Source organism: Varroa jacobsoni, unplaced genomic scaffold, assembly GCF_002532875.2.
Source record: "Varroa jacobsoni isolate VJ856 unplaced genomic scaffold, vjacob_1.0 scaffold_358, whole genome shotgun sequence".
In the NCBI taxonomy this organism is placed as follows: domain Eukaryota; kingdom Metazoa; phylum Arthropoda; class Arachnida; order Mesostigmata; family Varroidae; genus Varroa; species Varroa jacobsoni.
Genome location: NW_019213260.1, coordinates 220,330 through 292,418, shown reverse-complemented (window position 1 = coordinate 292,418; position 72,089 = coordinate 220,330). Strand labels below are relative to the sequence as shown.

Below are 72,089 nucleotides of genomic sequence, written 5' to 3'. Positions count from 1 at the left end.
GAAGAGACGTGATTTCGGTACGTCACATCATAAAATATTTTTTCATTTTATTCAAATGAGATGATCAACACCAAATTATTACAGCACAGCATTACTGAAAATTCGCTCTTCATAGAATCGGTGAAAGATTTTTCAATAGGTGTCAGTATATCAGTATTTAAAAATATTTTTTCTCAAATGAGTATAAAAATGCAAATAGTTCAGCATAATTGTATCATTATTATTATGATATCATTTTGAACCGATTGAACTTATGGCATAAATTTCACTACAACATAGCAATTTAATTTAAGTATTAGGGTTGTAAACACAATTTTTTTAATTTTTGGGCCTATGTAAAGTTGCTCTATATGTTTAGGTTGTAAAAATAACACAGCGCTTTCAAGGCCATTACTTAAGCTGGCAAAGTTCGAATCCGTGTGTTGACGAAAAATGTAAACTCTATGTTTTTATAAAGTAGCGATAGAATTCGGAAAGTACGTGGTATGGAGATTAAAAAATGTCAGCTCATACAGAAGTACAGATAACTAAAAGTACTAAATATTTACACTCCCATACAGTACTTAAACAGAAAACAATTCCTGTCAATGTAGTTTGTGCATAAATCAACGCAAGCATATTAATATCGGTCTCAAGAAAAATCTTATGGATTTGTTTGATACCTACACTCTATAAAAAAGTAAGACAATACAGCAACTTCGTGATTGCTTCATAATGCCCCTAAGCTGTAATAATAGCACTTAAAGCAGTACAATAGCAACAGTAGCAAAAAGCGTGCTCACGAAGGCTCATGCTAAGCTCGTCTTCAATATCATCATCGTTATCATCGTCGTTGTCAAACTTCCTCCCTGTCGCCCTATTCTCAATGGCAATCATCACTATCTCAGCAGCGACATCTCACAAAACGATCTTACTTACGTTTCTCGCGCCATTGATGGGGAGTGTGATGATCACTTTAAAGGTGGCCACAATTGACAGTAAAGAGACCGACATTTGAATCAGTTGTGCTACCTTTTTCACTTAAGTAGAAGAGCGTACTACGGAAAAAATAGTATATTAGGGTTTATTTTGTCGACCCATATTGAAATACATGAGTTAAGGTGCTGAATATTTATCTGTACAATTAAAAATTTGAATTGTCAGGTATTTTCACCGACAGTGCTACTGAGCACAAATTTCAAACAGTGCCAGGATGTCTTACTTTACAGAACCCTTCAAACGATAATGCGTATTGTCTGTCATGGGCATTATCGGCATCGTGGTTTGCTTTGCTTGTTGTTGTTGCGCACATTCGTATAACGAGCGCATTCCTAACTGTGATCAGTTGCCCACGTAATCTTTATGTTGGTCCGCATCAATTGCCATTATCCGTTAGAAAAGCTGAGAGCTGATAAAAAGTAGTGGCCAAACAAACACAAGTGGAACATGTTTACAGTTTTATTGGATTTACTCAATAACTCGTAACCAATGAGTGTCAATGTCATCAAAAAACGTGTTCTGTCGTGAGCGGAATGTTAATAAGTCGGCTATAATAGAATACAAAAAACAATGAAAAACAACCAAAATTAGATACAAGCCCTAAGCTGTTAAACTAGCTAGACTTGCTGAAATTTTCTCTAACCAAATACCCATGATTGTTGGCAAGAAGCAAGAATGACAGAAGACGCCGAACCGTAAACACACAAACAAATAGAGAGAGTTTAGGAGAGATCTCAAAGGCTGTCTATCTTGTTCGTATCATGCGGTCTTATTACGTACACCAAGGCACTATTCACATCCATAAGCACTACATCCCTTAAGGTAGCATGCGTCCGAGAAGCGTACCGATTTTTTTGCTTGAAAGCTATCGGAGTTTAACGATGAACGGCATTAGTATAAAAATATAGATGTCAGAATAGTAAACCTAAAAATACATCTGCCTGCAGCTATTCTGTTAACAGTAACTCTCCATGTGATACAGTGTCTTAACGTATATTACTGTGTACCGTGATCTACCGCACGATGTTTACTTGCAAGGTTCTAATTAATTACATTAAGAATATGGTATTAGATGAAGGCGTTGAACTTATTTTCTTACGATGATTCACTTTTGTTCTTAAAGTATCGCCTCTTTTCAAATATATGTTCGAAATAGGCCTATATATATATATATATATATATATATATACATATATATAATTTGTGTAATACTGATCAATTTTTTCTTATATATCAGAACTGTGAAAATAGTGACAGCGAACCTTGCTCAGTGGTAGAGCGATATGGTTGAACATTTCAAGTTCAAACACTCGAAAAGAGCCTTTAAGGAGATGATCTTAATCCGCTCAAAGTTTGTGCATTGCAGCTACTGCTGCTTGCCATACGTGCGCACATTAGTTCGTTCCGACAGCCGTAGACCATTAGACTGAACAAGATATTCTTTCTTAGCGTGTGCCATATCCACATAACGTAGCATAACGTAACACACGCTATCCACAATTTCTTTCGTATTTTTCTCTGGTTTCAAATAGATTTCATTGCAAGTAGATCGTGTTGAACTAACTTAACTACCTTGCTACCTAGCTAGCTTGATTGCACATTTGATCCGTTGGAATTAACTGGCTATTAAAGTTAACTATAACAAACGTGAAGTTAAAATCAAATACCATTTTGCGTAAGCTTGAGCCAAGCAATTTCTCTGTTAGTATATTTCTGAAATATTCAACCATATGCTTGAAACTAGTATTAGACTCGAAGTATGTTTCAAGTTTTGTATTCGAAGCTGATTGATTCCGAACACAAAAGAAGCGCCTGCTTAAAGTTTTGAACCCAAGACTTACACTTTCTGCCTTTATTAACTAGACAAACCAGCACTGCGCCATCGCGTGATCATCCATACGACTTAATAATTGGGAACTAAGAAAAATCCGATTTTTTTAGTCTAGTGTTGTGCTATTGTTCCCGTAATGGAGCAGCCGTAACGTGTTTGTCTACTATTTTTTTTTATATAGAAAGACATAGGCTAATGCGTTTACGCACGACAAGCTGATCTCTGTTTCTCTTTATAGTCCATTTCATGGGACCCGAGTGTGAGATTCACTCACCTGTTCGCATACAAGTGAAAGACCGTACTCTGATAGTGTAGAGCACGATAGTATTCACTAAGCCGCTATCCTCTTTGTGACTCCCTCTGAGGCCTGGAGCCGCTTTCAAACATTACCCTAAATTCCTCAAAAAAGGAATGGGGATGCGTTGCTTTCTTTCCTTCTACCCCTTTTTCGCATCCTGCACTTCCAGACGTTTTTTCCAAGCTCTTTTTTTTACCTTTTCAACCTTTCTCCTCTCTATATTGGTTTCAAAAAGCCGTTTCGTTGTTCCGATGATTTGTAGATCCGAATATATTATGAACAATGTTCTTAACCGTGATCCACGATTTACCTCACATTACTCCTTTGCGCTTTTATCAGAGAGCTTCGCATTCAAATATTATGTAGTGCGCTCCATCTGTTTAGCTGACGCGCATAATACAGATGTGTCATGCTGAGTTTTCCTTGTCTTAACTATGTACGGCCAGTACTGAGCGTGGCTAGTCAGTACCTGCGTAATGTGACAGGTGAGGTCGCCATTGTTATTGTCATATCAGACTTATAGGTCTGATAAGAGGAATTTCACCTGACTTCTCGGTCTATCTGATGTTCTTGGTTATGACCATTTCTGTTACCATTTCTGCATGAATGCTATTCTGGCTGTCCAAAAGTCCATATCGTTCTCTAAGTACGGGCCACTTCTTTATTCCTTTCAGAAGACTGCCGATTAAACTTAGGAATACGTGAGTTGGTCCAGGTTCGAAATTGGACTTACACATACATCGTTTTGGGCTGAGAGCCAGCTGTGTATACATATGCATAAAGCCCAAGTAAAGATCAGGACATCTATGAATCGTCACTATTGACTCTCTCCGTCCGGAAAGATAACCAGATCTATGTAAGGTCAATTTTACCTAACGGATTATTTACACGTGTAGACTTGACTTACTTATCTTACTGAAGTTTTTCAAAATGAGTGACTTACTGGGTATTTATTCGTTCCAAGGCGTGTATATATTTAACAGAAAACAGTGAATTTCTAGCAATTGTCTGCTGTATCATGTAACTACTTTTCTTTGCATTGCTCAGATATAAGACAAATCGAAATCCATTGCCAAAGGTTTGTCACTTTAACAGGCTGAACTATTCTCCCTAAGCATGTAAGACTAATAAAAGCGGTGGACAAAAGTACAAGTATATTCTTAATTTACTCAATACATGCCATAATTTTTACTATCATATAGCTTCATTATCATATAGTTTCACATATATTGCATAGACTATGGAATGTTATATTAATTATAATTGAATCCTGTTGCTACCTGTCTAAAGGAGCCTTTAACTGAAGTTCGTATGAGAATGGTAGTATTGCTGCAATAGCAAGCAAATGAAAAAATTAAAAACGCTAATCAGGTCAGAAACGCCGATACTCGATTACCAGGACTGTATACAATATGCGTCACATTACATGCTAACTATTTGCAGTCTGTGGGAGAAATTGCGCGTAGACTTTTCTAACCTAGTGAAGCAGTGCCATTTTTCTAAAAACGATATCTGAAGTTTGTTTTTTGACTGTAAAGCGGACTAGGGATAGAGCGCTTGGGCAAGTTATAAAAATTGAATTTCGTTTTTTTTCTTTAAGGTCCGCATAACTGACTACGTCATCTTGACTAATTAGCAAGACCTGTACTCTAAAACATAACAAAAAGCGTGTTTCCATGCAAACTGCCTCGAGTAATTACAAGATATTTACTTAACAGTATGGATTAATACAAGTTTTAAACTTACTACCATGCGAGCAAAGACAACATCTTCGACCGAAATTTATGCTACTAAAATTACAAATTTCTCACAATTTAAGGAACTGTAGAAAATTCAATAAAAACAAAATACTGTAAATAATAAAAAAGTAGTCGTAGAACGGTGGAGCGGTTCAACGCTTAAAGTGGCTTAAAAAGGTGGTAAAAACTTACGGTATAGGAATTAAGCTGGTGACGACGATTCAGTGAGCTGATTTTAAAAACTTCATCAACTGTATATGCTCTGCTACAACTGCGAATTTTCACCTTTACTGGGTGCTGTCGTCACTGCTTGGTTACAACTTTTGTTCTCTTTCGTTCTTAGCAAGAAGAAGATTCTTCGGTTTAAGGAAGTGACTACCTGGTTTGAAGAAGCCCTCCATTTTTACCTGTTCTCAGGCCCGCCCTGTCGGACACTGGCAAATGATGCCGCAGTTCTCTCCATCGTTAATTTAAATTTATAACTTTCTAATTTATGATTGTAGCCTGTCCAACGGTGGTTGTTCTTGATCGTTCCCTTTGCTATGTAACAACCGTCGATCGATGAGGCCATGATTCTACCGAGTTGAATGTGCGACATACGACGAGGAAGACATAAGGAGGCGCCATTACGATAATATTATGCTTTCAACCCTGTGGATATATAGCGGCACGCGTTCTTGTCTGCTCTCGCTTTCGCGCTCCGGAGCTGACTACCGATACGGAAGCCGATGGTCCTTAGCGCGTTACCATCAATAAAGCGCATGCACATCAAATAGGGAACAATGGAAAATTTAAACTATTGGGAGACGTTGAAGAATCGAGAAGTTAATCAGCGGTTAATCCCGTTTCTTTCCACAGAAATTTTCAAATTTTATTGACTTTCAATTGGTTTATATATATGGTATCTCTAAATACATTTTTATACGTGAATAGTGTCGCGAACTGAATCGCTTTTTTTGTTATGAGACTATGAGTGAGCAATTACGAGTGGCAACCGCGTGTCGTCATTGACATGACCGCTGATCTTATTACTGCATGGACGTAACTTCTGAGGGCCTAGCATATAGCTCAGGTTCGACAGCACTTAATTTTGCTTGTCCTAATGCGATAATAAATTTAGTACTAATCTGATATGGCGATTGTGACATAGTTTCGGGAAATATCAATAAATGGTGGAAAAATTTTAACGCTCCTGCAAAATGGGGTGGCTGCTGACATTTTCCGATGTTGTTCCTCCTTTAAGGCAAAATGACTAAGAGCTGACTCGTATTACTAGATCGAAATGCATTGAATTCACGAATCATAAGGATTTTTATTATTCGCTATCAGCTATTGAGGAACCTAATGCTTGCTAATAAGGATCAAAAGCCTGTTGCTTTGAGTACTTTAAAAATGCATTTGACGTTTAGGTAGTAACCTCTTCGCTATTCATCGTGATAACGTATTTTACATACTAGATTCGAAATTCAGCAGGACATTTAAAAAAATATATAGTAACACAAATCTCCGACTTTCCCAAATTTCCTTTCGCTGGTACACCAAGTCATGGGTAGCCTCGTAAATACCTAACCACAAAGCGTACGCCAGTAGGTAACATCTCTCTCTAGAGCGATTGTTATCGACGCAGGAGTTACTAATACCAATGACAACACTGATGATGCAGGGTTTACTCTTCTTCTGTGCAAATATAGTGCTATTATATATGATATATATGTAAAACGACTTCATCTAACAACATGTACTTAGAGAACTTCGTTCTTCTAATAAGTACACACAAAGCCATGAAGGTCAATCTACATTTGAAAATAAGACTTCAATTCTTAATCTTGTTATTTATTGGATATACTCTATTTTCAAAAGCTATAAACGTTATTAATACTTTAAGGTCTCTATGTCTAAAAGATACGTCAATAACGCGTTTTTCTGCATGTTCTGTTTTTCTTTTTTCTTGATTAATTTTTAAGTAATACAAGGGATGTATATCTAAGTATACGAATACCAATTTCAAACTGTGCACACCTAAAATGAAGTGTATACAGATATTTAATTTTGTTGACCATATTTCGGCATCTAATTTTAACACTATAATGGTCAACGACAACATATTGGATTATATTGTTCCTCAATAAAGATTTTTTCCTTCCCAAAACATCAAGCATGCTGTGTTTAGATGAATAAGGAAGCAAGATAATAGAAAACAGAATAATGAATTTAGATTACGTGTAATCCAGCTAATTACGTATACATAATTAAAGTGTTTACTTGTTTCTCAGAATTGTTCACGCCTAAACAACTATTACATCGCGTTGATTGATAACTTAGTAATTAATAATAATTTCAAAAGCCACGCGTTATCCAGCTTAGTACGACGCATTATCTTTACATATCAAGTATAAATCCATGTGATTTGTGAGTGGCAAGTGTGTCATACTAATCGTAGATTGGGTGTTCATGGCATCACCATAAAAACAGATCACAGGAACGGAAAAATCAAGATAGAAAATAAGGCTGAAAAGAAAAGAAGCCTTAGACGTCATAGATGTGTTTTGAGATTTTTGTTGATCGGCGGTCGACGGTTTCGCGGGAAGTGACAGACGGCTCACGAATCGATTTCAAAAAAAAAAGGTCGATATGGAACTAAACAGGACGCGAACGAAATAAGAACGCGAAAAATATATTGATATAAAGAATGGCATAGAGACACTCTGATGACGACGATGCCGATATGACAACTAGTCCGGCAAACTGAAGAGGCGAGAACTATTCATAAAAATGACAATAACAGAACGAGCTTTAGCGGCTCGACTTTGTTACAGAAGCACACGAGATGTTTCGTCCTAATTTACATGCAGCGGTGTTTTAGTAATTCACATAAAAGAAAAAATAAATAGATCAATTGCCGCCTAGAAACCAACGTAATAGAAGTATATGTCTCATTTATCTCCAAACATGAAGTAACTTTTGCAGTTACTAAAATAACCACGATTTTGACGACGATTGCAGTTTTGGTAAGAGATTAGTTAGAAGAAAGTAAGAACGTTGTGAGCAACACTCAACAAACATCGATGTGTATACCATTTAAAGGAGACATTTTAGATTTAGCGTTTACGTATAAAATGGTAGGTTTATACACACCATTTACCAGGCATAATTTAAATATAACTAAACTAACTGTGTTCTTTGATGAATCTAAGGGCTGTACGCGTTATAGTTGCACCATATCTAAAAGTTCATCTAAAAGTTGAAGAGTTTTGAAATCGAAATATTTTACATTTTGTACTAACAGAAAAATTTGATGGGTAAAACATATGGAAACGTTTTCAATTAGCCACAGAGATGGCAATTGACAGAACAGTCAATACGTACGACGAACAATGTGTATGCGGCTAATTAAAAGCAGAATCGTATTGAACCATGGGATCTGCACGAAAGATCGATCACATGAAAACCATGGTCATTCATGCTTGTCACCACGATCTCATGGGGTCGCAACAGACAAAATAAGAAAAGATAGTCAAGGTCTATTCATGACCCCTACGACATGCAATGAGATGACTGTATACGTCCTAGTAGGTTTTGTCAGATTTCACACACATATGTCGGACGTCACAAACACCGTGATCAAAATTGAGGACCCGGCATCAAATCATTCTTTTTCTATACTATTTTTGTTTGCTTGGAGCAGATGGACTGCTGCTGTTGTTGTCGTCGCGGGGGTTAACGGGGGTTGGCCTGACTGGCTGGGTAATTCAATTCAAGATAAGGAAATAAATGTATATCCCAAGAAAAGGTAGAAGCAAATGAAAAGCAAATAGCAGCGCAACCGCTGCCACAGTACAATGTGATAGTGAGTCAATGTGAAAATGAAAACGTACTTTGCCGTTGGATTTCAAAGTTTCAGTCAGTCCAACTGTAGATTCGCTGACTTACGTAGCCGGCTGTGTGCTATTTTTATCAGTCTGACGAATATTGTTGTCCGTATAGGGAGACGAAGAGATCAAAAGGGTAGAAAGACCAATGTTTTTCTACCGGTTTTTCACTCCGGTTTTAGTGATAATGGTAATGTATCATGCCAGTGGCATCTAAAGATGAAAAGGGCGCAAGTTATCCATAAGAAAAGCACGGTAGTACAGGAGCGTATTCATCATCAGCTCACTGACGTTGATGATGAGGGCGAGATGTATGGAGTCATGCGAGATGGATGGGGAACGTCCGTAAGACATACAAGAAAAAAGTAAAAAACACCACAACAAGTCCGCGTCATGCACGTATCGCAAAGCTTCTTGTGAGCCACGACTGACGACCGTGGATCGGTCACGGGACGTCAGATCCGCTGACGGATCTCGCGCTGAATCGATGTCTACGGGTGGCTGAGTCGTGCGGAGTTGTAGAACTGGCATGAACAATGATCAATGAAATTTTGAAATGGTTTACTCCTTACTTAGGCTCTTAGTCCATCATCAGGCTGAGAATAACGCTTAAACAAAAGGAAACGAATCAAATTTCTTTTCGAATCATACTTTTATAAACTAAACCACAATCTACTTCCCATTTAGTTGATTCCTAAAAAGAGTTTAGGAATTACTTTTGTTCAAATTGGCGTTTATAGAATATGTCTTAAGTGAAGAAGATAGACTTAGATCGCTTAGATCTTAAATTATGAGTACTCCGTTATAGGCCAACCCACAACTTTCATATTCAACGTGCTACACAACACACCGCATTACCGACGAACTAGAGAATCTGTGCATGTGAAACTAGAAACTAGCTTTTGTTCCTAATATAGTGCTGCACACATAAATCCTCGCCAATGATGACATTGGTAAATACAGACAATATATAGACTTTTTTTCGCTCCTGTATAGTGTGCGCATTCTGTTTTGCATCCGTACTCTAGTGGTACATAAAACAAAGATGACGGGTTTGTCCCGGCACTATAATAAGACTTTTCATTTTCTTATCCTCATGGATTTTCGACAACTATTCGTAGGAATGTAGCTTTCTCGGGGTGTCCGGGAGCCATTGAGAATACGATTGGCTGTCGTCATTGCTGCCGTCGACGTTCGTTGCTGGTCATCCGCTCGGCCAGTCGGTCTTCCTCCGGGCAACGTTAGAGCGAGCCAAGTCGAGTTATTCCTTCTGCAAAGTTCGTCGTCGGCGCGCTGCAGCGGTGTTTCTGCTAGCGTTGCAGCGGTCTTAAGAGAACGGAGAATTGACCATCCATGTAGCCTGGCAGCCAGCGGTCGCGTCGCTTCTGCCGCCACCATTGGCGGTACGAGCAGAGATAGTAGTCGCCATGGCAGTAGCTGCCGCAAAGTTAGTAGAAGAGTGTTTGCTGTCTAGGTCTGCTTTGGCCTCCGTGAACGGCATGGCCGACAGCGCATCCCGACAGCTTCAGCTTACTCATGATATATGAACGACCACAACACAATACAACTGCAAAACTGCTGTTGTTGACGCTGCTGCCTCTGGATTGCTGTATTTCTGCTGTCTACTCCAGCGCTGCCGCCGCCGTCGGTGCCTTCGTCCGTCTCCGTTTACAGCAAAGGCAGAGATAGATCCTCCTTCAGCTGCTGTTGCCGTATGCTGCTGCTGGCATTACGGTGGCCCGTGCAGCGATAGCTATGGCGACAGCGGCGGTGGCGGCAGCAGGACAGCAGAAAAAGCAACAAGGCGGGAGGCGGCAGTATCGAACGAACGAGCGAACGAAAGAACGACAGCCAACAACAGCAGAAATGGCGATAACAACAACACGTCCACTCTTCTTCTCGTTCTCCCTCTGGGTGTTTGGCGTCGCTGGTGATGTCGGCCAACGACTGCTAAAGCGCCGCTGCTACTGCCGTTTCTGACTGGCGTTTCTTTTAGCTGTTTCCTGGCTTTGCGCTCTTCTTCGTCTTGTTCAGCGTCCGCTTTAACATCAGATAGACGAAAGGAGCAGAAAGTTGACTTGGCTTGAAGGATGAGAGGCAAGAAGAGATTGAGTGAAGAATCAGGAGTCTGTTGCCGCTGTTGTTGGTCGAGGCATGAGGTTGCGGCCGCAACAGCAGCAGATTAGCCAGCCAACTCTCTACAGAAGGGCAACGGCAGCCGCTACTGCGGCAGCGGCTGGATATATCATGAAGCGCGGTGGTGAACAGCGGCAGTGGCAGCAGCGGCAGCGGTGGTGGTAGTGGTACGCCCTGTAATTATGAAGAGGAGCCGGCGGTTCACTTCTCTACTCTTCCCACCCCGTTTTCCCCCCTGCTTCTCGTCGCGCCGTCTTCGTTTTCTTTTTCGTCTCCAACTTCGTCTTCATCTACCACTTCGTCTTTCTTCTTCGTCTTCTTCTTTTTGTGCTGTTGCTGCATCTTCGACTTCGTTGCTGCTGCTGCTGTTATTCCTCCACTTTGCCTCGTGCTCCTTCGGTTTCTTCGTGCTGTTGCTTTTGTTGTTATTGGTGTTGGTGTTGCTCCTCGTCTTTTTCGCTCACTGCTGGCAAAGAGACAACGAAGTCGGGGAAGATTGCGGCGACCGACTGCTACGACTATACGACTACGAAACAGCTAACCGAACGACTGCGAAACAACAACAACAACACTAATAATAGCAACAACAACAACAACATCAACAACATTAATAGCAGTAACAACATCGGAGAAGACAGCCATAGAGCCTTCCTTTCACTTCATAGTCAGCGATCGTCGATCCAACAAGTGTGTATACATATGCTGCTCTCCAGGGGGATAGGTTTAGATATTCGCTGCGAATACATAGAGTTCGATGAAAACGGGTGGTGCAGTTTAAATATGAGCCGGGTGAAAAAAATAGTCACCGTAAACTGCCGACTAGTTAGGAAACCCACAACGGAATTTGCCTCAAAAGGCATGGGTATTGCGCCGATTTACTGGAAATTACAATTGTCAAATTGATCTATATCTGCACTTACGGTTATTAATGTAGCAAAACTGACTCTCAATTTAAAATGTTAAGTACGTAGAACAAATAATATCAATAGGGCATAAATAGGCACATTATGTATAAAATGAAGCGCAGTCGTTGGTCCAGATTCTTCTCAAAAATTAGCATTACCAGTGAGCGGTGTAAAAGATAATTCGAAAAAAAAAAAGATAACACAGACAAGGAAATGGATATACCTGTACTAAATTTCATTAAGAATTGGTGGAAAAAAACTTTCTAAGTTTCGCAGCTCTAATAGCCAACGATTATAAAGCTTATATTATTTCAATCACGTAAACTGTATTTTCTCAATAACGCGCAAAGTTACAACAAGCACCCTTGTTGCTTGCTATCAGTTCAGGAGAACTAAGAAATTTGAACCATAAGGAAAGGATTATGAAGCTATTTCATGCATCTTAATTTCTTTCGCATTATAGAAATGGAATTCTTTATCATGTTCCTTCCTCATCATTAGCAGATTATCGCTTCTTAGAACACATATCATACTAAGCCTGTCTTTCAACACCAATTCAACATTCTACTAAATATGTGAACTAAAGTAGTACTATCAAGCTTATTCTTAAGGTTTACCGGTTACCTTTTTAGTGCCTTTAGAGCTTTTACCTGATTTACTTGCTAAAAAAAAAAAACTGAGTATAACAAATATAGCTCGCAACGCAGTGCTTAGTGGTGCACAACGATTGATCAATATTAAACAATGTGCTGACAGCTTTAAAGAGCTTTTAGCAAAGGCCTCCAGTCTGCTGTCCAAGTCTGGATCAGGATAAATCCTGTTTCTTTATATCTCGAACAAGTGATGTTACATGGCATATCTGAATTGTGGTCGTATTTTAGGACCACAACCCGCATTCTTTATGCCCTAGTTCCAGAATGCGCGAAGCTGCTACACGTAGACATTGCAGCCTTCGTTTTAGCTGTTTTAGTCACAACAACAAAAGTTGGCCAAGGAGAGGTAACTCAGTGAGGTACTGAGTGCAGTCCATAAGATGATAACAACTGCATTCAATCGCCTAGAATAACATAGGCTGAACTTAATCATTTTTCACACCTATTACAAAGGCAATCGATTGGAATTATGTAATTTCGATATATCCGTAGTATTGGATTACATTGTGAACACCCTGTATTATTGTTGTTATCGTTGTTCAACACGGACGTTTTCGCCATTTGTGCCTCCTCCGGGCAGATGGCGGCTAGGCTCGAAAGTCACCGCAGTAATTATAGGTTAAGAGCCGAAGCCAATATGTCTCTACCTAAGTGCCGCGTATACATAGCCAGCATGTGCATTTGGCTATGTTTGCTTGATTCTACATAAAAATGTGAGTGATATGTGTGTCTCGAGCTGTGAGCGAACATGTTCTGTTACTTCAGATCTTTGTGTCTGAGTTACAACTAGGTTTGAAAAGAGGCGAGTCCCTAGTCCACTCACCCAAGACATCATTTCTTGAGAACGCGTAATACTCAATTTTCATGATTACTCAGTATTCAATGGCGATAAACGTAAGGACAAGTAACTGTAAGCCGAAAAAAATCTAGTCCATATAAACATTCCGTTTAGTAAGTATCCCTAACCCTTATCTTTAAGCAGATAGTGGCGCTTCAGAGATTTTTTGTGGTAAAATTTTTACCATTTCTTACATCTAAAATACACAGTAGTAATGAATTAGACAATCCAATACCGAATATGAACATAACAATTATTTATTTTTCTAATCGTCGTATGAAATTTGCTACGTAACACATCTAACAAGAGCAAGAAACGAAGAGCCCTTATATATATATATATATATATATATATATATATATATATATACGTAAAACTCTACAAACAATACATTTAGATTAGTATTACACTTTGTCTAGTAAGGACCATGGGTTCCGCTATGCAATAGACTATTTTCATATCACAGTATAACGGTATCAATACTGTAGCGCAATATGAATATATACTAAGTGACCTAAAAAGTTAGATAGCAACATTGTCACTACCGCGTACATTTTAAGTGGACCATATCTAGCTATGTCTATAAATATAATTTAAAAGAAATTAGGCTAAATTCGTTCCGGTACCATTTAGGATTAAACGTAACTGTGACTTTAAATAAATGGCTCAGAAAGCAAATACTAGCAATTAGGTTTCGTTATACTGTTCGTATGACCCATCCCAGGTGCCTTTTTACGTGATATATATATATTTGGCAAAAACAATACATTTCAGAGGAAAAAATTACAGCGCTTTGAGTTTCAAATTGAGAAGTATTTTATTTCACGTAAAAAAGCACTTAGAGCCTTTACTGGCGAGATGAACCCAGGCAGGCCCTAAAGAACTGTCCGTAAGAGTGTCATAATAATGTATTCGCCTACTAAGCTTTGGGGGGCACATAAAGTGGTCTAGGTTTAAAACCGGGCGCAGATATATTTCGTCTCGTATTGAGAATCAGCCGTCTCAGGCAACGCTAAACAGCAATACTGTATATAAAACTTAAAATCTTAAAGTCCTAGAGGAAATTATATCTAAAATTACCTTTTTTTTATACTAATATTTGCAAAAATGACGAGGACACACCATGAGTTGGGTGCTCATCAAGACTTACCTAAATGAATCTCGATAAATACAGATGTTCAATATCGTTGTAGTATTACCGACAAATCAGTTCAGCATCGCAAATTTAGATAAAGTTATGTGAATATGAAAGATATGTAGTTAATTACGTTTGGATGAGAATTTGACCACTATTCGATTCAACGAAATTTTATAAGACATGTACTTGTCGAGATGGTTGGCCGGTTCTAACGGCAATTCTCTCCGAAACACCTTCTTAGCGAATTAGTTGTAACTATTTGTGTTGTCGCATTGGGAGTCGCTGGTTCAACCTTCGCCAATTACGTATGCTACACGACAAATGTAAATAAATAAACAAAAGAAGTTTTGTATAGTGGCATCGAGAAATCCAGACCACCTTGCTGGTGTTCTAATTCACATAGACGGCGGGAATGTCGCCTGTAACCCATTTTCTACTTAGGAATCATCCAATTTTCTCTATTTCGAATTTGTTTTACCGTGGTATTGAATTTTTTCAGCAATAACATGATAGCCTTTTTATTGTTATCTATCATATTAATGTTAGTAAACATATTCGAGCCCATAGTATATACAGATTTGAATCTTCTGGAATACCTCAAGCACCTTCTTTTAGGTCTGTCAACAGGATTCATATAAGTTTTTGGCTTGTGAGGGGATTTTTGATATCTGTATGCTGCTTATTTGAGACATGCTGTACTATAGAAGGTTTTCTTCTTCTCCAGTTGATCCCAGAGGTCTTGGTTTTGGCCTTAACCTTTTTTAGCAACCACAGGCAGTTTTTCTCCTTGCAGATAGGGGTTGATCTCCAGTTTTGACGTGTAGTTTGGCTGAAATGTGTTAGAATCATAACAACTTAGTTTGTATTTCAGTTGTCTAAAAATTTCTTTAATATAGTGTGTATTATTTTCGTGATCCTTAATGTGCTGCCACGCACTATTCAAATTTAAGCTCATTACATCTACTTATGTGTATGGAAAAAAATAAGAATGTGCTTTAATTGAACTTAAAACGAACAGCGTACATGAAGTAAATGCGGAATAGCATGCTTAGACCTTTTTTCTGAGCACAGAAAATTTTGATACGTGTCCTCAGGCATTGAGATATCTTTTTGCTGTTCTAGTTAGCGCTTTTTGTAGGCACATCATTTTCCAAAATTTGTATTCAATATTTCCAAAAGAAAAAAATATTCCAGTTTCAAAAGTGGAACGTTTTTTGTCGACATCATTTGATTTTCAAACACTGACATCTGTGCCAGAGTAATGACAGAAATTAGTTACTTGCATATACGACTTGTTGAAGACTGGCCCTTCGATAGCTAAAGTAATGACATGTGCTTTTAGATTTGTCTTGTGATAAAATGACATTTTGACCATTTGTGATGTCATCAGAAAGAATTTTTCATTTTCCGAGTTTTTTCATTAGTTGAAAGAATGCCCACGAAGCTAATACTCCCATATGAGACGCAACTTGAGTGCCATGAAATAAAGGGGTGGCGTTTTTGAAAAAGCTATCATTGCAGGTTTTCTTATGCTTATAAGCCTTTGCCATGTACAGAACGGAAACTAGTGGCATACTACCGAAAAGTTTGAAGCAGTTTTTGCACTGCTTTTTTTTCAGATTTTTTTAATATTGCACTGATCCACTCTCCAGAAAGCTTGTCACCAATGAAGAAAAATTAGAAATCGTGTGAACTGTGTGTGTGTGTTGCATGAAGCCTACGCTGGTTTCAAACTTTAGAGTGAGATGGAAAGATGAAGAAGAGCAACGAAGCCTGCAAAAAAGAGTACGGCAGGATTTCAAATTAGATCGAGTAGGCCCGATGATGGGTTTGTGCGTTTGTTAAAAGTGGTAGGCACGGCTTAGCCAAGCGGGAGTACTAGGTGCGATAACATAACGAACAATATCAGCTATAGTGAGTGAAGGAGGCCGAATTCTCTGAACTTAGAAGCGTGAGCTTGCGGATTAGAGTTCCGGCCTAAATTCAGTGATTTTGAAATGGTTTCGGTTCAGAACATGCGCCCATCGCTTAGTTTTCAGTCGCCGGAGACAATATCATTATATCTTTATCACTGACAGTATTCGAGCTGTATAGTTGTTGCCGTTTAGCCTGTATTTTGTTGTACTGTGCGCAGATAATTGTAGCATAATTTCGAGGCTTAAAACAAACATTATTTAAAACGCTATTTCAAAGTTCAAAAATATTAATTTTTGAAAATGAACATCGGTTGGCTTTAAGAAAAATTCTAAAGTCATCTTTACAACATGGTATAGACAGCTGAGACAAGCTGCATCACAGCATAAAGGACACGATCGTTAATAATGAAAAGCGTTACTATAAAACTTTGCAATGCTATTTTTATTTTTAGCTTATGGTAAATTGATTAGTTAGTAGTCAGAATTAACAATACAAAACAGTAACAGTATTTTCTTGAAATAGCTGTTTCGACTAAATAGCTCCAATTCTCTGGTTATTTTCTACGTATCAGACCTAAGAAGCTTCTATCGTCACTTATGTCATATACCTCGATACCTTACAAGAAAATGTCCCTTACGAGAGGCAAATACTCCTGCTACAGGCCTGTCTTCCATAGCGCAAGTTAAATAACAACACTTCTAAGCAGTGCATGGGTTTCACAGAAGACAAAACTATAAGGATACGAGTGCACACTTCGAACATATTTAAGAAAGTATTTAATAGCGAGATCGTACTAAGTTTTGTTATCATAATACTTACAGTGGTAACTGTTATGGCAAAACTACTACTTCTGATAGGGAAACAAGCGAAGGAGCAGTATCACTGCCGCAGAACAACAACAATCATTGATGTTCTAAAGAGAAGGATGTTAATAATAATTGTAGTGATGGCTGTATACTTTTTAGCGTCACAATGATGACGAGTTGGCGCTCTGCGGGGTATCAACCACGATAACAACAACAATTGATGATGTCAATTACACAATCGGGGACTTCCATAAGATCTACTGGAGTCATCAGTCATGTATCTTCAGAGTAAACAAACCAGAAATCATCGAAACGGGCGAATTATGCGCAGCGTATCACACTATAGTCACAGAGTCGTTATCTAAATAGTGGCAACATCCATAATAGTAACTGTCAACATTTAGGTGTTACCGCTTAGTCACGACAGTTACGATTGATACAGAACATACTGATGCATTTGATTTAATTACTTATTTGTAAGTCTATCTGAGATAACGCCAAAGCCTAATGTTGTCTATGTGATTAACTATCTCCGGGATACCGCCACGGGGCTTCTGATTCTTGTATAGGTTTATAAAAATCTATTTTGAGAAATACAATGTTTTTCATTTTGGTGATGTGTCGAATATTTTCTTGGGTACCGAAAACTTCTGTTATCCAGATCCCGCTATATTGATTAGCATGGATGTATCCCTTTTTGATGAGCTTTTCGTCATCTGACAACGATCTTTGACAAGTCGGTGTTTAAGAGTTACTCACATTTTTTCAAGTGGTTAAAAATAAGTGCAAAATGGTAATAAAGAAGCTGTTTTACGTAATGTAATTAATTACTATAATGTGAAAAGCTGTAGGAAAGTAACTTTTTCGGGGAAGGTATGAGAAATCCATTTATTGACTGTCAGAAGCATTTACCCAGTGGTTTACCACCACTAGGCCACCTTTAAACAATAAGGCATTCATATATCTTGATGTTCTTAAGAGATCCACGGAGAGCAAAGAGCGATCACTCGTCAACCGCCTGCCAGTGCCGGCGAACCAATTCATGTAACTCAATCACACAATGGCAACGAATTCCATATGGTTACTGGAATTTGCAAACGGACGAAACAGAAAAATACCAACGAGAGCTGTAACGGAACGCCTGTAAGTTTGTAATGTATAGCTTGTGAGATAAACTGAAAAAACAGAGTAGTTACTATTTCAGGTGGAATATTTTGAACAGGAGAAATTGTTATTGACAGCGAAGTTATGGGACAACTGGAATATGGTAGAGAAATTCTACGACGTTACCCGTTACCAATTGGGCGATCGTAATTGGGTAGGTCTACTGAGAAGGTTTGGCTAAGCGTACCTTTAAATAGTATCAGTTTAGTAACTGACAGAACTTGATATAACAGCGGAATGAGGTTACCTGATAGGGTCACTTAAACGTAATAATCGGAGCAGGATAACGGGATCGTTCACTAGATAAGAGGTAGATGCGGCAAGATAGTCGTAGTTATAGTATACCTTAGCTTAGTTGTAACATTGCACCCACGGTAAAACGTAAATTTATCTGCAGGTGTTTTGTGTATGTAATGTTTGCGAACTAATAGAGTTTCATACTCGAGTGTGGTCCAACTTTGATTTTTCAAGGTATGTGGAATGTTTATTTAGAGAAGGCTTCGAGTCGCATCTGCTGTCAATTGGCGAAGTATCATTTCCACAAACCATTTGTAAAGGACTTAAAAGTTGCTCAGCATTAATATTACATGTCGAGTAACAGGATGATTGCACCAGGGTTCCGCAACGCAATAACGGGTTGCAACCGAGTAGGCCTACTATAATACTTTTGAAGGAGCGACGGCAGTAGATTAATGAGGCTGATGTACGATAAGCAAATATTTATAATCTCAAGTATTAATTAAATAAAATTACGGGATTCGGTTGTCGTAAAGAAACATTTCCTTTTATAATATTTCCTAATAAGCCAATTTTGTCCTGCTATATTAGGCACCCCAAAAAGCTTCTTAGAGCATACAGATTACTAGGAAGCTCATTTTGGTATATATATATATAAAAGATAAACGTCTCAAATGTGCGTTCCCCGATCAATGAGTGTAAGTCTGCTTAGACCCGTCAGGCCACGTCTATTTGTTTACGGAAGCTTTCCTTATATAGATGTAGTTCAATATGAATAAATGCATAAAAGCGTTATCATCTTCTCTTTTCGTTCAGTAAGAGAGGTAGTCTCCGTTTTAAGTCTGCGACTGCGGGCGTGCAAAAAGGTTTGATCTCTTTTGTTTTTCTCTGCATGGTTATTGTCGAAGCGCGAAGCGTCCCTCTGAACAATTGCAGGAAGATTGTTTCGAGGATAAATTAGACATGAGATCCATTCAATATAAATTATGTCGAAGAACGTTTGTTTTTACGGGAATTGCAGGCTTCCAGTGGCGATAGTACACGTGTTAACTTCGATAAACTTAAACAAAGGTTGCCTCCTTCCTTCTTTTTTCGGTTTCCAGAACATGCTATGTTTTTTCGCCGTCTTTATAGTGCAATGCTAATGTCTTTGCCTAATTAATTTAATGGCAAGTTGTCTAGGTTCGAAACCTGACAGATCCCTTTCGTTTCGCCTTTACCCGAACCCAGTAATGCTTTACGGCAGCACTGAATGCAAAAAGGCGCAAGTTCATCTTTCGATTTGTTGATTCCGATCAGGTTTGACGCAGTCAACAGATAATGAGAATCATCGAATCAAACGAGCTAAATAACACTCTATAAAGTTCAATACTAACAAAAGCAGGTAGTTACTTGATTTTTGTTTCTAGCAGAAATTTTAAAGTGCTGCGCTATATTAATAGAGATAATAGTAATTAGATGAACCCGCAGGTTTCTACTCGCGCCTGTCTTACCGTTGACTTAACGAATTGGTTCTCTAATATTACAGCCAGCCCAGAGATCTGCTGCATTAACGTTGTAGTTATTTCATTAGCATGTGTTAATATGCGCGAATCCGATTCGCGTAATACGTAACCAAATATAAATTATTGTTCGATTGCCTTTAAAGTTGTCCGTTTGCTTTTGAGATCCCACGGCATCAGTGTCTGCATTTGTAACGTCTATTAACAATAGAGATCATTCCATTTATATTTTGTCTTCTAATATGCCATAGTTCTTACGTTGGCGTTGACTAATACCTGATTTATGTCATATTCATCCTGAGACCCTCAACAATTTAGTCAATCTCTCACATAATATACGTAATCTCGTTATCTTAGTGCCATTATTCTTACAGCGACCGGCTATTCTACTCAAAAAAATGTCGGAGTTACCTTGCTTTTTTGCTGCAATTAATACTGTCATATATTTTGCCGTTTGCGGAATATACATGTAGTGCACTAATTAACTTTGACTCCAAAACTTTCAATATGAATCTGCGCAAGTTGCACATGTAAAGTTAGCCGCTAGACCTGCATGCCTTGCAAAACATAGCCTAACGCGGTTTCCATATCTCTCTGTAGTTATTATCACTGCCCCCATTAGCACGTTGTTCTCATTTCGATACGGTGTTGTGTTCTTCTCGGTTTTACATTTGAATTAATCCGAGATAGTTCATATTATTATTGTTCCCTCCATAGGAAAGAAATTACACTTCTCAAATTCAATCAGAAAAAAAATATAATCCATATGTTAAGAATATGGCTTACGTTTTATGAATTGGAAAGCATTTCGATACATATCACTATGTTATTCCTCAGTATTTGAACATGCCGCCAAAAAAGAATCGACCTGTCGAAAGTAGCATAAAGCTATATAGGAGAAAGATATTTATCCAATCGAAGAATATGAATCACACATGCCTTGATTATTCAGATCTCATCGACCATCTCATAAACTAGTCAAATTAGTGCTATGCCCCTTTGTGCAAGAAAAAAATGTTTTTCGAAAAAAACGAACTCGCATATTTAAGACATATGTCCTGCGATAATTTATATTTCATAACTTAAAAATTATTTTGGCAAAAATTATCATTTTATCATCATATTTCAAAAAAGAACAACTAACCGTCAAATTCAAGGTTGTGCTTAATTTGTAGAACAAAACAGTACGTAAACTTCCCGGAGCAAGTCGGAAAAAATATTAACTTGTTCCAACTAACGCTTTACGGGAACTGCGGGAAAAAAATAGTCATCCAGTCGGCTCCGTACGACTTTCCTATAACGAAACTTAGTGACCCATCAACAATCAGTTCAACCCAATCACTTTATGCGTGCTGTTTAGATAGAACAGATAGACGGAAAGTTTCGATAGTATATAGGCTAGACATACCCGTTTGCTTCGCTCCGCGCCTGTTTTATCGTTGATTTTAGTAATATGATTCTTTGTCGTTAGGCCAATCCTAACGCATACTACAGCAGACACCAACAGTTATCCCCTGTTTCAATTGCCCTATTTTATTCCCTTATTCGTCAGCCTGCTATAAGATAGAAACGAATCCGATCTGCGTTACGTTTGGCCCAACATAAATCATAGGTTGATTGCAGACCTACATTCCGCAGCTGCGACTTTCCTGAGGTCCTGGAGACCCAGTTTCTTTATACCTGGCCAAACATCTCATCACCGAAATCCCATTTCCTTGATTCAATCAACTGTTACCTTGTTTCAGTGACCTAGTTGTATTAATACTGTAATAATATTAACTTATTTGAATGGTTGGTCACATCCCATGTAGCATGCAACTCCATTACAGTTACCCTAAGGCAATAATCTCGTACCCTATTGAAATATCCCGATTGTTTCCTATTTCTTCTGCCTCAATTGTTATTATTTATCTTTCATTTCTGCTGCCCCATTCTCCCATTAGCGTTAATTCATTACGATCAGCCTGTCTTAATATTTGATTCGTATTACACGTCAATTAGAAATTAACTATTGCAGACCGACACCTGTACACGCGTTCAGTTGTAGTTCTAGTACTCCATTGTGGTAATTCCATTATCTCGTGCAACCATCCGGTTACAGTAGTTGTATTTCTATGACTTATTCAGTGTCTCATTTTGTACCACTGACCCCGCTGTTTTGGTGCTAATGAATGTAAAAGTAGCCTCGTCTGCTCCACTTCGAAACTGCCAATATAAATTAAAATAAAAATTAATCAACGTAATATTAACAACCAGCTGTACACGCAGCGCCATTCAGAGATCATTCGAGTAGATCGCAAGAAACGCCAACTTGTTTTAACTAACATTATGCTCTGTGAAAAAATAGAGGTAACGCTCATGCACCATTTCGATCCATCTAGGTAGACTTCCATTAGCGCATCTTCGCTCAAAAGTTCTCAAAAGTTCCAGCCAGGTAAATTCTCTGATTTATTAGGCATTCAACTTGTCATCCGGAAATGTACTGTTAATTCCCGTCGCCTTCATTTATTGATGTTTTTTCCCTAAGCAATTTATTCTGTTCATACTCCCATCTTAGTGTATTGGAAAATTCTTGTGCACATGATAGCACAATCTAGCTCAAGGATGTAACTTCAACGGTAACTTTCGGTTCCTTCATGTTGTCGACACATTGGATCTTCTATCGCTGAGGACTCGCCGTCATTCGGTCGAAAAAGGAAACGACATGGACTGAGTAGCCGATGTGCATTTTCCTGAGCGCCTGCGTCATGGTAGCCGTGAGCAGTAAACACGCTGGTCATCGTTGGTCTGAATTTCAACGTCGACAGTTGGTGAGAAAGGATTTTTTCACAAAAGAAAAAGAAGTGAAAATAAGTTATGGATACAGGAGCTGTTGATATGCTTACCCTGCCGTCTCATAATTCTTTTGTAGAAACCCCTCGACTCTGCCTGGCAGCTTTGAAAGCATTACCTAAAGGTAATTCTAAAGATTTATGCGTATAAGAGGATAGCTGGTAAGCTCCAAACACAGCAACTGGGGTCAGATAGTGGTAAATTACCTTCGTATCAGTTTGTTGAGGACTACACACCAACTCATCAAGATCAAAAGGTTGTTCACTTCCAACAACTTCACTAGGCATGTTTCTCTAAAGTTCTTCCGTTTCAAAATAATGTTGGTTGAGCTTTCTTTCTTGAACCCGCATTCCTTCTCCGGCAAATGTTCTGGCTCTGTCGTCAACCCATTAATGACCTCGGTAATTCTAAAAACATTGGCACGGGCGACGCAGCGCCTCCGATTTTCTTCTTAAATATCAGGTAGCTAAAACTGTTACCTTCTCGTTTCACCCTTTCTAGTTTTCCTTTTGCTCCTTTTGATAAGGATTGAGAGCATTTTTTTGGCAACTGTTTGCGTTTCTTGAGCGTCGGCCTCATTGAAGTTCTGTTTCTGCCTCGCAACGTTATTTCGTATCTGTCTCGCGCTCTGCAAAGGATTTGCTCTGCTCAGTTGAAGTTCAGTTGCGGCACCGTTACCTCCTAGTCCATCAATATTTCGGCTTTCAAGCGTATATATAGTGCACTGGCATCATTTCAGCAAGGTAATGGGACCACCGAAGCAGTCCCGTACAGTAAACAAGCTTCAGGGGAACAAGACAATTGAAATATGATAACTGTAGCTGAACAGCTTAAAAGGTGTAGTGGCAAGTTTGCACTATACGGGTAAGGTGCAATTTTTTAGAACTACTATGAGCTGTGGGTGTTAAGTAACAAGATAAATGCAATATATCATAGCAATTTTATTAGGAATCTGCAGGACCATTCATACATTGAACTACGAAGGACGCAGTTGCACGGGAGACGCATGAATACTGCCTGGACGCAGCACAGCTGGTAACGATGAGCCAGTGTTACAGTTAGAACAATAAACAGCTGCTAGTTCAGACGTGGTTACGATATAAAATCCCTAGCCGCTCTACTATATATTTTTAAATACTCATGTCTATAAGAGCCGATCAAAGGTATATAATAATAACTACTTAACTGCGTTATGGTGTACGGCGTCATGTATTAGGTTGTTCAGCTTTAAATTCGAGATGGTGGACTTTAACTATTTCTTGAACCTTCGCAAGCATACTTTTTTATTTTGAATCAAAGTAAGCACTCTCATTATTTATTTAGACAAAAGCTTGTTTTTCCCGCTAGTGTAGAAGTGCATGTAAGGTGTACAAGAACTTACAAGTAGTTTTGTTGCATTCACCTACTAACGTGACCAGTGCAACAATTAGTTATTTTTATAAAGGGACAGCAAAAAGAAGCAAACGTCTCAATGTCTTTATTCTTGACCTTTGTTTAAATCAAAGAGCACCCATTCGTCCAGTTTTTTTTACCATATTAATTTGACCGAGTCTGGTAAATAGAATCGTTTTGTGTATACCAAACTCCAATTATACTATTCGTAAATCTTGAGATAAATCGGTTTCCAACAGATACTATTCTCCGAGCTTTATGTTTCTCATCTTTGCATAAAACTTCCACGAGGCTCATTCTCGAGTTCAAGATTTCTTTTGCGATATTTTTAAAACTGATGGTCTTGTTAGTAGTAGAGCTTTCATTAGGACCTATATGGCGAGCTATGTCTACCACTGTAGTTGTAAGACGTACGATCCATGTCCGTATACCACTAAAACTTTTTCTTGGTTTTTCAAATCCCACTGCAGCTCGCGCATTCAAAGCCTGAATAATCGTATCCGATAAAGGATCTCAGATTGCAAAATGTGCACGTACAGCTTGGAAGCAAAGATAAGAAACCACTGCGTGCACTATTACCAAAATTTTGAAATATAGGGTATCATTTTGAAGTACGAGGTAATTTTAAAATATGAGGTTAGTTTTTCTTGTATTTCATGTCGATCAATCTACTGTGCTCTAAACGAACATATCTTCGATTAGAACTTATCCTAACTGTCACTTGCAAACACCCTTGTACGAGTTGACCAGACGGACGTTGGCATATCAAATATTCTAATTATAATGCTCTAAATTAGCAATTAATAAAATGCGACTGAAGTGGCTGCTGCCAAAGACAGTGCAATAATTAGTAATAGGCCGACAGTCTGAGAAACAGGTAGAGCTTTATGCAGCGCCAAAGGCACCTCAGTTGTTCTCGATGAAATTTTTGTTCTATTAGAAAACTAAACTAAAAACAAATGTTATTACTCGGTGCGAAATCCGCCAGGCACCAAAATGCCGTGTTTGGAAGAATGTGAAAGTATAAAATTTGTTTATATTATAATGTCGAGCTGAAACGGTGATACAACAAATACGGTGCAAATACGAATGGAGCTGATTATGCTAATATAAGGTTGGAGTTATTTAATAGAAAAACAAAACAAAAAAAAAGGCAATGCAATTTATATGAGCAGAATAACAGAAGGTAAATGAATCTAGGCATACCATCAGCCAAATAAATTATTTACTAACGGTGTAGCGAGCGCAATACAGGGAGGCTACAGGTTAGTCACGTATATTGCTGCGTAAGTCCTTATTAGAATCTTTGTAGGCTTTAGTTCACCTAAGACGGTTCCTGAGTGCCTGACTAGAGTGGTGTTGGCTTTGATTATTAGGATACATAAGGTTAAATACTTTTTTTAATAAACGCAGCGTGCAAGGTGTTTCTCACCGCGGAAGTACACTGATAACTGTAACGTTGTTTTGCCATGCACTACACAATCAGCTTAATTCAATTTTCTACTATGTGCAACAGGCCACATGATCTCCGAACCCTCCAGTGTTTCCAGAACTATCGGCCTGAAGAAATATAATTATTTCTATTATTATTATAATAGTTAATAAAATAGTAAAAAATATTACCGACTTTTTGTTTGTTCCTTTAGTTAGTCGATGCGAAATCAATTATTCATAATTAATTAGTTATAGATTTCTGTAAACACGAAGCGTCATGTATGTACTCTATGACAGACTAGATTCGGACTGGATTACGGCCTACATATGTATATATATTATATCTATGCGATAACAGAAAAAAAATCCGTGTTATTAAATCAAGGCGCTGAAGCTATAACATATGCAACATTTCGTCGGTGAGAACAGTGAAAACTCTCGGCGGGTTATTCGAATAATATAAATGTACACCTTATTTTACGTCTTAGTTTTCTAAAGCTTACCTTTTATTAATTTAGCTAGACCTATATATAATTAGCTAACGCGCAATTCGGTACTTTCAGAGCAACGAAATAAATGCTACGATACTTGGTTAGCACATAATAATAGATAGAGCACATTTAAAAATAGGAATAATGAATAATTACGTATAAGAAGTATAATTGCAACGTCATGACGGGATAATTGCAACGAAAATTTGCAAGCGGATAGTATGGTATCTGCTTCTCTTAAAATATTTACTGGTAACTTGCAGAGATTTGAGATTGCAGTCATGTTACTCTATAGACACGTCCTAAATAAAGAATTCATCTTGGTAAGTGTATTAGATAATTAACGGTGAATAAAGTTCCTACATAAAATACATTAACCTAAAAAACTTCGAAAACAACTCTAAAAGTACGATTTTTTTGTGGTTTAGCTTGACCCGAGGAAAAACTTATGATAAAATTACGAAATAGCTACTCTGAGTGATTAAATATGCGGCCTTGTGTTGCGTCCAAAAAACATGCGTATAGTATGTCTTATACAACTCATGTATATGTTAATATAAATGTCATTTGCCTAGGTATGTCATTAAGATTACTCAACCCTTGAATGGCATACCAAGTGGCTAGAGACACTCGTTGTCGGTACCTAGATTATAAAGCGGACCCACCTTCTGTGCTGTTGTTTCGGTCCTATTTGTATCATTCACTTTTTTCATAATACGTGTCCCCACTGTTTGACGGCGAACCCTTTTTTGGTAATGTCCAATCTTCAATTGCTCATTTCCGTCCTTGCGGTTTTTGTCGGATAACGATTTAGTGTAGTCGGCATGTGTTTTCTTATTGAAGAACTTCTTTGCCACCAGCGATTTGTGCTGTCCTTCGACCTGAATTTGATAGAATGTTATATGATCCACGATGTGACAGGTAAACGTACCTCGTTACGTTCTGCTAGCTTTTTTGCGAATTTAAAATGTATTAACCATTCTCTTAGAAGAGTTCTAATAACTCTTCTAAAAAAGAGTTTTGATTAGCACGAGTTTTGTTTTGTTTGATAAGCCTCAAACGTCATTGATTCCCATAAGACGGGTTGCATCTGCTGGCAGCTTTTGAAATCTAATGCATATCGTTATATGCAGATATAGACCATAGTGAAGCTAGAGAAATATTCTAGTATCAGCAACATAAGTAATGGCGGTTTTTTAAATACTCCCTTTACCCTAGTGTATCCATAGCCTATTTTTCCTGAACGTCATCTTCGTCAAGCGTAGTAGTGAATTTTATTCACCAATTTTATAGTCACTCTGCATCCGCGTATTGGAAATTCGTTGAAAATCTGTCGGAATAATTATTTTGTCTGTTTTCGTACTTAAAACGTTCAAGTACAAAAAATATTTCTTAGTTCAATTTGTGATTTCTTGGTCTAACTCTAAATGGTTGCTTTGTGTGGATTAAATGAAATATACCTGATTCACAACAGTTGAGAAGATAATAGCGTACATCAAAAACCCAGCTTATGTTCAATGGAAGCTGTGTCTATAATTATCCGGCAGAAAATCGCCGTCAACATCGTCTTTAACGATTGCGTATGAAAGGTGATAATTAGTTATAAGGCTCGTGCAACAAAAAGTGTACACACTCTGCGATCACTTAGCGAAGACGCAAGTTTTAGACTTGCCGTGAATTAAATTCATCAAACGCGGGGGACTTAAATGATTTCATGTTCACATCAATTTTTGTTACCTGCTGCCTCGCTAGAAAATATAAATAGAAATAAGAAAATAAAAATATACATGAATGTATTAATAGTGGAACCTAAAGGACCCATTAAATTTTCAGACATTTTTAGCCATGTTATAGACAGAACCGTTACCGAAAAATGGCGACGCTCCAATGGTAAATTCCACGCCATACTAGAAATAAACAATTTTAGCTTTCTATTCACTAACCTATTAAGAATCGCTTATGTTAGTAACAAGGTTTAGTCGTTTACAGTTCTCTACAAGTTCAAAATTTTAGCAAAGTTGACAAGCGTAATATCGAGTGATACTGAGGAGCGTTATCCTTGTTTCGAAAATTGTACTTTATATTTATATCATATAATATATAGCCATATAGCCTAAACTACCGCTCTAGGTTTGAAAAGGCGGGTTTTCGACTCCTCAGTCAAGCCCTTGTGAGATCCGAAGACAACTGGAGCCAAAATTATGAATTAGTAATACTTCGTCATTCCGTTTTACTTACAACGTATTTACATGTCAGCACGCATGGACGAATATCTCTAACGTCATCTAAAGTATATAGCTTAGAGGCGAAAAAATCGTAAGGCAACTTCCTTGAACATTTTTAGTACTCACTTTTACAAATAAACTCACGGTGGCTTCATTTTGGACTTATTTTTTGTAGACTATTAAATATTCATGCTTGCAGAGTCGTTCAATATTGTTGTTACGATACACAGATTGTTCCGACAATCGCAGTTAGTATCTGTTGAATAATCATTACTCAACAAAAGTAGCTCACATTTCGAAGACTTTCTAAAAAAAAAAGCATAACGTCTTCTCACTTAGTTTTCCCGGAATATTAATAGCAAGCAGGCTGGGTTTACCAGTGTTAGCTAAAACTGTCGTAACTTCACATCGATCGGTTTTTGGCAACAGGTTACATAATTTTGACAAATATCAATGCGACTTAAGATAGGCAATAGATATTTACTCACAGGAACGGAATTTGCATCAACAGCGTTAGTGCCAGTTGCGTCATCAAAGTGGTGAGCTATCCTGTCAAGTGCGCTTTCCATGAGTCCTTCGTTAGATATTTGACGGGCGAGCGTATTCACTTCATCGTCCTTGGTCGCCCCAGGACAATCAAACATATGCTCCGAATCGCACATGCATTCCTGCTGCGCTTGGTACGATCGACTAAACGCTGCCGTATTCTCGAATTGTTCGAGGCACCCGTCGTCATCTGTTGAGAATAAGGAATAAAACTGTTGGACCAAATTAATTATCAGGCACAACGCATGTGCATAGACATAATGAAATTGCCAAAGGTACTTTTGCACGCGAAAGGCTTACGCTTCATCTGAGCTTGACGATAACTGATCTGAAGAGAGATACATGACGTGGTATTGTATCAGTTGATTAACTAGGATATTTGCTTTTTTATACTGGCTTCTAAATCAAATGCGTGCGATAACGAATACAAAACTGACGGACGTAATCAGTAGCATCATATTAAATGACAGAGTAAACAAACACCAAACCATTATTTACAAACGTTCCGCCTCAGAGAAACAATCTGAGTCCACTGGTATTTTCGTCACTAGTCGTTGACCTCCCATAACCAATAGTATACCAGCATCCGTCAGTAAAAGTCATTATTATGTACACGGCCGACCTTCTCTGCATTGTAGCAGCCGATTTTATCTGCAGAAAGCGCTATCGACTTTGACCTTTTACGTCACAAACAATAGTTTGGGAATTCCACTACGAAATAGTAAAGAGCTGGAGCTTAAGCGAGGCGCTCGGTAGCGGGGTATAATGCCATTTGCCTAAGTAACCAAATTTTAAAATAATCTCATATATTTGAGAACTGTACCAAACTAAATCGTGTGAGTTTGTCCTAAGCACGAAAAAAGAGCACGTAATGGCTCGTATTCGCTGCATCGATTAAAAAGCCAGAAAGTCTCTGGTTTACGTCACTGAAGCTGTCCCAGACGAAGGCGACACCAACGGCATCGTAGGTCAGACAGTTATATTGAGAAAAACGACCTTTCTTACACCTGCGCATCTCGTATTAATGAATGAAATCAAACATGGCCTCCCGAAAAGAGTTCTAAGTCTTTACTCCTTTACGAAAGCCCGGTTGGTCGACTTACTTGCAGATAGCTGCTCTTCGTTTAAAGACTTCGGACAAGGCACCCACTGCTCGAGATATCAGGATACTAACAGTCCGTTAGATCTCATGAAGAGAAACTGGCCGATGCCACTTTCGAGATTTTCAATATAAAAGTAATAAAGAGTCACAAGTAGTGGAATATCGACTTAGAGAGAACGGGCACGTACGACTAGACACATAGTTTCTCTTCTTTGATTTGCACAACTGACGATCGCCACGAACTATTTCCTCTTACAAATATTACAAATTACCATGCCTCCTATACTTATATAGATAAATAATAACATGACATGCAGGATTAACAATGGTCAACATTCAATGCGCTCTGCAGGCGGTTGTGTTATAGAAAGAATCATTTCAACATGCATATACTTAATTGGTATTTACCCTACTTGGGATGAAATGAATTAGAATAAGATTGATTGATCTGTCTGATAACTCATTAAATGTTTTTACCTGGTTAGTTTTCGATTATTTCGTCTCTCATCTTATTAATGAACGACGCAGGATAGACTAACTAGTTCAATCACGTAAAATTGATCAATGGTGTGCTCAGTTACCCACATGTTGTACTGTACCTACCAGTATAGCCGACAGGGCATGGATTTGGCGGATTACAGTAGGCAGGTAAGACAGCGTCACTCTTCACTACTTGGACGTTGCGACCGCTCCCGTCGGGCTTTAGACGTTGGGCTCCCTCGCCGGCACCTCCTGCCACGTACTGATGGCCCCAAAGTGAACTGTGTTCTAAGTATTCTTGATCTCTGCGATGACATCGGAATGATTCAGTAAAACAAGTATTAATTTCAATCAAATACCAAATCCGTAATTTACACTTCACATAATTCATATATTAAGTCAGCAGTGCACTCACGCACTGTACAACCTCCGGCTTCTCTATCAAGTATTGTTTCCGACTTATCATTCTTAAAAACCGTAAGCCTACTCTTCTGACCAAGTTAATCTGAACGTTTTTAAATCTTTCTTTTTTGCTTTATTTTCCTATTGTTTATTCATTTCTAGATTATATCCAAAAATATTCTATCCGGCGTAAGCCTTCAAAAAGAATTATATCTCTAATTTCAGCTTCAAATATAGATGCTCCAGATGCAAAAAAAAGTGATGGATAGGTTGCGGACACTCGATTATTACCAAGATTCTCGAATCTATAGGATTTTATTAAAAATTATAAGCGCGGATGCCTCATAATATGACCGAAACGCAGCGGGAAACACAGTTTCTCATTGATCCTCAACGTCTGGTCTGGCGCCGACAACATGTAATCATAATGATAGAGATTACCCAGAATCGCTATGAATGGCTAGAAATGGTGCCCTTATATATCAATATGAACCACAAGAGGAACGGGCAGCCTTGAGGCCAAAGTTAAATCGAATCTTTATTTAAAAAAATACTATGGTTTGCGTTTAGTGAAGCTAGAAAGGTCTTGTACACTAGGTTATGTGTGAAAACAACGAGGATTACATATAAGCCAGTTTCATCGACTGAAAGATAATACACAAGGCAAAGTCACATTTGTGCGCGACAATACTGGGTCTCGCATCGCAGAAGTTGTTAAAGCAGCTCTGCAAGAAGTCGAGTAGGGTGTTCTTTTGCAGCATTTTTATTCTCGAGCCGACTTAATATCGCCTTTTGCGATCACTAGTGAATGGAATTCGTAGCTGTATATTTAACGAATAACAGTTATCAAAAATTGGCTGGGAGAGTTTTTTTTTAGTGTCAGACCTGAAAATTTCCAGCACGACGAAATATGAGTTTATTGAAAGAAAGGAGAAGGCCGTTGGTAATAGCAGCGAATATCCAGTTAACTGAATAATCTGAGGTGGACAGCGTAGTGGACAAAGAAATCTCTCGACTTAGTCATTAAATGTTTATAGATTTACGAATGTCAACGAATCCTTTGAGTCTAATTTTGTATGCTCCTGTTCCAACGTTACAGCATTAAGCAAAATAAAGTTATGCTGTAGGTGACTGATTTGAAACCTGTAACAAGTAACCTCGACGTCGATAGATGCACGTGTTTACAGAACGTTAAATGAATAATACCACTGCGACTATGGTTCGCTGGTCTTATCGGTTGTTACTGTCGTTTCATCGGTATAACCTGTTGGTGCTGTTGTAAATTTGTGTTAGCAGTCGGTTACATCGGTTGTACGTTAGCGAAACATAACATTAGGAATTACTACGCGTTGTTAGAGCGACTCGTTGCTATGTGCTTGGAGGTACGAATATAGAGCTGCTGGTAGTGGTAATGGCTTTTATCTGCAGCTGCGTTAGCTGCTCCTGTCTCGCTCGAATATTTATTATTTCCAATTCCTCATCACTACACCGTACCGTAGCTCTTCTGCCTTCTTTTCGTATCGCACCGCATCTTGCTATTGTGGCGCTGTCAGCGTTTATTATTACGCTGCCTCTCTATGTGACTGTATCTGCTTATGTGTATCGTTGAAAGCTTATGTCCATGTAGTGCGATGTAAGACCGCTCTACAACGTATGGCCGTATTCTATTGCTTTTCCTTGCTCACCACTTGAACCCTATCTTGTCGGGGGAGAACTGACGTATATCATAAGCAAAACATTGGTCTTCTATCAATATTATATCCAAATCCTCTTTCTGTGCATTTTTCTTGCCGATTTTACTTCTTCTATATCTGCTTAAATGTTGTTCTTTTCTTCTCCGGCTTGGAATGGTTGATTCATGTTAGCAGCCGTGCATAATGATACGGCCATCGGTTGGTATTCTAGTCTGTACCAGGCACTACCGCGATAAACCAAGTTGTCATAAAGGACAAGAGATCCTACACTGCATCATAATAGCACTGTTAAGAAGCCTCGACAATATGGCCACCGGGTCTTTGCTTTTTCTGCTGCGTCCAGCAGCAGCTGACAGATAGAACTAACAGTCGAAGCAGCAGAACACCCAAGCTAGGTATGGCAAAAATTTGGTTCCTAGTCAATCCTACTCAATGAGGCGCCATTTTCTTAGACAAATCCAATATTGTCTTTCTGCAACGTTATACTCTTTCTGCTCTCGTCAACTGGTTATTATTATGGCGCGAGCTGTGAGGCAACATCATGTGCTCCTGAACAAGCTAAATTCATTCTATATAAACGGCCACGAAGTCTCATCACATGATGTCCTATCCGATTTTATAATCTATCTTCTTTATTTATGTATATAAAATCATACATCATCGCAAAGGAAATAGAGAAACTGCCAATACAAATCTCTGATCTGTAGCTTTTTGACGAGTTTTATTAGTGTGATCATTTCCCTTTTACAAGACTGCCGTTACTGTATAGAGACTACGAGACTTCGGTATCATTCTAAGATTCCATAAGTACTCTACTGGTACATCAGCGAAGTGGTCCTCTGTCAGACTTTTCCCACGAATGCCTCTTTATAATTTCACGATACATTAACTACTTTTAGCAAACTTACTCAGAAAGCCAATGTGAACGAATCTTAGTAATAAATTTGCAAGTACAATACCGCGTCAATTTCCATCTACCGTGCGAGGTTGCAACCGTTAATCCTAAAATTCAGTGTCTCCTGGTTGTTCTCTAGCTTTAGCCGCGCCTTGCTACGTAATGCTAGTAAGGCATTGATGTTTATCTGTGTCTTTATCGTCTAAAACTACCAGGAATGCCTAAAAAAGTTGTGTTGAAACAAGGGAATTAAGCTTTTGCCAAACGACTTTTTCATATACTTAGAGAATAAATTCATCGTATTTTTCGAAGCATAAGTTATTCACCCTAGGAGTAACAAAAATTCATTTTCTAAAAATATTGTTCGATTAACAAGGGGATATTTCGGACTTACATATTCCAGTTCGGTTGCTTCGGGATAGTTGCTTGCTGCTCCAGTTTAATTTAATTAGTGCCATAAATGCTTGGATATGACTTCTGGTAGTTTGGTCGGTTTAAAAAATAGTTTGCTTTGATTATTTTGAAAATAGTTTTGTATGAGTAGATATGTTCAGTGGGAGAGTTACGTATTACTGTTACAATGTATAGGTTAGTAACTAAACATTCAAGTTTTACCTAGGATTTTATTTATCTACACATTATTGGAAGGGACAACCATGACACGTACGTTGATGTTTAAGGGTCTTTTTTTATTGTTTACGTGCAATTTTCTTTGTCTATTGTTCTACAAGAGATCATAGACGAACAAAAATAATTTTTAAACTATTATCAAGATTGGTCGTCAGTCTGTGGTACTAATTTTCTAAAACAAGCTTTTTTCGTCTAATATAAAATCATAGCCACAAAATGCCTACACACACCTTGTGTATCTCCAGATTCGTAAAAGCACGCTGTAAACGCCAGCTATATCTGGAAATTCTATGCGGGCTTAAGTGATGTTCAGTAGGGGTACTTTTACTTATAAGTACTAACTTTGTTCTGTCTCTATTAGGCCAATCCGCTGCTGAATTTCGCCAATAAATGATAAATGTATTAGACTCCTCTGCTTAAACATCACTAATTAGTAAGCAAAGTTTCATGCCAGAGGGAATCAGAACAACCTGTCAAAGAGCTAACTAAGTCTACGTGCGTGCCTTTGCGGTTTGCATCTGGGAATTTCTTATTCCAATTCGTCGTTTGCTAATGGCTTAATATCATATATTGCTGAGACGCTTTTGTCCGTTTTACAAGCATGTGGACTGATCTCTACGTCTCATACATTACATTTCAGAACCGTCGATATTATACCGATTAACAACTGATTATAAAAAAAAGCCACAAAACCGACTAACGCTGACTTTAGAAAGTCAGAATTTAAGGACTATTGAAAATTTGAATGTTCACTGAAAATGCGAATATAATGTGGATTTCGTATTTCAATATTTGATATATTGTTTGTTAATGTGTATTTTCTATAAGCTATGTTTTATAATGTTTTTCCGACAAATGTTTCTAAATTTACTGAGGTTAGCAAAAATTATATTCATTTTTTAGTTGTTAATTTCCAATTTATTATGCTATAGCAATTTCGATTCGCTACTTTATGTATCTGCGAGTTTCTTGTCTCAAATATGATTTTCATTTTAAAGAATCTCGAAATAATCGCACTTTGGATGTACATTCATTCAAAGGTTAAACTAGAGACAACTTTTTGTAATCCAAAATGATCACAAGATCGCATATAAGAAGCTTTCCATTATGCGTGAGCACTACTAATCTTCAGAGACGGATCAGTTAACACAAGTCGCAAACTTTCATGGTCTGATAGGAATAAAGTGAACCTCCGGTAATGTTTTCGTAAGTATCCGCAGCCTAAATTGGTATTTCTCGCCGTGATGGGTAAACAATTTCCGAAAATCTGCGTATCGAGGACTTTAGTAAAAAAAAAAACATTACTTCCAGCTACCTACCGAGTTTGACAAAAACTGTAATTAAGACTACATGTACCTTGCAGAAGTTATAATCAGCATGAAAATTATCCATCGAATCCCGTTATTAATAAGCGTAACATGAAGTGAAATGCGGCCATATGGTTCTCAGCGACGATTCGTTCAAGCATCGCCGTCTTTTGTGAAAACTAGCTTATGACAAAAATAATTAGCAATAACACGGAAGTGATATCCATCTAGGAACTTTTACATTTCATTATAAATGTAAAAGGAGTCGCCTGAAAATCTGCCTTAGTTTGAACTTTAAAGCAAAAAATGTTTTTTTTTTTATTGTCCTTTTTCTCTTTCTTTTAAGTAGATCAACTCTGATACGATACATATGTTGTATACCCTATACACTTTAAAGTATCTCTGAAATCGAATTCCAGTTTCTTCGATTTTTTGTTTAATTTTATTTCTTAATGTATAAAACTTCCTTTCTTTTTTTGCTCTTCGCTTACATTTCCTTCTTATTTTTTAAAACAAAATGCTATGCTGAAATAGACAGTTTTGTGCAAAAAGTCATCCATATCTCGTAGAAAAAAAATAGAATCGAAAAAAGAGTAAAGTGTAGGCCGGCGTGTTATAGCCTCCTAGCGATCCTAGGTGGTACTCTGTAGAGTTGTCGCTTCTTGCAACGCGCATGCCCAACCAATCCTTTTATAGTTTCTTGGGGATTATCAAACGAGAAAACTATAGTATTAACTATGATTTCTACACATTTTTTTCTGGTAAAGCTTTTCCAGCGAAATAATCGATCCCCCAGGTAGCCTCGAAAACAATCATATTTTTAAAAACCTGTTCCCTCAGAAACCTGAAAAATTATCTTAATATCCTTCTAAAACTGTTGAGAACAAAATAACTATGAAATTTGGGTTCAATCTCCATAAGACCATCCCGCCTTTTCTGCCTAAATAGAACAGACACATCTATTGCACTTGGCTTAGCTATAAGGGAAAAAATACTATAACTTATTGATCCTATCCATGTTGGATTGGTTATAATACCTCTAATCTTGTTGCGCGTGTGCATATACCTGATTGACGGCCCGTAATTATAAACAGAGATTTGGCCCTCCTTGCGGTATCGAACCATTTTTTCAGAATCTTCTAAATCAGTTTCTTCCGCCTGCCTGGCACTTTCCTGCTTCTGACGAGCCTCATCGACTAATGCCTCTTGGAGATGAGCTGTCTTTTCGCTCACAACTATCTCATCGAGTAGCTGTAATAATTACGAAAATCGATAAAGGCGGCGTTATAAAAGATCTGAGTTTAATAACACATGATGTATATGAATGATGGCGGACTCGGAATCAATCACTGTTTGGGCTTGAAATAAAGTTATATCTGAGACCTGACTAAGTTCTGGCTTCACGAAGCCAGTTTTATTCAAGATATAGGCCAATAGATCATAGGCAAAAAATAACAAATTTAATGTATTCATGGTATTTTCCCATTATTGATATTAACATGTCTGATATATTGTCACCATTAAAAACTTTTCTTTCGTATTGAAGTAGGTCACTCTTAAAAGATGATGATATATTCCACTATATAAAAATTTAATAGTTTATTTTCCCATAATAAGTGTGATTGACGATCCTATGATGTGCGCCATCATCATTTTTAAGAAAGTGGACTATTTAACAAAAGGATAATTTTTTTATGGCATGAAGTCACTCTGTTTCTTGTCTTAACTGATCTGTGCCTTCCAGCATTCTTGGGAAATTTCTAGAAAAAAATTGGAATGCTTTTTTAAAAAAACTTGTTCGCAATGCATTCTAAAAGGACTGATATATACGGTTCAGAAGAGACTTAATCTACAATGAAAACAAAAGTAGAAACGAAACAAAGAAGTAGAAAAGTTCACAGATATTTATATTCAAATCATATTAGGATTACCAGGATGTGTTTATTATTTAAATATGATGGCATCATAATGCTGCTTGTTTGCAATTGCTAAATCTACTGCAAATGGACCATAAGTAGAACATGCTGTATGCTTGAAAAGCCAAGCGTTCTAAGCTAAAGATCACTAGGTGTGAACTAACCCAAATAAGGTGTACCACAGTATTTGCTATAATGGGCGGAAATGTTACCTGCTATTGCTGCTGATTGTATATAAAACATTTTAACGACACAAACGCAAGCATAGCTAAATAATGGCAACAGCTCAGGAAAAAGTCAGGGAAATTCGCACTATTTATATTTGCCAAAATCTCGACCAAGCTTACTGAAAAGTAATGGAGTTGACAAGAAGAATGTATAGAGTGGCGGAGGAAATTCGAAATGCTTAAAATTTGCGATACCTTGAAGCATCGCTTCAAACGGCTGCCTCCTAGATGGAAATGAAGTGTTTCTATGTCCAATTCACAGGTACTTGAGTAGTAAGCAAGTGTGCTTTCAGTGCTAGGACGAGAAAGAGAACTGTAGCGGCTGTACCTAAGCGAGTTTCTCATGTCCACGTTTAAACGGCGCGTTTAAATAAAACTTTTATTTAAACGGCGCAGACCACGACAACTTGAAGGGAAGTGATGAGTTAGTTCGTAAAAGTATTTCAAAATGCAGGTTAAACTAGATGTTAGCCCTAGACAGCCTAATATCTGGATTTTTCTTCTTTACGTCGGCGTGTATCCGTTACATCGATTACGGAAGGCGTTTATTGATTTTATTGTTTAATTGAAACCCATTTTTTGCTCGTAGACTACAGATGGCGATTCAATAGCATAACAAGCGTTTACGGATGATTAATTTTTTCTTTCGATAACTAGCAAATTCATCCGTATTTAGAATATCCAGCTTATAGAAATGGCTTTTAGACCACGTTTTTTCATGGGTTGAGCTCCCGCACGGACATCGGTCGAATGCCGTGACTAGAATGAAGAAAAATTACGTTCTCTATTCAGTACGAAATTGGAAGTGCTGTTTATGTTTAGTCAAAATAAAACAAACATTGTGAAACCAAGATTATAGAGTAGATAAAAGCTTGGTATTAGGGGTTTCATAGTATATTGCCAGCTTGAGGTTTAAGTCACTCGTAACTGAAACCTCCTTTTTAATGTAAACTATACTTATTCAATAACCGTAAATTGCTTGAGTAACTAAGCCAAAACCTGAGTGTTGTAACTTATATTTTTAAAATTTTCTTTTTAACGCTTTTCTTCTATTAAAAATAATTAATCGTTCATGTATGGAACTGAACAGTCATCACACCGCCCTGATCGGATCTAAAAGAGCAATAAAACTCTTCAATGAATTTGATAGTCATTAATCCAATAGCTAAAACCATATTTGAGCCTTTTTTTTTGTGGTATATACGGTCTCTGAGCTCGGCTAATGATCCATGGTTCATAAGGTAACGCATTAGATTTGTTATCTATAATTTATTTTCATTTTCCGGATGTATCAATAATAACTAGCTTTCGACAGCATCGGAGTAACAAGTTATAATATAGTAGTGTGTTTACTGGCAATACAATAGTTAAACGGATTATCTATGGTTGCCGCCTACCTGCCTTATCTCGAAGTTCAAAGAGACTGAAATGATCAAGCTTCTATATGATGCACGAATATGATAACGTGTTAAAGCTGTTATCCAGTTTCAATTACTTGACTCTGGAATTACATAGCCGTTTTATATGTTGTGGAGTGCTGTTAACAAAAACATATAAAATTGGATGTCCTAGGAGTATTCAAGTTTCAGGCGAACAGCTTACTTCGAGTGCTCATTGTATATTTTGTTCGATAATATTAGGTCATTCTCTAGTCTATGAAAAGTCTATGAAATCTCGAAAAACAATTTCTACATCATGCTGAAATATGAATAATTTTCTTATTAAGAAATTGTCTAAATTTTGGGAAGGATTGTAATTTGTGGGAGGACATAATAATTAATAGAGCGCCTCCAGTCGCTGCCACCGCGGTTGTGGTGTAAGATCAAGCACTGTTGTGTAATAAGAATGGGTTTTCTTTGTCCATTAAACTTGGCTGTTAATCAAAACTCGCGAAGCTGTAGAAAAGAACACCTGCATCAGGTCATCAAACAGACACCATAAGGATACATCTGTTTTAAAGTGGAGTCCCGCCGCTTCAGTTGCATCCACTTACTGATGTGACCGTTTGCAATTGCCGTAGAGTATCCATTTTTTTATCATAACTGCAAAAAAATCAATACAGTGGGTTGTTGAACAGCGTGAGAACAAGGAGACGAAGCGTCTATGTGCCTGTTTCTTCGTTCAAAACGTGCGGCATCCACGTATTCAATAGCTACTTCTACATACACCAAACCGAAGAGGTAACACTCGTGCATTTTGAAATGAGTCGGCTTCGACCACAACTTCAAACTTTCGTTATTTACCCTCAGAGGGGTCTTCCACGGGATTCATCTTTAGGTTCAAATTTCCAGATCGCGGTGTTTCTAGTGGTAGAATTTTCACCGAATATAACATACATGCGGCGAACTGTTCCCGCCGCTGCAGTTCCGTGACGGAACTTATATTCGCTAAAATCCCAATTGATGATATTCAAATGAACGGTCTCAGATTTTAAAGGGTAAAAGAGCGGTTTTCAAACGCATTTCGAACACATAAAAAAGTCTTATGAAATGTCGCATCATTATGAAACAGCATTGTCTTGAATTATGAGATTAAGGTTTGTCATGTTAGTATGCATATATGAAAAGTAAGAATTGTTCTTCATGTAACAAGACACGCAGCGCTTTACTCGAATTGTAGCAACAAATTTACCTATCATATACTCGTTCATGTACCTATTAACCAATTAATTAATTTCGTTTCGCCACATATATTTAGCTTTGGTGCTTAAAAATTCGTCCAGCCAATATTTGCGTCCTACGGTTCGGCACTATCGTCGAGAAGGATGAGTTTGATTCGCCTATCGGGTTTTTTTTTGTTACACAGCCCGTTCAATAAATGCCAACTAAACCACATATAAGTCTTTCCTGATCGCCTTATTACCTTTAACATTTCCCAGCCTATTATGCTTTTTCGATCCCATCAAACGCAAATCATGATCTTTTTTGGATGGTGATCTGGCTTAACTCTGGCTTTAAATATATCTTCTGGAACTGCCCACTCCTCTCGCTGCTTTATATCGACGTGAAATCTTACTTTTCGCGACCCGTTGCAATTCTATGCAAAAACTCTACGCTTGCGTATCAACCGGTGCCGGCTGAAACGTTAAGGGTCAATGAAGAGTGGTGTTTTCTTATGCGCTTCACCTAGGCTACCGCGCTTCTGAACTTCTAAAACAATTTCATACATTTAAAATAACTTATAGTAGGCTCAGGCTCGCAACAAATTTTCTCGGCTAGCTGCTGTACGTTTGCCATCCAAAACCCTCATCGACTTTGATGTCCAACCGAAGTGAGGTACATCCTCCAGATTAAAGATCCCGTATTTAGACAAAGCAAACCCTCTCGAAAGATCCTCTCAGTCATGGAGTCGTTCCTGTACGCGGCACACGTATTACGGAATGTTTCCGCTGCTTTTCAACCTCCGTAGATAGCAAAATAAAGTAAATATCAAAATGCACTTTTTTTTTCATGGAGCCTGTCTCTGAAGTTTGAACTAGTTGAAACTCCTCTGACTGTGTAATAAAAGCACGAATGACTTGTAAGGAAGAGACCAGTCTCAAACGGAATATAGAGGAAAACACACAGTAGAAAGATAAACGGGAGAGGAAAGATTAGAAAAAAGCCCTTCCTTATCTCCTAATTTTTAATTCAAAGTTTCGGCCTTCACGTCCGGTACTGCCGTCAAACACTGCTTCAGACGTTTGTCTCGCAGCACGAAACGAAATATGGCTAAGCCCGAGTTAGAATCTAGAGGATTCTGAAACGAGGTATTTAAATTCGGATAAAGTTTGTCGGACTGTTTGCTGCGGTAAACATTTGTTCATCCACCATATTTAGCACTAGAAGAAACCCATCCCTTCCTAAAATAAAACAATGAACCTATCGAGGAAACCAGTGCATGGTTTTTGCAGTTTAAGCGAAAATCAACTGTAATGCAGTATATTCACAACACAACGGGACAAACCCCCGTTAAAATTAAAAGATTCCTTTTTGTTCGAAATTGACTGTTAATATTCTCGCTAGTTTTTATGCTTCTTCTGAAAAAGATAACAAAGATTTTCGTGAGGCAAACTGGAAGTCCCTCAATACAGTTTGGATTTAAAGGGCTTAAAAATGTATCAGAAAGGCTCAAAAAGTCAATTTTGATATAATTCGATTTTTTTAATATAGAAACTACTGATTGTTTTAAAAGTCAAAATATATATTGCCAACCCAGTTGTCTAAATAAGCTCAAAGGTTAGTTTGTTTGAGACCTCTTGGATTTTTTTTATCTTTTTGAATATTTTCGCGGGTTTAAGCAGCTGCATTTTTGAAATTTTGGCCAGCTATCAGTCCAAAACTTAATTCCACTAAAATTTTCCGTATGTAATGTATTCTTATATAACATTAACGTTCAGGGTAGTCAATATCGTGCGACGCACCATCACTATCATGAAGTTATTTGCGGATTATGAAGAAATATTTTTAAAATAACTAGTGAGTGGATTAGGTCTCAAATTGAAACAATAACCATTATGAGTGGTTGATATATTGAGTAAAAATGATCATCGGGAATGACACTTCTAGCACATGCTAAAATTTTTTTTTGTTAATACACATTTTCATAAGCAACTTCGGTCCGCCTTCAGATTCCTTACCTTATTGAGTTGTGTAAAAAGGAGTGACGGTATTTCTCTCTAAATAACTTAAAAGTCATATATATCTAATAATATAAATTGCGTCGGCGTTGGCATTACTTGTAGGCTAAAGTTTGAGAGTAGTAGACGTACTAAGTATTTTTGAATTGTCTTCGTTAAGCCATAAGATAAAGCGCCCTAAATATGAATGATAATATAGAGGAAATAATAAAAGTTTCTGTAAAAATCTCTATATTTTACAATCCTATTGGGTCAAGGCACAAATGCGGTCCAGACCCATAAACGATGTGTTGTTTCTGCTCCAGATACATAAACGGAAGAAACGGTGTAAAGATAGTTCTGTCGCTTTCGTTCTGGAAATTTCGGTGTCGAAACGTTTTCTTAGTGGTAGGCCAATTACAAAAAAGGTTGATGAGCTTATTGCAAAAGCTGAACCAGACCGACATCTATAATTGGTCATGACATCGTCAAAGAACTAAACATCCATCACCAAACAGCTTAAAACTTTTTGGGAAAAACTAGTTACGAAAAGAAGCTTAATGTTTGGGTGGCACACAAACTGGTGCTAAAGCATTTACTCGATTATATTTACATCTAGCTCTATATATACCCAACAAAATGGGACCGACCCTAGACGGTTTATCTTAAGTGGTGAAAAATTGATCATATACAGAATATGCAAAAAAATGTGCTCCACTATTTGTAAAAGCGCGAACTGACGTCAAAGCATGTAATGTTTGTCGGTATTGGAGAGGAACGTCTATTGTGAGCTCTGCCGCAGAACAAAACAATCGGTTCCAGCCTTTGCTGTCAACATATAACAAGATTACAACAAGCCATTGAAAATAGAGACTGGAAAGAGTGAGTAGAAGGGACGCCATCCTCCATAAGGATAATGCATGACCGCATACATTTACAGCTTCTCGCCAAAAATTAAGAAAACCTGGGTGGTAGATTTTAATTCATCTGAATCTCGCACCGTCAGACTACTATCCGCTCTAGTCTCTCCACATCTGCTTTAATGATGTTAACTTTGCTTCAATGCAGATATGCAAAAGTCACTCGTCACATATCCTCATCCAGAGCCATAGAAGTTATATGGTTATGTGACTATGGTATTACCAGAAAAATAGCAGGAAAGCATCGATCAAAATGGCGCGTGTTTAGTTTAGTAGTATCAATTGAAAATTTAAAAAGATATTTATTTAAACTTCGACTTCAAAAACATCGATACTTTTTTGACTACTTAAAATATATAAACAATATATGAAAGAGAGAAAGGCTGTGTGAAACGGGGGTTATACAAGCGGTTCCGTTTTTTAACCAAGGAACGTCAATTTGGAACTCTAATACAATTTTTTAGGTTTCAAGAAGTTCTAAAAGTGCACGAATCAGAAATTTTATGCAGATTTTTGTTTGAGCAATTAAGAAATGCTGAGATTATATAAGACAGTTTACATTTCAATAAACTCTACTGAATAATAATATAAACAAAATAACCATCTCCACAGTTTCCCCTGCTCCAAAGTAACATTTTCAATGCCAAACTGAAAGCCAGCTACGTTTCATAGAAATCATTAGTTTGAGTAAGATTACATGATCACTTTGGGGCTGTATGGGCCGGTATCATTTCGAGTTGTTATAAAACAAAATGTCGTCAGTTGTTTATTATACAGGAAAACTAAAAGAGTCAGGATCACCTCTGAATATGAATCGTCGTTGTAAGCGCGTATATATGTCCCAATAAACCAATATATGTGCAACTTTTCTCGGGTCTGAGACTCACGCCAGCCTAAGTGCTATTAAATTGGCTTTAGAGAACGGCCTATCATTACACTTCCACTATACTGCTCGAACGACCCCTAGACGTGACAGTCTTTAGCGTAATCGAGACTTGATTCGTGCAACTCAACAGAACTTTATTATTATTTACGGTAAAAGGATCACAATTTGTGATAAAGCTCGATTGAAAAAATACGTACAAAAAGTCATTTACTATAGTAATATTAGAGGCATAAAGTGTTATTAGAGAGTTTCAGAAGTGAGGTATTCTTGCGCTAAATGAAAACGTATTCACAAATGATGATTTTTCTCCTTTAATAGCATAGGCTGGTAACCAGCCGGAGCGTCGGGCCATTATGGAGAGTCATTCTAGCAGATAACCGTTCGTCCTTCAGCAGCTTCGTTGCCGATTGTCACCCTACTGCAAAGAGCAAAAGGCGGATATTCTCATAGGACAGTATTAGTGGCTTCGTTTTTGATGCGCTGGTCATCTCAGCTGTTTGACTGAATCAACTGCATTCAACTGTGCCCTCCAAATAAATGTGCTGTTCATGTGTATATCAAGATTTGTCTCTTCTCAACAAAAACAAATATTTAGGATACATTTAACTAAAGCGGTATCTAATCGCTCCAATCACACACACTTATTGGCTTCTTTGCACATAATCAAAGAGGCTAAACGTCCGCGTCCAAACCGGCGACAACACAGAGCACGACCTGACGCCGCTACAAGCGGCTGAATAAAGGTGACAAGCCTCTGTCGGGAATTGTCCCTAGAAAATCGAGCATGGATAACCAATGTTTAAGCGAAAAACGATATTGTGAAGGACGAGGCCGTTGGCTTGAGACTGACAACATATCGGCTATTTGTTACGGTTTTTATACCGCAACTGCTTCGGAACTAATAACCATCTATTTACTTTCACGGCCATTACAATACAGAATATATATGACAGTATATGATAAAAAGCCCTCTCTAATTTTAACGTGGAATCGTCCTGGAATAGAAAACAAAAGCCAAGGTTCTGTGCGTAATTGTGTTCCAGCGTTAGCTTGGCCCAGAGGGCTTAATTCGTATCATACAGAGAACCAAATGTCATGTATAAAGTGGTCCGTCTTATGTAACTTTGTGACTTTAACACTTTATAAATGCAGTACTTTGGATTATAGATTTTTCATTACTAGATCTCGCAGCGGCTTAATAAGCTCAGTTGACTTGAAAACATTGTTTCAAGCTGATTGTTTCCAGCGTGTTCTGGCAATTTGGTTAATCTTTATAAAATCAAAGGTTGTTTGCGTTTCTTTCTGTCCACAGAAAGATTTGCATTATATTAAGATAAAGCTCGCCATTGACTGTTTGCAAGATCTGCTATCGTTTCGAAGTCACGTTCGAGGAAAATGAGCCTAGTGATACCTTTGCTTTACAAGTCATATCATACAGTGGCTTTTGCTGAGAGAAGTTGTTGCTAAACACCCACTATTGAATTTTGCGAGCCTCAGATGCGACAATTATTTACCTAGACATGCAGTTGAAAATTAGCTTCATAACGGAAGATATGTTAAAAAAAAGGCGCATGCTTCGCTTTCGACATGTAATCGGCGGATAAACTATGCTTGTGATAATTCTGAGTTTCTAGTTACTAAATTAACTATACTTTATACGGAGAAAAATGCCATTTTTGCTTTAAAGCGGGTCGTAAAGTGCTCCTCGATAGGTTGAGTTGTTGGGTACGACGTCATGCTACAATCGTTGGATCAGCATCCAGATTGCTCCATATTTTACAATGTTATGATTTAGTCATCCGGTCTGTGGCATTTTTGGCCTCATTTTACTTATAAGTAAACCAGTTTTGTCGAATTTCTCGATTAATCACCTCAATATTATTCTCATCAACTAAAATTATGGTGTGTATTCTGTGCGACACTTGCAAAGTGCCTGTCTTGTACCATTACGATGTATGTTTTTACTAAAAGCAGGTACTGCTTTTGTATTCTGTATATATTGTCCTAACAGCAAAACGCAACTGTGTTTATCCCTGGACAGACTGCTAGCCTTCACTTGTTTATATATAAAAGCGAGAAGGACGAAAAAAATTCAAACTTTTAGCTTGTCATGTACTACCAGTTCTCAAGGTGGTTTAGGTTGTTAGATACACATACCAAATGGCTTAAGTACACGGAAACATTTTCTTAACTAGTTTTCACCATACAACGTTCGGATAAGTGTATTAGTTTCTTAAATGTTTGTTATTAGCTTTTTACCTATTATTTACGACTCTATTACTATATAGATTAGAATAACGTTCATACAGATCCGTGTAGGTAGCTGGATGAGTGTGATTACTCTACGTACGGAAAGTCAAAACGATACTAGCCGTCGCCAAGATTGAAGATTAAGCTTGAAGATACAATGAAAAAATTTCTTAAGTAACCACATAAGGCTTCTCTGAAATTCGAAAAGAAATACTTCAAGGAGCCGCTGAGTCGTTTTCGGTTCGTAGGCGCGCTCATAAAATATCAGGTGAACATAGCTTTGTGGAACATACTATATCTATAACTCAGAATTTCTGAATTTGGTAATCGTTTACAAGGCAAAGACACAGAAAAAGGTCAGCAAGTTATACTTTTAGCTTAACAAATTGGGGGGCTCACATCTTCGGGAGCTTTTCTCTCGAGATTATATCGAAGCGTGGATTATCAACAGCTTTGGACTCTGAGGGGAAGGAGACAGCTGTAGAAAAATTATGAATAAACAATAGATAAGTTTTGTTTGCTAAAACCAGAAGTCGTACGGTGCTACCTTCAAAATCATAAAACTAGACAAAAATAGATTCGTAACTAGATCAATTCAATCAGAGTTTGAATTATGCTAATTCAATCCTACGTAAATCTACAAATATCATGCTACTCTAGCTGATTTAACTTACACGAAAGAAGAATTCTTCAATAGCTGTTGAGCTGGTCCCATATGCTGGTCTACTACATTCGAAACATCGTTGAAAAGATTTGCCTATGTCTGCCTACATTATTTTTTTATTCGTTCATACTCACTTGCTGATGTCACGTTAACTTAGCGCTCAATACCCCCATTTCAAGAACCATATTTAATAGTAGTTACGGCCTCAAGTAACACGATGGCTAAGAATATTATCAGGACCATATGAATGATAATAGTAATCCCGCAGTTTTCACCGGGAACAGCTTTGATGAATGACAGAGATACGACACGCTAATGTTCTTTTTTGGACTATAAAGGCTCTCTCTGTGTTAGGAGCTACGGATATTTAATCTGCGGCGTAGAATCAGCGTTGTTCACGAGCTGGCACAGAAATCTGTCTTTCTTATTGAAGATCTAACTGTTTATTATCAGTAACGAAATCAGCAGCGGCAGTACCAATGTGGCGGTAGTATCAGTCGGCGCTAACATCAGCGTATTGATTATTAAAGAAGAAATGTGTTAAGCGTGCTGATGTACAATTTCCGATGCATATGATAGATAAGATAACATACGCCGATTTCTGGGAGAAATCGCGTTGAGAAGTATGTTACAGAATACTAGCGAAAATAATACTTTTTGCAAAAAATATTATATGCAAGAATGAAATGAATTAGAACAGTTTGAAGATGTTCTACCATTTGAGTACTAGATTGGAACACGAGCATTTGTTATTTATTTTCAATATTTCATTACCCTTTCACCTCTCCGCTGTCAGTTTACTTCCTTACACCATTTAAACGTGTTCTTTTTCTTCTATAAGTTGTAACTTCGTTATGCAGTGAATGGAATTTTAGATTGGGTTCGTGCTCCGAAAACGAAAACTACAGATAAAAATGAAGTGCATTTTTGACACCTACCCTATTTCGCCTTTTACCGCAGTTAAACATCTGCTAAAGCAACGGAGATATATATGTCGTATGTAGCGAGGACTCTATAACTGAGAGGACTGCTCAACACTGGTTTGCAAAGTTTAACAATGGCATCTTAAAACTGAAGGATACTCCTGATAGCCATCCGAGATCGATGAGGATCAATTGAAAGTACGTTTGAAGGAGTACAGCCGCCAAACAATTCTTGAATCAAGCCAGAAAGTAAATTGCAGCCATCTAGTTATCGAGAAGCATTTTAGGTTCACCGCATTCAGTTAAAAAATGGGAGCTCAGGTATGCCATAAATTGAATGAACATTACAAAGGAACACAACTTCTCATTATTTCTCAATATCTAGCCTGCCTAGCCACATAATAGACTTGTCGCTAGCGTAAAGACGTGATATCTTCACGTTGTGCTAAAGCAGAGAAGATGAGCTCAAGCCCGGATCTCCATCCTAGGTAGACAATTATATCAGTTTAAAGAGGTTGGAAGGATTTTACACGCTAAAAAATACTTCTAAAAATTAAAACGGTTAACACGGATCCGTATATGGCCCAGTTCCACGGACCGGAAGAGGCTATCCAACAGAAAAATCCGACAGACAATGCAAAGTCATGACAATGCAAAGCCGCACAAAACAAGGATTGAGATGGCCACCCTGCAAGAGCTTGGGTGGACGGTTTTTTTACACTTACCATATTCTCCAGATCTCGCACTAGCAGACTATCATTTTCTTCAATCAATGGTAAATGAAATTAGTAACCGCATATTGGAGAACAAAAAGAGTCTTTAAACCTGGCTCGACAAGTGTGTTAACATCAGATCTAAGAGTTTCTGGCGAGAAAGAACATTTAAATTGATAGACAGACAAAAGAAGGTCAAAGAGAGTGACGGCGAATACTCAATAAATTAAGTTGTTGTTAGAATTCTGGTGAAACGTCGTTTTTCACACGAAGAACCGTACGTCGTCGTTTAGGTTCGACTCCGGGCGTCAGCACACTTCGTTTCGCAGTTTAACGCATGGAAAGGATCTAAATCTTTCCTCTACATCCTGATCTTTGGGCAAGTTTCACTGATAGTTGCTAATAAAAATACTGATTGTATTCTAAAAAATAAAATCGGGCAGACCAGGCTCAGTTTCGGGACAGTGAAATTACTCGAGAAATATAACGCATTAGGTGTAACTAGTCTTGAATCATCTATTAAAGCTCAAAATGCTTTTAATTAAAGAATTTTTTTTTGGGAAATAGCCGTATCATATGTACATATTCTATTCAACAAAAATACTGATGACAGCTTTGGTTACCAGTGTAGTTACATAAACTCCTATGTTAACTGTCTTATTGCTATTTTGGTACAGACACTTCGGTATAGTCGCTCTCTAAGATGTTATAGACATTTACCTGTTGAAAAAATGCTTCATCAAGGTCAGACGGATCCAGCTGGCTTTGGACGCCGAGAGTCAGCACAAAAAGCAATATTGTGATGCCCATGCAATGCAACAGAGATCTCGCCATAGTTGATTAATCACCGATCACCAATACCGAACCCTCACGTCAACTAAAACACTTAACCAAGACAAATAATTTATTTTAAATATGCCTTAATCAAGTTTAGACTACAATAGAGTATGCATAATGTCGGATGCTGGGAAGACCTATTTGCTGCCAGCATAAAACAATGCCTTCGCATGGTGTTTCTCATGCATTTATTGCAAATACACGCGTACCTGCTACCCAGTATATATATATATTATATATATATACTGGGTAGCAGGTTAGCTATTACCTATTATAATACAAAGAAACCTTCTAAATGTTCCAGGAATTGTCTGCTGGCGATGGTGCAGCAGCAGCAGTCGCCATAAATACGATGTTGCCAAACTCTATCATCTCAGACCCAGATTTCCTTTATTTATTCATTCAGGGAGTAACTAGACCATATTTGCGAAAGTGGTCCCCATTTTGTAACTTAAAAAACTTTTATTAAATTAAAGTAAAAAGATGTTCACTTCATTTTATCGATGGGCGGTAGGCAGGAAATACCTCAGGCTTACAGCTGCCCGTTAGTTTCCAACACGTAACATTGAAACTCTAAGAGGTATAGAGTGAAGTTTAAAATCAAAGGAAACAGCATCATCAGCCTAGATTAATACTACTTTCCTTCATAATATGTGCACTCCATCGGCGTGCGAACAGACTCAATCAAGCTCCACCTTTTGTCGTAAAAGCAATAGGACTGAGACCTCTGTGGTAAAAGAATTTATAAATGACAAATTTTCTGTACTAATTTGTCCCAATTTTATGAGATATGATCAATCAAAAATAAGTAATAGTAAGAATAAGCTAGTAATCTCCGTTTCAACCCGTCATGCAACATATTTTGCACGAAAGACGAACCGTTTGGTTAAATATATTACCCCTTAACAGAATCCAAGTTAGTTTTCTGTAAATGAAATGTCAAGATTTCTAGCCAGCTTATCAGTAACGCTCCACGTCTAATAAGTCAGATGCTAAGAAATCGTACAGATGCTACTAGCTTAATTAGAGCTATTTTGGAGCAGAAGTTGAAAGCATCGCCCTATCAAAAACCACAAACGCAAGCCGAATATTTAATCTTTTGATGGACTTTTTTTAAAGGGACCTCGATAATGGTGCAATGGTAACGATTCTACTTATTAGCCTTAGGGGTATGTGTGGGGTGTATCTTAAGCATCAGGAAGAGATATGCAATACTGAGTAATGACGGTTTCGTGTATTTAAAACATGTAAATGATAGTTCTTGCTTAGTAAGAACAAAAGGCGTTGCGGTAGTTTACCACCTCGCAGGATACTTTAGGATTAGACACCTTTTTGCCACTAGACATTGTCGTCAAAATCATTTAAAGATATTTAATTATCACTGTTATGCGTAAATTATCCTTGACATACAGTAAATAGAAACATGTAGGCCAAAAACGAAACAAAACGTACTTGCATGTTTTGTTCTGTCCATATGTTGCATAATGTATAGCCCGCCCTGGTACTTCCGTTCTCTATAGGCTTTAGAGAACCCAAACCCTAGTGACAATCGGTATAGCGTTTACATATGAATTAGCCGAATAAGCCTACATAGTTTAAAATAACTTACCTATGTCAATGTGCTGTTTGATGGTATGCCGTGTTCAGGTCCGTTAGAATATTTGCGAGTGCGGCTCGACCTGCTTTAGAATGGTCACCGGACGAGATCCAAGATGGAGGGAAGCAGAAAAGCAGCAGGCCAGGCTCTCCCGAAAGGGAGCACAACCAATGTGCCGTGTTGGGCACGACAAGATAAGGGCCCTATGATGACGTCAACAACATTCGGGACTCGTAAGGAGCGCGAGCGCGGCAAACTGGTGATGGCGCTGAATTTTCGAATTGTATCGAATTGCAGCAGCGGTATTTTATTACGCATATTGTTCGCTTGCGCCGGAGATTGATAAAGTAAACAGCTTTTATCTGACTCGATGACTACAATGAAGATGTATGATTAATGTCACAAAGTAAAATTGCTACATCTATTTTAACGTTAGGATATTTCCGCAAGGATAACTAACGGCGTGGTTATGTGAAGGCAACCAGGTCTATGCCACGCATGTTCAGAATACGTTTCATTTATTCAAATAATTATTCCCTAACATAACTACGAATCGAGTGGACGTTTGCCACCGGTTACACAAGCCATCCCTTCAAGGCTATTATTAACTTCATTCAATCATTTTAATAGTACCGGCAGTCTGTAGAACATATTACAGCCCAACGTATTTACTAAGCGTCTATGATACGTATTAAGATGATATATACATGAGGAGTGATTGATATCGTCAGAATGACCTATGTATTATGGCTAATGTACAAGCCAAGTGATTGTATATGGTTAGTAATCTAACATGATATTTTAATATGCTGAAGAACGTTGAAATATTGACGCAAAAGTTAGGAAAGGTAAGGAGAGCAGTTTGAAAAGTATACTTACAGCGCAAGCAGAATTAAGATAAGTGTACTTGCTCCTAACTGATTGCATCTGCTTTTTCTAATTAGATATGTAAACGTACTGCTTTTCAGCCTTATGCCTGTTTTAATTTTACCCTCTATATGGAATTACTGGCAAAGGCTTCAGCTTGGCGCGGCAGTGCACTGGTCAAGATCATATCCATGCGACTCACCACGTTTACAGAGAAGAGCACTGAACGCTCGTTGGTTGCTTACAACTCCAAAGACAATATCGGTTTTTGCGTTAAAAATTAGATCGTTTTAATTGTTATAGTTGGAGAAGTGCTTCAGAACTCGTCTGGTCAGAGACTAAAATCAAAACGGTACCTCATAGTTCCGGAGCAAAGTGTCTTAAAGTCTTAAACTTTTATTTAAAAATCTGTCATTGACAAGGAAACGTCTACAGAGTAAAATTATGATGCGAAAGAATGCAGTGACGTAATGAGGAAAACTTTGATATAGGCAATCTGCCTTGCCAGTCATTGTTGAAATGAAACAACTTGGGTTTCCCTGAAAAACTGCTGCAAGTTTTTCAGTGGCAGGCGATGCTTTAGAGCGAGCTCCTGCATCTAGGACACTGCTTGGCTATGCATTTTCGTATGTTGCACTTTTAGCGCTTGTCCAGAATTAGCTTTTACTGAAGTGTAATGGTTGATTGGCGGATTTCGGGAGCATAAAATACGGCCAGCCTTCATCGTTATATGTAGTTCGCGGAAAATACCGTATGACAAACAAATCAACGTTTGTTGCTGGAAAGTCGCTCTGAATGGCGCGTGCCAAACTATTTTCATAATCATAACACTGAATAAATCTATATGATAAATAATTAATGCTGCCTCAACGGTACCATTATCTAGTAAATTTCACATGTATACCACTCTAATTAACAATTATAGTAATGCTTACTATTTGGTTCTTATTTTAAACCACTATGTGATTTTGTTGTTACTTTTTAAATTACCGGGACCTGCTGATTCGAAGCTGGTTATTTTCCTGATACGACGTACATACAGAAAATAGGCCGATGCGGTTGACCTGATTCTTTTCGAGTTAGATAATATTTCCTTCGTATTCCACAGCGGTTTCTCGTATTCGCTTTTCTTCACCCCAATCTGTAAATTCGTCGTTGTAGTTTGGCAAACTTCAAGTGTGGTTTGGCGTTAAGATTATTCATCTTCATTCACCAGAAATTCATACAGATGGGTTCTAGGTTAGACTGATTCCGTGTTACCAACGAATCCTGAGTTTTCCAGTTTTTGTCGCCTTACTCCTCATAGCATGAAAAGCTTGTTTAGTAAACAATCCAAGCTCAAGTTGAGCAACGATGCTTGGAATTTCATTTTTATCCATTTAATGTAGGCTTACCACTCGCTGTTGTTCGACACCGACTTCGTTGTTTATAACCTCAACATTTTTTTCCGAAAATTCGAATATTCAACATTTTAGGAAATCTCCCTTCTCGATGGGCTTTGTTTCTAGATTTTCTGCGTTAACTTCTAATTCCTTATCTACCTTTCTTAGTTATTTGCCAATTATCAACCAACCCAGGAATGCTTTGATTTAGCTGTATTCTGATTTTATTGTGTTAGAGTTGACAAGAGTTCATTGTTTCGATCAATGTCGCCTCGTTGTTGTAAAATTAATGGGAAAGAGGCTTAAGTTGTCATACGCGTTACCGGTTTTTCTTTAGCTGGTGTTTCTGTGCACTTTTACGTGACTGTTTCAATGACCGAGGGTGCTTCTATTATAGTTCGAAAGTGTTATATTGTTCCAATATGACACGTGCAAATTGTACAGGTGGCGAGCCTGTACTTTTCATTTTTGTTTCACATTTGTAGTGCTTTAAATCGGGAGTACAATTATTTTGTGGACTATAATCGATCTAACTGATTTCCATTACTCCAGATGGTCGCCCGCCCTGGTCGAATTAACTCTTTGCAAAGTGACATAAAAAAATTTAGGCTTGTAAACACGACCATGGAAGAAGAAGGCGTAATCATCGCGTGATTCCACCGACAGCATGCCGCTGATATTTTCCCGCGTCGTACGTTTATTGTGCCTACTGACCCATTTCGTTTCCTCATGTGCCTCGCGAGAAGCACGCAGAAGAGTGTTCTGAAAATATCCCAAGTAATTCAAAGCCATATTTTAGAAACTGGCTTTGCTCCATGGAAATATGGAACCTTGAGCATCGTAACTCTCCTCAGTTTTAGAGCAGTGTAAATATATACAAATGCAGTGCAAATGTTGAAAAGCCACCGACTGATGAAATGTTTAACTAAACGTTTGCAACAAGATCATAATTAAGTTAACAACTGATTACAACATAAATGTAGTTGTTCTACGCGGTCATACACTAGTTGTAAGGCAGAAACGACTGTACTTGACGGAAGTTACCTAACAAGTTAGGTTCTGAAAAGTGTTTTACATGGCTAAACCAAAATATTTAGAGTTTTACGTCCGGTATTGCCGTTAAACATTGTTCAATCCACCAGTACGAAGCAAGTTCCTAGCGAAATCTAGAACTTTTCACATGCCTTCAAGTTGAGTATGCATAATCAAAATTAGCAATTCTAGAAGCATTTGAGATAGAAAGGATACCGAAAGAAATTCTGTTCGTGTAATTCTATATATATATATACTTTCACAAATCACGTATGCATCAATTTAATTCAGTAGTTGTTCTCTTATTATTTATTTAACGGAGCTTAATTGATACTCGTCATGAAAGTACCCTCTATCACTTTAAGCGACTACTAGCTAGGACTCTGATCTCAAAACGATTTCTAGATGCATTTTTTAACCATAAAAACCAATCGTGTCTAGATTCATTTGTATCATATATCAGCATGAAATTCGACCTTTTTCAGTTCTTTAAATATAGTTCATTTATTTTCAATAGAGGTATGCATCATTATATATAGTTTTCATTCATTTGGCGCCACTTGTTTATTCCGCTGTTGTAAAGGTATGTAGCATATGAACGTAATTTGGACATGTAAAGCTCTGAACAATTTTTCTAGTAAGGAATGTAAAAAAAACACTTTGTAAAAAACATTAGCATGTGGGAACAATATCTGATGATTATGGTGGATGATTTTTGCGCTGTGAGGTCGAGCGTCGTCGTGCAATAAATTAGTTTTGTTCAATAAGCCCGCTTGTTTATTGCATGGTTTGTTTTTTGTCTCTTTCAGTTGTTGATAACACTTCGGACTTACCAGTAAGCCAAGACTCAAAATTGTATTGAACAACTGTTTTAGATTACCTAGTAGGCACCACATGTCGCTTCAATTATATCCATTCACTCATGTTACGGGCTAAGATTATTGCAGAAGAGTCATTTTCACCATAAATTACAATTCAATGGAACAACGCATCACTGCTATAGGGTGAGAATGAGGAGAAATAAGCATTTCTATGCCTTTATTTTAAATCCACGATAAAATCATGCGGCACTCATTTGTCCATATTTATTACTTTAATAACATGACCGAAGGAAACAAGTACAGTACACATACATACACGAAATCTGAATATCAATACCCTTGAATTTTGAGATACGATTACTTCCGCTATTTCGTTCTCCACGTTCTTATAAGACCTTCCACAAAATTCATTTATGAGTCCAAAGCTTCCTCTATGAAATCCTTTACTTTAGACTAACAGCTCACTGTGCTTCTAACAGATATCTCACTGAATGCAAGGTCCAATACGCGAGCTGTCTCCGTCACCCTAGTTCCAAGGTGCAACTCATATCCGTTTAACTACATTAAACCCATATCAAACCATTTGAATTATCTGATCTTCCATGGCTTTCTACAACTCGCCTGTTAAAAGCCTGAGGAACCACAATTAAGCGCTCGGTCTCAGATTCTGAAGAATACAATTGCACTTCGAAAGAAAGAGAAGTGTAGTGAAACGTAAAACCATTATAAAATAGCTGCATTTTGAAATGTAGGTTAACTTTAGTTTAGATGCTTAACCCACATATGTCTACTCGGTGAAAGTGCTATTGAAAATTATAATACACATTTGTTGACGATGTGTTGGCCATTGTGATGCGGGTGGCAAACATACACACATCAAAAAAAGAAACTCCCAGACACTTATGTGCTGCGTACGCTCTGCTGCGCGCAAATAAAAACGTCTCTACTTGTCTTATTTTCTAACTCAACATGGTACATGAAAAATAAAACCCTGTAAACTTTCTAAGGTTATAGCTGATTAGACTCGATACAAATACTAAATGTATAGACCCGACTAATACAGATAAGATAAACTCACGGTTGAAGTGACGGAAAAGTAAAAAAAGAACTAGAAGTCTCAGATCTGTTGATGTGTAGTCCTCCTAAACTAGGAAAAGAGTAGAAAAGGGGAAAGCATGACAGAAATTTGAATGTATACTAAAAGTGCAGGTGCGAAGCATATGGACTAGCTCGTGAAAAGTGACGAGCATATTCTAAGACACCACCTATTTTAAAAGCCCGAGGAAAAGAGGAAGATCTCTTAATAGAGGAAAAATGTTAGCAATGCCAGCTGAAAGGAGGCATGTAAAGGATGCGTGGCTACGATGTCCAACGCACGTACTTTAGGGCTCCCATAGCAGTGTTCTTTCGAGGGCCACAAACTGTGAGGTATTTCTAGCTGAAGTTCGGTGAACGGAAAATATTATTTTGAAATGCTAATTATCTAACGGTATGAACCTTCTCCTCATCAGAAACCATGATATAATAGCGCACCAGGCTGAATTTTTACAGACACCAGTGGTTTAACGAAGACCGGCCTGTCACGTCTCCCGTTGTCGACTATGTATTAAAGGATCTCTCGGAACTAACTCAGTAGCAATGTTTAAAATGGCTCTAAAAATGTTGTTCAAATCTATTGTTATAAAAAGAAATGAATAATTAATTAATCACATTTTATTTATTCATCGTTGCTAGTAGAAGTCAAACAGTTTATTTTCGCTTCAACAACGCTTGATTACAAGATCAGAGTGAAAAAAAAGGACCATTAAACCATTCTTCTTCATGGTATTATAGAGCAACAAACAGCATGACATTTATGACAATTTTCCCCACATCTGAAGCACTTATACTCGTCGTCAAGCTCGTGGAAGTCGAATTGCTAGCAGAGTTTATAATAGAAACCATGCACAGCAAAGCGGGTCACCGCATGATACGACTCGAATAAGTCGACTTTTCGTTCGCATCCCCTCATCGCCATGAATAAATATCCTCATTAATCATCGTAAACCTTTGTTCTCATTTTCTTTAGTTAGTCTTAAAGGCTTCTGGAGATAAGGTGACGATGAAGATTTTAGGACAGTAGCAGCGAGTTGGCAAGGAAATACGTAAGGAAGTTACGGATCGTTATCTGTAATCTCAGTGTTCTCTTGTGGGAGGCTTTGGCGCAACTGTAAGGGCCTCTCAAGCGATGCGTGTCCCATACGTTACGATCTGAGTTATCTTAAAATTGAACAAGCTACGAAGTAGCTGCGAGGGAGAAACGATAAAATAATTCGATCGCCTATGCGACCGGAATTAGCTTCCTACATCTTTCGGAAACGTGTGCGGTAAAACCTCTGCCATTGACGGAGATAAGCAATTCTAAATACGGGAATCGACCAGTATAAGCAAAAGGTGACCCGGCGAGATATAAGGTGCCAATGGCTGCCATTCTGCTTTCCTTTCTGAACTTCATCGCCTTGGCCTTGTTCGATTTATCATCAATCCCAACCTTGCAACCGTCACATGGAGCCAGGCTAAAATGTGCTGCTCCTGAAAACCGTTTAAATCGTATGTCACTAAGCCTTCTGCATACAGAATGGTTTCTTCAGCCCTCTTATCTTATCATGGAGGCTCTTTAGCAAAATTGAAAATGATCAGTCAATCAATTCCACTTATTTACCTCAGTCAAGTGGCGCTTAAAGTGCATACATATATGCTTATAACAATTTGTCATACCTAATTTTATATGATTTATGATATTCTACATATGACGGCTTCATTAACTCTCGATGTTTCGCAAATTTTCGATGCCATTTACCACGATTTCTTGAAGGGCTAGAGTTGACGACAGGCTGAGAGGCAAACAGTGGCGTCGTCGCCAGGAGGTGGACGTACCTGTTATAGGTTGTCCGACATAACCCCAAAACTCTTTTAGGAAACTAAGGCTTCAACCGCTTTAGATGTTCCATATTCACCACTGTGAGATCATTCCAGATTGAACTCCTTCGTGAGCTTTGAGGACGAAAAGTCGCAAAGCAGTTGAAAGGGCAGAGATTTAGTAGTGAAGACGAAGCTTTTCTGCATCCTTCCGTAATATGCTATGAGAAAGCTGGCCATTATACGAACTCAGTTAGCTACCCAAGGTGGATTGACCGATCAACATACGTCAATGGTTGGCCTTAGAAATATACCGTGTCATGAGCCACAGCTCTGTCACCTCCCGTAAATTTCATTGCCTCGGTTTTAATGAGGTCGGTGATCAGTTCCAAATCTGAGGCGGTGGAATGTAACCCGGCTAGGGCCTGTTGCTTCTAAGAACAATTAGTTCCATAAGTAACTAAAATGTCTGCATTGAGGAGAACCTTTATTGTATTTCAGGGCCCATGTATCTTGTGTTGAGTACATTCACAAAAATTCCGACGTTAACGAAAATGTTTTGGAGCAAAGTCGAAAGCAGCTTTGAGGTCTACCTTCCTACGATACGAGGAAAGGTGTATCGCCGAAAGCTATTTAAAATTCGATTGGTATCTGCAAGTATGCTGTATCCATCGAATGCTCTTTCCGGATTATATGCTGCTTCTTGGGTATTGAACTCCCATTATCCAAGAACACGTTTAGTCTTCGTATAAGAAGATAAGAGGGAAATTGATAGCAGACATTTTTCTTCGCAGTCATGCGCCAGGACGTCAATTGGCTTGGGTCGCCTCTGTTTATAAAGTAAGCGTTGCATCCCGTCGATGTGGAAGAAGCACTCCGACAGGAAAATATTTGTTGAATAAAGCTCTCCAGTAGAGCGCCAGTTGCACGGCGGCCCTGAAATGTTGACTACAAACTCTGCTCGATCTCTTCTATCCTCCCATCGTTTAATTGCCAGCTTTTTCATAGCATAGTACAGAAAAATGCAGAAAAGTCATAATAGCTTCGTTTTTAATACTAAATCCCTTCCTTTTCAATTACTTTGTGACTTCTCGCCTTCAATGTCGCACCAGCTACCGCTCACAAAGAATCGTAGATTCTCAAACGTCTGAGTCACTTTCAGGATAGAAAACTTTTGGCCTGGTCTTTTAGGTTAGCCCCTTGTCGATTTGCACCATCATCGTTCGACCCCCTGAAATAAGGTGTCGCTAGATGAAAACATTTTAGCGACGTGGTCGGTGAGCACTAACGAGGCGATGGGACACGATGAAGGCTTGCCGGGGCCAAGCCATCTGTATAGCTGAGGCTCGGCTTCGTTCAAAAGTGTAGCGTCCTGCTTTTCTACGTTTTTCTTGCATTGGGTGGCATATGTCTATTAACGTTGGGGTCAGCGGCTTTGTTGCCGGGTGTAATATTGCCAGTAGCATAAAGATACCGTAAGCACGGTCGACCATCCTGGGGTGGGCCAACAAAGATTGCATGATGTCGACAAGAGGACGTGAACAAACCTCAGTATCAATCGAGCTTGCACTAGAAGGATTTTATGAGCCCGTTCTAAAAGTTTCTTCAAGTCAAATTCACGCGATAAAGTTTATCTTTCCGGACAAGCAAAGGTCTTGGAGTCTAATCTGATATGAATGTATGCCTGAAGCTGTTCCCTCCGCAGAGCGAACGATTCTTTCCGACGTATTTAATTTTATTCCAGCTCGTCTTTGTTGCGAAGATATCTATGTCAAAACTTACTGCAGAACCGATAAACTTTGGAACCTTGCCGGGGTTGACTATCCAGAAATGATGCTCAATCAGTGTGTCTCGCAGAGTAAACGTTCGGCCCCAGGTGGACTGATTTAGACGTATATTGAAATCTTTTGCCAAGATGTTGATGGTACTGGAAGTAGAGTCCAGCACGGCTTGTAAGTTCCCGACCAGCTTTTCTATGAAGGTTAAGTGCACTTCTTCTTACATGGTCGCGCATACAGCGGCACAAGCGGTATTCTGGATCGACACAATGCCGTTACAGTGTCCTCCACAATCCGTATGATAAAATCTCTAGTTTCATGGTCGCAAAACGTTAGGACTTTGCCACTGGACAACAGCGGCCCGTTTCATTCTGCGCAAAGAAGTAGAATATAGGAATAGATCCCGGTAAGTCGAATGAGCTAATTGCTCAGATTTTCGTAACCCAGACCTGCCTGTGTCGAAGGGAGAGCTCGACGATTCCATCGTTGATTGTTCTCCTGTATTCCTATAGAATTGCAACATAAAAGTCGAACTCGTTTATAAGGGCTTCTGCCTTGACCAGCGTTGCCCCTGTGCGCCCAGTCGAAGGCTGCCTTAGAATCGACGATTAATGCATACGATGGCGCGCGGCGTGGCCAGTACCCGTTTGATGCCAGCCATCTGTACTCTGCACGCTATTTCGGTGGAGCTTTTTTTCTAGAATTCATGTCATTATATGGCAATACAGTACACGCTTTTGAAGCAAATATTCGGTCTTTTGCGCACAGCGCAGTCCTCGTGGTAGCTCAGCAGGTAACGTCCTTGTCTGCTAGACTTCTAGATTCGCACTTAAACACGTGGTAGTCTAGGTGTGAATCCTGGCGTAGAAGCACTTCGCTTCGTGCTAGAGGCCAGCTCTCTGAAGTAATGCGGTTTAAATACCGGCTGTAAAAACAAAAAAGACACAGAGCAGTTCATAATAAATACTTTTCTTTGCTAAGCTTGCCATAATGGCAGCCGATCGGGTCTCCCTTTTCTAGGAATTACAAGTAATGTAATATTTCTCCGCTGTTCTAAGAGGTTCTCAGTATGAAAGTACTTTATTGAATACTTCCGTCCAACACAGTGCAGGAACAAAAGTACGCTTGTCTGGATCGGCGGTTTTTTGTTCTTAAATTTCCAAACCTTTACACAAGTATTCGCACTGTGAACATTTACTGACGGATATCACGTTGGATTAAGATCATTTTTATCATGCCCGACAAAAAAAAGGCACTCCACGAAGTATTGTATCTCATGACGTAAACATGTCGGAGAATTGATTGCTGACGGTCAAGGAGCTAATCCGGCAAGCTGTCGAGCCGCGTTGGCCACTTGAATATCCACGTTCTGCATCAGGAATCAGCCTGGCCTCAAGGTACCTTTGCCGTTGTGACGCACACATTTTTCGATAGATTTTATTAAAAACGCAGGCTAAAGGGTAGATCTCGGGTTGTATTTTGGCCAAAAGCCTTACAATCCATCTGGATCTTCGAAGCAGGGCAACAAGTGTTGTCAAATCACAGTCTGTGCTTCCCTTGGGGACGAAGTGGCTTTACGAGAGACTGGAACGTTTCCCCCTAGATACTGCGCATAAATTTCGGTATTCACTTCATCAGGCACTGGGAGAACTTCGCGAGCGAGTTGTAAAGGCTTATTTACATCTAGACAATTTTTGTTACTAAAATAATATTATCAGAAATTAGCTACTTGCATTTTAATAACAAAAATGATTTGGTGTAAAATGTCTTGATATGTATGTATATTTCTGTAATAATAATAGGAAAGAGAACTAACGTGCTGCTTATATGCAGTTTACCAATGAGCCACAGTTCAATTTAGCTTGGCAACTTCTAATTACCTCCCTCAAACGATCTTTACTGCACGAACTCAAACTCCGATTTTTTTGAAACACATTTACATTCACCCACTTCCTTTTCGCTCGGATTAACGGCGCACTAAGGGACTTTTGAACATTTCGAAATCAGTTTTTGGTTATTGGCCCAAAAATATGTATTAATTGATTTCATTACTATCAAGGAATATCATTACTACACGTTGCGATGCTCCACTTACTTATTCAATTGATGAATACTCTTTAACAAAACATTATTTTACTGTCGTACATAAACACTAATGTCATTAAGGCAACGTACCTTCCCGATCAACTTTCGTGCTTCTTTTTACGACACCAAAACAGCGACCTGATGGTAAAAAGTTTATTATTGCATGAGCATGCATGAGTATATGAATCATAAATGCGGTGTACTATTTAAAAATCATTCTAATCACTTGTAGCGAAAAAAATGCATTTTCTCCGGTAGTATTTACTTTGTGTATCGGGTCGCAGCAAGAGGCAACATGCGGTGAGGCCAAATAGCTTTAAGTATAGTTAAGGCTGAACTAAGGCAAGGCAGCAAAGAGTACAGCGGCGAGATTAGAAGTCATAGTAGAAGCCATGTATGTCAATGAATGTACAAGGGATTGCATCGCCACTAATTGCTCTAGAAGTGGGAATTGGAGTAGGAACTGAAAACGTATGACGTGCGCTAATACTGTTTTAATAAATGGTCCCACGGGCTCGTTTATAAACACCTTTCGGATTCATTAAAAAACTGGTTGAAATTGGTAATCTAATAACTACTTACGCTCAAATATTTCTTGAAAATGTTTTGAGAAGATTTTCCGGTACACATGTCATTCGAAAGGCCGACACCGCGATCCCATGATCCATGGAAGACTAGCGCTCGATTACCAAAAGTACCGGTGCATCGGTCTAAGTGGACAAACAAACCGTTTGCTCGCAAGATCGCACTTAATTCCATTTGGTTCGAAAATTCAGAACGCTAAGAGTCAAAATAATTCGACTTCACTTAAATGAGACGTTCAGACCTAACATAGTTATATCTATATATGACTGTATCTATACAATGTAACTTCACATGCACGAGCAGCAGTCTGTATGAGTTTCACACTGCTTAATTAGCTTATGGTATAGCAAACCCGTTACATTCCAGCAGATTCTCTAAAGTGCCTATATAGGCTTCTCCGAATTTTAGCCATTCTTTTATGTGGTAAAACATCGCTTTTCATCCACGGGGAATGGCAACATAATATGTTTTTCTCCCATGTGGACAATACCATGCGGTGTTCGGACGGTTGGCAATGGCGTATTCACTGAACCCACGAAGAACCCACCTCCCTGTCTTCAAGAGCGCACGCAGGCGGTTCATAGCAATGCAACGGCTGACACTTAAATTGTACATAGCTTATTTCTTTCCAATCTCATATTCCATTCTCGCCGTCCTAGTTACACTATCTCCAGCGGAAAAGTAGTCAAAAATACACGCTCAAACTATATATCTTCACTAAAAACTTAGTCCTTTCTTAAAAAACTGTGTGCAACACATGTCTCGTGACGGCTTATAAAAAGCTCTGGCAAGCTGTATTGCCCGATGAAGACAACGCTAGTACTTTTCGTTCAAAGACTTCTTATGTCTTCATGGTGGAATGGAAACTGCAGGCACGTCTAGGTACTGGCGCGCTTTTCGTTCACTGGGCGCCCGGCAACTGCGCTGCTTTGTTAGGCTCAAGCAATCTTTTTAAATATAAACGCAGTTGACCTTTGGTATATTGTACATAGCAAAACTTTTCAAGCGAAACACATTGCTGGAATGAATTTATGTACAACTGCTATGCGTGGAAAAGGTGTAGATTATTTTACAAGATGCTACAAGAACTTAATGCTATGCAGTCTCTATTTTCTGTATCACATATCCTCCTTTGCTATGTATACTAATTTATGTTATTTGCATTATGTACACAGCAGTTATTCGATTAAAGTAATTCTATTTAACTAAAAGAGTAAGTTTATTAACAACGTTTATCCCATTGCAGTTACATTGCTCCACGTATCACGATCTCCCATTGAAATCTTCCGAGTTCCTTTTTACAGTTATCGCATTAGCTTATCGTACTATTTGGTTCGTACCGCATCCTAGTATCTTTGTAGGAATCCGGTTGTGGTTGTTCCGAGACTTTGGAAGAGTAATCATATTTCCTTAATGTAGTCTGACTCTATGTCAGTGATCTTGCCACTTTAGCGCAGTTGTTTTGCTCTCCCGTTCCGGTGATTGGTTACCCTGCTGGAATAATTCAGCTTTAACACTGAAATGTCCTAGAAACCTCATTATTTTGACACAACTAATTCGTCTATTCATTGCGTGAAGATTACTATTTGAAGAAACTGGATTCAAAATGTGCCAGTATAAACCCAAATAAATTTTACTTCATTTGTACAAGCAAATTAACCCCAAGCCATACACGCGGCCCCGGTCTTACCTTACTTAGTCCAGACTCTGCACTTGTCTATAGTTACTCCCTGGTGCCTATTGTAAAACTGCTTCATTCTCTATGTTCTGTTGCATTTATCCTGTTTCCCCACTTCAATTATTCTATCCCCCAACTTTCACAACGATATATTTTATTAATTATGTATTGCTCCGGCAAAAAATACAATATTCCCTTCAACAGTGAAACACAAAAATTGAAAATTCAATGTTCTGTGTATCTTGCGAAGCCAAAAACAGCACGCTACTTTCCAACATAAATCTTTGAAATATTCTTGACGGTTGTTGTAGAAATCTCAACAAAGTAAACTTGGTCAAATTACCATTATACTCCATGGCGAAAAGAAAATCGCTTCCGAAAAAAAGCAGAAAATTGAAGAATACGAACCTTATACCAAAGTAGCTCAGATTTTATCAATCATCATGTAAACGAAATTACTTTTACGTCGTAGGGGTAAGTAAAACTGCTCATAGGTATACAATTAGAAAATGTGGTTTATATGCCGACATGATACATGTCATCTAATTATAAATCATTTTGGCAAAAACCACCGTTTTAGCGCTCTGTGTAAAGAACTAATGCTCTGGCTACATTGGAGAGCTTGAAAAATAAGTCACTTTTTAATATAAAGCTTTAAGATGCTTTTAACGGTTGTCCAGCGGACCGCTAAAAGGGATCAATTTACCCAAATGGGTACTACGCTTTGTGGAAAAAGAAATTTCCTCTGAAAGAAGTATTTATCCGATCGCCAGAATCTCTTACGACTTATCAGAATGGATCGACTCTATGATTCCAGAAGAGATTTACTCAAAGCATTAACTCAGCGGGGGCAGTTTGGGACAGACCAGCCGACAGACGAACATGCGTTATAGTAATATCTGCTCACTACTTTATTCTATTATTTATGCAGTTTTAGTTGCACAACGAATAGATTACGTCTGATTACAAGGCCGACAAGTTAGGAAGCGGAGCACAGCAGGCATCTCACGGTTTCCTTAGTAGTGTACAACGAGGCTCCTGATTTAAAGTTTGTCAGATACTCGAGCTAATAACGTTACAGTTTCAACGCTATTTTTTGGAGACTTTGTTCTGAGCCCGTTTTGCCATTGAAGAATTTAAGTAATCTATTAGGTTGAGCGCAAGTACTTTTGGTTTGTTTTTAATCTCCTATTTTTTGTTCAGCCCTCCCTCTTTTGTCTGCTTCTATATACCATTGAAAATTGCTATTTCTCTTTTATAGGCCCGTTATTAGGGAATTGTATGCCTAGTTCAGGTTCCAAATATGGGGAACCAAGGTCAAAAAAACTGCATTCTTGACATATACTCAAAAATAGGTCAAACGGCTGCTGAAGCAGCCGGGATATTTGTTTCGTGTGCAACAGGACTATAACTGGAAGGAACACTCGAACTGCAAAAAAAACCCGGTAGAAGAGGAAAAGTCATCTTTCCCCATGAGAATGCCAGGCGGAACATCTTCTTAACTTAATAGCTTAGTTAAAAGATGGGTGAAGGTTGGGGAGACTAACGGCAAATACAAAAGAAAAATAATACAACTGGACATTATAAATTGACCACGCGTTTTTACGTCGTCTTTTTTTATTTCGGTTTATTTTAGTAGGTACGCTAAAGTCCCTTAGAGAAAAGCGTACATATGATCGGCTCGGTCTTACTTTTAGATGATCTTTAGATAAAATTCTATCTGCTTAGATCTCAATAACCTTAGAGCGCGATTCGGATCAGACAGATACTCAGTTTAATAGTATAGATGTATTAGATCCGATATATATAGACAGATGTATACTAAATATTTGTCATAATAATTGTTTTCCATCTAACGAAAGATTCAGTTTCTGTCTGAATCGATTATTGATGTATTCGGCGTTACTCCCAGACTTTCTCCTGTATCTCAACCAATTTACATATTTCATCTCGCGAGAAATTTTCAGCTTTGGTGTTCGAGAATCCGTCCAGCCACCCGGTAGTCCGCTGGTGTAAAACTGAGAATATAGTGGGTGCGAAACGCCTCTGACTCGAACTCTTGCTGGGAGACTTCAACAACTTTTGCTACGTGTGATTTGCCCTTATCGTGGAAAATAATGGCTTCACTTTATCTATAGAGTCTTTTTTCTTAGATAATCTCGCTCAACTGATGCAACTGGCCATATGCAGATCTCTATTGATTGACTTAGTTACTAATATCCCATGCATGAAACCCTTTCAATCCCTTCAAGCGCAAATCATGGCCGTTTTAGGATGACTTTCGTCTGGGTGTATCTCTCGGATCTCCCTACTCTCTTTTTTGCTTCATATCGATATTTCTTGTGATTCGTAATAATTCTGTATCTAAATAGCTTTGTTTTTTGTGTCGAGCGATATATTATGAGATATAGAGGAGAGGACACACAGGACACCTTTTCACGCACTTCACCCAGTCTGTGGAAGGCCCAAGCGCTTAATTTTTGATCAGATTCCAAAATATCTCACAGTAATTGAATTTTCGTGGTTTTTCTTCTTAACTAATTGACACGTTGTTTACTGTTCGAAGGCGTCGTTGAACTTAAATGGTCCATCGGGGTAGAATACGTCCTCTAGATCCAAGACGCCATCCTTCGACTTAACAAATGCGTTCGATCAGTCTTTTCAACTACTTGGTGTACGTACTGCAGATATTCCGGACTACTCCAGTAGCTTTTTGATTTCGATAAAAACTGAAATATTGAAAATGCAGTTGTTTTCCATTAGGAATGTTCATTTGTGGAGCATGAGCTTAAAATAAGACCCTGTCTCTGTACAGTGAAATTACAACGGACTTACGGATAAACGAGAGAACCGAATGAGTGAAGCAAATATCCCAAAGTATTCTCGAAGTTTTATGTAGGCAGATAAGTAAAGATGGTAAATCATTCTTTTTTTATTCTTTTAGCGGCTTAACGCCAGTCTTCAGCGCGAACTGTGGCATATTTCTTCAAAAATCTCGAAAAGTGGGCTACATTTTTCATTTGACTACTGAACCAATTAATAACTATTTTCGCCCTATAAAACTTGAACTATTACTCTAAATCATCATAATAGTTCCAATCTTGGAGTTATGCCAATCCTATAAGAACTTCTTTTAGGGAGGGTAGAGGTAAGAGAAACCATACTTTACTAATAGAACAGTCACCTAAGACCATAAAACATTCAGCCACTAAAATGTAGTCAACCGTGTATTTGTGATTTGGGTTGGAGCTAATTCCAGTACTACGCTAGGTATTAGAATTACTTATTAGATAGACTATAATAAATGTACAATGTTAACAACAAAGCAAATTATAGAAATTTAAATTCCTTTCAATTCCTTAAATGTATAAAGCTCAATCTGATCAAAATATTTAGTCTTACTGCTCCCCAGTGGTGCAATTCGACCAGGCATATCCTGGTGCCTATCCAGTGTCAGATTGAATCAGAACAATCTTTTAATACCTAGAGACCAATACATGCTTTGGCAGGCCCGTATAAACGTATTCCATTGCCCACATTTCAAAGAATAAATTTTCTCATGCATACAAGTATGTCATTTGCAGATTTTGTTGGGATTTACGAAAGCTCATATTACATGACAGGTTAGATCGGCTGGCCTTACTGGGCCAAGCAAAAATCAAGTGCAATAAGACCTGTGCTGCTATCTAAACTGCGCCATCGCCGAGTAGTTTGGGAAATAGCTTCCTATCAGACATTATGTAAACATATTGTCTGGTCAGCGCCACTCATTTTAGTACTCTCTGGAATCCCCATATTTAATTCAGACTTAGAGACGCACATCTACGTTTTTGATTGTTCATTAGGAATGTTATAAACACAAGTCTCTACTCAATGTATAAGTCGGGTTTCCACAATATAGCATAGCCACTCTCAAGGTTCACTCCTTGAAGCACTCTTTGCTTAGTGTCAGCCAAGCGAAAACCTTTAACACAGTCCTGTCAGCTACAGCAGATGTTACACTAAATTATAAGAATATAACATGTTCAATATGAGTTACCAAGTGTATTCCCGGGAAAAGAAGATAGCCTGAAAATGCTAGAGGACCTCCGGGAATGCCAGATATAGCAAGTGAGATAACTGTCAGTTCTGGAGAAATCTGCAACATTCATTACTGATGAAACAACAGTATGGAAAGGGCTCGCAAGGGCTGTTGGAACAGACAACATAGCTAAAATGGGAATAAGCAAGGGAACAAAAGGTGCCTGAGTTGAATACTAAAGGCGTAAAGCAATTTTATAAAAAAGACATAAGAACTAAAGAGAACTGTTTTAGGATTTTTTAAAGGAAGTGGAAGAGTATTCGCGGGCGAAATCCTATAAGTAAATCGTTACTTTGCTAAGCGTAAGTGATATGAACATCAAACAACCAGCACGAAGACGTGATTGCGTGGGTAAAATGTAAAAGAAGCAGATAGAAGAGGTACGCAAGCTTCAAGTTATATTTGTGAATGACGATTCTCCACATTCACACAAAGTACAATCTCACTTAGACGACAAATCGATGAGCGATGAAATCGCGCAGCAGTTTCAACTGGTTATTGACGATGCTATTAGATTCTCTGACCATGCTATGTACTACCAAGCTCAGACATCAAACACGGAGTTGTCGACTGGCAAAGGTATCGTGAAAAAATTGGGGCCAGCTCCTGTGAGCGGTAAGGCATCTTAAATTCGATGATACAAGCGAAGCAATAAGGAACTATCAAGGTTAGGTTACAGGCGAAAGTTTCCGCCCTCGATGTTCACCTATCTAGTCTAACAAACGTATTGAAACTGCATATCGGGTGGATGAAATTCTGTTTTCTTGCAAATAATGTCAATTTGGAGCTAAAGAAACTATAGGTGGCAGACTAAGATGCAACTATCTCGAAAGAAAATTTAGGATAACAGCATGCATCGGAGATATTAACACATCAGATTCTCATGGGTAAAGGTGTCGGCTGACTGAAGTAAGTCGAATTCCAGGATCCGTACGACAAAACTTTTTTCGGAAATTTCTCTAGCACACCCAACATCCTATATGTTACGGCCATTTTTACATTACATACACTTTACGCTTTCTAATCTCCTCTACAATCACTGAAGTCATGTTCAGATCAAATAGATTAAGCGCATACTCAACCCGCTTCTCTTTGACGCGAACCTGTTTTAACAGTTTCGAGTATATGTTGAAAGGCGTGTAAGGTGTCGGTCATACAGCCGACGCGCACGTGCCAATAGACTCTTACGTTATCGGTGGAATGACAATCTGAGGCCGATCCGAGACGACTGCGGTCGTCGACAGAAAGATTTATATGGCTTAAAGCTCACTACTCGCCTGACCTGTCCCCATTCTGAAGAATGAATACGAAGAAGCATGCAAGAAATTTAAAAGAGATTTACAAGAGCAAGGGAGGTTATAGGAAACTATTCCGTAAAGTAATGGAAACGATTTCGTAAAAGGATAAAATATATAAATAAAGATTAAAAAAAAAAGGCTAAAATCGTAAGATGCAAGCTGCAGCATAAATTTTTGCCTCTCCCATAAGCGCAGACAATCATGGCCGCGCTGTTGTCGGGCAGACCTGCTGTTCGCTTAATTGCTTTTCCTGCTGATATAAGCCTCGACTCGCCCCGACTACCGGTGGTGAGTTGACAAACCTTACTGTGGAAATTAACCCCCACAAAAAGTACTGATCCCAGCCGCAGTGCCCGCAGAGGCGATGCAAGTGCCCATCAGAAACCTTCCAGCGGATGTAGTCGAGACGCTCCAAAAAGGTGAGCTTGCACGTCTTGAGGTTATTCGGTATCCCACCATAGCTATGGAAGGCCTGCTAGATCGAGGTAGAGGCTCCATAAGGTCCGATCTTCGGGTTCACCTTGCGTAACAGTGTATGCAATAGCGTGCTACGCCTACCTTATTTCCGAGCACGCGCTCATTAGCGGCATAAAAGAACGTTGCGCTGATCTTGAGTGTTCGGGATCCTCACTTGTTGAAACGACTGGCAAATATGTCCGCGTAAACATATTTGCCAGTCGCGGACATGTCATTTTGGCTAGAGCTCCTCAATAAACAAAAGTACTAAGATTACACAGAGTATTGAATAGCCATTAAATAGGGATATTTAAACAGGGCAAGAACTTAAAGATTATCCTTGATCAGCAACTAACTGACACACTATCCGCCCACTACAAAGCTAAAAGGGCCGCTTACACAGCAACCGACCTTCGGCGGCTATTTCCACAGACCAAGTTAGCCCCATAGTAGAGAAGACGCCTTTCGGTATCTACGGTAAATTAAGTTATGCTATACGTCACTCCAATCTGGCAAAAGGTAACGACGAAGAAGTTAACGCATGTGTCTGGAAATGACGCAGCGCCCGATGGGTCTCAGCACCTCAAAAAGAAGCCGCATAGCGGCCACAGCTTTCCACGCAGGTTCCTGCACGGCGGATCTTGTGGGAGCTTAAAGTTGTTGAGCTATCGCAAAGATTCATCTCGAGGGATCCAACCATTCCAAGAGAAACCGTCTACGAAAGAACTGTAAAGAAATTGTTTATTTGGAGACCACAGGACTTACGAAGACTATCGACATCAAGTTGGTAAAAGCGACAACAAGTTGGTAAAAAAAATCTTCGTAAACTGCAATGTAAGAGAGATTAATTCCTTTCTAGCATTTAGCGGGGAACGCAAGCAACTGCGTGAAGCACCTGGTTTTGTCCAGAGTCTAACGTGCCTTCACATAGTAACTATAATGTTAAGAGATAAGCAGTCATAGAAGACAGAAGCAGCATATGCCAGGCATCTATACAAATAAAAAACGGATGTCAAAGGGTCAGTGGAATACGTCTGTTCACTAACTAAGGAGAAAGAGGAAATTTTTCATGTAATATTATAATAACATTTCCAAGAGGCTCCCCTCATCAAGAAGAACCTAATTTGACTAATATATTAGTTGCTGTTTTCGAAGTGCTAAGCTAAATTCGTTGACTAACTGGTTGGCCTGTTATTATCGGCAAAAGCGCACAGCGGGCTCTAAAGTGAAGTTGGACTTTTAACTCTTCACGCAGAAATGCATCTGTGTCACGACAGTGCCCCTTTAAAATTGTGAACCTCCAATGGTTCATGATGAGTGCCGACAAAAAGACATACGCTCAAGTAGAAACACTGATACAGACGGTTCCCGAATAGCAGTTACAATGCCACCGATCAACATGTGGAACTTACAAATGGTACATTTGTGTGGAAGCAAGAGCAACCAGCGTATGTCATACAGGCAACGTACATGGTGAGATCAAAGATGCACTGAAAATCTGTGAAGATCTGTTTACTGGCCGCGGAAAATATCTGTTTTATATTCGTAACATGGTAGCCCAGCTCACAACAAGCCAACGGACTGATCGAAAGAGAATGATCGTCAGAAATGCACTTTTGAACGATATCAATTAAAACATTAGAAGCAATTAACGCGCTGACTCCTACATGAAAGAAAATTTGGTTTTGTTAGAGCCTGATTTCCGGAACGCCCTACGGAGAAAACTTTATAAATATTTTTTAAATATTTCATTTTAATAACAAAGTTGCAAGTTAAAAGCAGCATCAATCTGCGTGTACCTAACTAGATTAAAACTGGACACATTCTGGCCCTCGACGTTTCCGCCTACTTTATCCTGTCCATTGGTTACAACAATTAAACGGATTTTCATAAATACGAAGTACGTTAGGGACACAATGAGGAAGAACTGAAACCTTTCCTTGACAACGATGATAGATGTGAGAACCACCTACAACAGCCTGCCATGGAGAGCCGTTCTTCGTTTCCTGCAATGTGAAACAAGAAAAGCTCGCCAGGGTAGCCTTTGACATTTTCACAGTTGCAAAGAAGGCCAAAGCCGCTCATAGTTTGGAAGTTAAATCAATTGCTTTTTTTGAAAATCCGGTTGATCGGCATCACTGCCCATAAATAAGCTAT

The 72,089-nt window shown here is 38.5% G+C and overlaps 1 protein-coding gene across 2 annotated transcripts; it reads right to left on the bottom strand.

The window, feature by feature from the left end:
- Positions 1-13,479: 13,479 nt before the first annotated feature.
- 7B2 (Secretogranin_V domain-containing protein 7B2) lies at positions 13,480-51,155 on the bottom strand. Of its 2 annotated transcripts, none has more exons than XM_022831923.2 (7): positions 50,984-51,155; positions 49,258-49,414; positions 36,508-36,692; positions 30,637-30,818; positions 28,874-29,121; positions 26,826-27,041; positions 13,480-15,214 (listed from the first exon to the last, which is right to left on the bottom strand). In XM_022831923.2, exons 2-7 carry the CDS (start codon positions 49,369-49,371, stop codon positions 15,137-15,139), a joined length of 1,023 nt encoding a protein of 340 aa, XP_022687658.1. In that variant the 5' UTR covers positions 49,372-49,414; positions 50,984-51,155; the 3' UTR covers positions 13,480-15,136. The 2 variants fall into 2 exon arrangements, with proteins under 2 accessions (XP_022687658.1, XP_022687657.1); XM_022831922.2 differs by having other exon boundaries at positions 49,258-49,422; positions 50,984-51,154.
- Positions 51,156-72,089: the final 20,934 nt, after the last annotated feature.

Excerpts from the sequence above, each read along its gene's own strand:
- 7B2 (XM_022831923.2), bottom strand. The coding sequence starts at position 49,371 with ATGGCGAGATCTCTGTTGCATTGCATGGGCATCACAATATTGCTTTTT. Across the intron at positions 36,693-49,257 it reads ATGAAGCATTTTTTCAACAG|CTACTCGATGAGATAGTTGT; the intron begins GTAAATGTCTAT and ends TAATTATTACAG. Across the intron at positions 29,122-30,636 it reads ATGCCCTGTCGGCTATACTG|ATGACGACGGGTGCCTCGAA; the intron begins GTAGGTACAGTA and ends TATTCTCAACAG.